Source organism: Notamacropus eugenii, chromosome 2, assembly GCF_028372415.1.
Source record: "Notamacropus eugenii isolate mMacEug1 chromosome 2, mMacEug1.pri_v2, whole genome shotgun sequence".
NCBI lineage: Eukaryota > Metazoa > Chordata > Mammalia > Diprotodontia > Macropodidae > Notamacropus > Notamacropus eugenii.
Window position 1 is genome coordinate 27,099,796 of NC_092873.1, and position 72,089 is coordinate 27,171,884.

General features: G+C 51.4%; 1 protein-coding gene across 1 annotated transcript; it reads left to right on the forward strand.

Moving 5' to 3' along the window:
• The first annotated feature begins 19,306 nt into the window (after nucleotides 1-19,306).
• Nucleotides 19,307-47,588, forward strand: MUC6 (mucin 6, oligomeric mucus/gel-forming). The gene is made up of 31 exons (XM_072637960.1): nucleotides 19,307-19,430; nucleotides 20,774-20,827; nucleotides 21,876-22,104; nucleotides 22,585-22,711; nucleotides 22,805-22,892; nucleotides 23,394-23,540; nucleotides 23,746-23,855; nucleotides 25,979-26,378; nucleotides 26,479-26,724; nucleotides 26,893-27,015; nucleotides 27,217-27,337; nucleotides 27,914-28,052; nucleotides 29,925-30,029; nucleotides 30,844-30,916; nucleotides 31,457-31,594; nucleotides 32,408-32,569; nucleotides 32,633-32,769; nucleotides 35,035-35,167; nucleotides 35,326-35,575; nucleotides 36,540-36,763; nucleotides 37,566-37,618; nucleotides 37,910-37,978; nucleotides 38,622-38,773; nucleotides 40,050-40,272; nucleotides 40,450-40,557; nucleotides 41,558-41,743; nucleotides 42,339-42,578; nucleotides 43,744-43,900; nucleotides 45,980-46,126; nucleotides 46,274-46,336; nucleotides 47,431-47,588. The coding sequence occupies exons 1-31, from the start codon at nucleotides 19,307-19,309 to the stop codon at nucleotides 47,586-47,588; spliced, it is 4,686 nt and encodes a 1,561-aa protein (XP_072494061.1).
• The last annotated feature ends 24,501 nt before the right edge of the window (nucleotides 47,589-72,089 follow it).

The following is a 72,089-nucleotide window of genomic DNA, read 5'->3' on the forward strand; positions in this document are numbered from 1 at the left end:
TTTCAAATTCTCACCAAAGCAAGTTCTATATACAATCTCCTCAGCTGCTGGGGCTGCACTTGTTACTAGCCTGAGGACTGCTTCTTTCCCCACATATACACAGTGTACCAGCTTTAGGTTTTAGCATTAGAATTATAAATAGCAAACTTATAATTTTCGTAAGTGATAACACAATTGTTTTAGCTATGAACCCAAACAATAAATTTCAGATGACATCAACTGCATTTTCATACATATAAAAATTATTGACAGAAGGATGAGCTGTCTTGCCAAATGCAGACAGCCACTGGCTGGCTTCTCCATCCCGACCCATCCCTCTTCACCCTCTACCCATGGCTGTGCCTATGTGCTGAATGAACCTAGATACTTCCAGGCTGTAGCTGCTGCCCCTTCAATAGAGTAATCCCATCTTGGGTCACTAGTGGTAACAGCAGCTGCTCCTGGGGCCACCACTAGCCAAATGATTCCCAAACTTTTGGGCTTGTCACCCCAAGAAAGCTTCCCTCAGTAGTGGGGTCTTATGAGTACCTCCTCAGTTTCTCTCTAACCTGAATGAGGTCTGAGATGGAATATGCACTCTAATTGTCCCACCAGAAGTAGGTACTTCCCTCAAGGGAAGAAGCCTAGACCGCCCTGTGGAGAGAGACAGGAAGTCCCACTTCTTGTGAGAGAGGGGCTGGAAAATGCTGCCTAAACTGGATTAGGCTACAAGGCTAGGGGATCTGGCTGGCAAGGGGAAAGATCAGCTGACCTCTGAGGAAAGGAAGGGGTCAGCGGGGGAGATACCCAGAGACTGCAGAGGGTCACACCTCAGCAAGACCCGTTGCTGGGACTGGAGGAGAGGGCCAAAGCCCTGAGGGTCATAAGAAGGGGGATCATCAAAAATGTCCAGTTGACCCCCATTGCTCCTTTTGAGTGGCAGTTCTAGCTACAAGCATCTCACAATCTTTCCTGAGAACAGAGTCCTAAGAGAGCTTGACAAAGGCCATTATGTAGAAAACTTCTATCCATTTTCCTTCTAGGCACACAGTACAATTCTAACTATAAGAGAGTATTCATTTTTAAAGTCCTCGAAAGGGACCATGCTCTAGGTAATACTAAGGCCAACAGTGGTGCAAAAGAACACCAGCTTTTTCCTTTTAAGTTCTTTAGAGAAACTAAATTTTTCCAATTTTGTAACTTGCAAATACAAATTGGATAGGTAGACCTTCCAAAAACCATACAAAAGATTTTACAAAGTATTTCTTAATGCAACAAATGTTTTCCTCCCTTACAAACAGTTTACAATTTATCACAACCCCCTTGGAACTAATTGACAGAAATTACAAGAAAAGACCTAAAACCAAAGCCTTCACATTTGGCCATAAGCTTTCTTTTACAAACATACTTTAAAGTAAATGCTTGATTCATGGCAAAAACAATTTTAGCTAAAATTTCCTTCTCAACAGCAGAAATAAGCTTTTAACATACTTAATACATCCTCAGATGGAACAGGCTTGAAAATCACACCCATATATATATACATATATATGTGTATATATATATATACGTATGTATGTATATTTTTAAAGGGTTCTCATTTTCTCAATAAGAATGCTACAAGGAAACTCTTACAAAAAAAATTCATAACAGCACTTTTTAACCAATTCATTAATTAATTTAACAATGCAATTCCTAATACAATAATTCAGATGGATTACCTAAAAATTTAAACTTCTTTAAGTTTACTTAAAATAAGCCATTAACCCGTTCAGCTTACCACCATGTAGGCACACTATCACCTGATATTCTTTCAGATAGAATCCTCTCAAATTACATGATTTTTTTTCCTTAAAATACTTCCTCACACCCTCACTACTTACTGAAATCATCTGCAGTCAAAACCCTTATTTTTCAAAGACTCTCGATCCCATTACTCAAGACTATCCAGCCTTCCTCCACATTTCACCTATAATTCTCTGCACTGGAATCCCCTTCCAGCTTAAATCTACCATTATATAGCACACATCAACATTTTCACTGCTTTTTTATAACCAAATATAAGTTTCAAATGATCAAATTTCTATCACATCCTTTTAAAACCCCAGTCTATATGTAACAAACTACTAATTTAAAAATCGGGTAACAATTACATTAGATTAATGTTGCTTCTAACAAATACCCATCCTTTTGTTAAGCACTTTACAATCACAAATGCCAAATAACAAAATCTTTCTGCTTAATTCTGACAGGAAGAGCATTCTCAGATGCTGCTTTGTATTTCCTTTTTCCCTTAAGTAAAAGAAAACTTCCCTAGAAGGACCATGTGGCTAGCCATTTTCAGCTGTGACTAGCCTTTTCCCTTTTACTCTACTTTCTTAAAGAGCTGAAAGGCCATCCTCTGGGTCCCCTCCCCCTTCCCAGGCCCAGCAGACAGGTCTCCCAGTCTCATCCCAGCCTTTTAAATCATATGGGGGAGGGTAACCTTTCCCTTGTCCATGTGGTCTGAGCACATAGACAGAGTTGATGCTTCTAGAAGAAATCAATGAAATTCTAAAGTGAATTTGCAGTTTTACACACATTGTCTTTTGGTGTCAGATACATTGACCCGATTCAAACCTAAAGTACAGATTTCAGCTTTGAGATCTCATTAAGTCAAAACTTTTTAACTCCAGACTGCTTGTATCTTACTCTGCTAATTTCCATTACAAAAGAGGCCTCCTTTATGTAAAGTAGGGAATGGTCTGCCACTCCCGTACCTGAAGAGGAAAGACTTTCCCAGATTAAAAAAGTTTGAATCAAATTAAAGAGCCTCCATCTATATCTTTACACCCCATACAAAATAGCAATACTTGATCATTTTCTTTTTGTCTTTTTCCTTTGTATTTTGGTACCTCATTCCTATTTTGTGATCTATCTCCCAAGGGAGTATTTACTGGCATGCTCTGACTCGGCTCTGAAGCGAGGGGTTTGGACTGCTCCTTCCCCATCCTAGCACGACCAAGGGCTGCCTCGCAGACATCTCTAAGCTCAGACACCTAATATCTGAGACTCACTGGACTGTCCCTCTGACCAGCCACAGTAGGGATTGCTGGCCCACTAACAGTCACCCGATAGCGTTCTCAGAGGGTCCTTCCCTTGGGGTGTGCAGTCCATAAAATTTGGTTGGAGGCCATCGCTGAACCTTCCAGTCTAAGACTCCCAAAACTGACCCCTAGACCCACGAGTCTGGGTTAGGCGTGCATAAATTACCTGACTGAAGACCATGAACACCCACAGGTTGGAGTTTGGACTTCCTCAAAGCTTCAGAGTTCCAGAGTCCCTATACTTTTCTGTTTGAAAGGGAGGCTCTGGCACTCAGTTTCAAGGACCGTGGCCCAAGGGGCACCTGCCCCTGAACTGAGTCACTGGTCATTTCCCTGGGAAGTGACGTGATCCCGGATGCACCCCCCAAAACTGTGGGGGGGGAAGCACAAACCCCACCTTACTCAAATTGACTGCTCAGAGGCATCTCAAGGTAAAAACAGAAAATCTCCTTTATTCCCTTCACCAATAACGCTGGAGTAGGGAGGTGCCTCACAGAAGCAGAATGGCAATTTACATAGACCCTGACTCAGAAATCCCCCTCCCACAGCTGACCATTATTCTCATTGGCTGAGAAGCACACTCTTATAGTCTAGGTGCGAAATCTAACCAATCCCTTTTGAAACCCAGTTCAAATTTCCCCACTCCTGGACTTTACAAAGCCCGCGAAAATACACGTCATTATATGCAAACTAGGCATTGAAAATATAGCAAATGAAGCATTGATGACTCATGCAAATTGGGCATTGAGAACTTATGCAAATCAGGTGGACCTGTGTGAGGACTGCAGACTGTGTGCGCATATGCAGATTAGCTATTGAGGAGTTAGTGAGTCATATCCAATCACTGATCCTAATGCAATACATAGCCTTCTATGGAAATCACCCGACTCTGGAGGAATGGAAACCTGGGCTCTTCCACTCCAGGGAGAAGACTCCATATTCCTGAGAAGTCTTCACTAAATCTGTTCCCATTCATGTCCCATTCATTGACTCTTTTTTCTCTCTTTTGGTGATGAAAGTGTTTAGAGATATAAATTTTCCCCCAATGACTACTTAGGCGGAATCTAAAACTTTTAGTGCATCTTCTCATTGCTATTATATTGGATGATACTATTATGGTTTCTAGGATTGTTCTTTGACTCACCCATTCTTTAGGATTAAATTATGTAGTCTCCAATTAATTTTAATCATTTCCTCAGTGGCGCTTTATTAAGTAAAACTTATGGCATTATCATAAAAGATGTGATTAACATTCTGCTCCTTTACATTTATGAGATTTTATGTCCTTTTACATGATCACTTTTTCTAAAGGCGGCATTATAAAGTTTAGTTGTTAACTCTTTTCTCTTACCAGTCAATAATGCCTAGATGCTCACTCTTTTTCCTTACTACTCAATAATCACCAGAGGGCTCTCATTCTAACTTTTCTAAAATTCTACTCAGGTCCTTAACTCCTTTCTTGTTTATTTTTTTAAATTTTATTTGTCTAAGTCTAAAAGTGGTACACTGAGGTTTCTCACTAACTAGAGTCTATTTCTCTCTATAATTCATTTAACTTTACCATTAAATATCCAGACACTATACCATTTGGTATATATAAATATAAAAAAAAAAATCACATACATTTGGTGTTGATCAGTGGTTTTCATATGATATGCCTTACATTTTCTCCTATTCTTCCTGCCTTATTTCCCAGCTTCAGACTCTTTATTCAGGACAGTCTCTGTTCACTTTGGGAGGAAATTTCTGGACCACTCTTGGTCCTATTTTGTATCTTCTTGGGTGATGCTGCTGCTGCTTCTTCTGGTATAGAACGCTGGGTTCTTCAAGGATTTCAGGCAGGGAGACCTGCAAGCTTTCAGTGTATCCGAAGTGGTCTAATCTATGGCAAAGGCCATTTTCTGCCCTCTTGGTCTGCACTTTGCAAGCTCCTGACCTGGGAGCCGGTTGGAGCAAAACAACTGTGGGCTGGACCCTGATTGGACTGCCAGTAGACTGCAGCTGGACTCACCCAGCCTCAGCTATCAGGAAAGCCCCCCTGTCCCTGGTTATTCCACTGCAGACTTCAGGTGGGGCTAGGGCTGGATCTGAGATCCCATTCCATTCTCAGAGTCAGAGTCACACCACTACTGCCTCCTGAGGCTTCTGGCTCAGCTCCTTGCCCAGCACACAGCCTCAGGACCACAAACACTCCTTGCTCTGATACACTCCTCCAGGTTCAGGTCACCTCCTCAGTCCACACAAGTTCTATGACCCAGCTCTGGGGGAGGGACAACAGAGCCCTCTCTGCTCCCTGCATAAGAGCACCCTCCATTCTGATTACCTGTCAGCCTACTGTGTACACTAGGCACTGGAAATACAAAGAAAGCCTAAAGGTGAAGACCACAGGTACATGACCTACAAGATACCTCCAGAGTCAAAGGAAAGGAATTTCAGAGGGGTGCTCAGGTGGCTGAAGCCCAGAACACTGCCCTTGGAGGCCTAGTGGTTGGTGCCTGGCAGGGGAGTCAGAGACATAGGGATACTGGGGCACTTGGTGCTCTCTTCCACAATTGACAGAGCCTTACCAGGCTAAACTGGGCTGAACGTTGGCCAAGCTGAATCCCTCTGGAACTCCTCAAGATTGTAACCATTATGGATGTAGGATGGGTGAGCTCTCCCTACAATGAGGTCAGTGTGGACTGGAGCCATCCCAGGGCTGTCCTGCTCCAGGGTAGAGGGGCTGCAGTCACCTCTCAGGCCCCAGAAGCTGGCTCAGGTCACTTCCTGGGAGGGTCCTCAGAAGCAAGCTCCACACCAATGCCCCTGCAGGCTGCCTGTGGCTCCAGGAAGGAGAACGGTGCCCCCAGGACCAGGCAGCTGCCATGGGGCCAGAGGTTGAGCACTGGCCAGCTGGCTTCTGGTGGGATCCGCATGAGTGGGTTACAGGCTGCTGATACTATCTAGCGGTTTCCATGGGCACCAGCCAAAACACCCCTAGCTTGGGACAATGGGGTGTGGCCCAACCCATGTAAGGAATCTTGGGAGGAGACTCTGGGGCCTTCCTGACGGAGACCTCATGGTCCCTTAGTCTCCCCCAGCCTCTCCCTTTGGTCTGCCCTCCAGAAAAGCCTGGGCCCTGCCTAAGCTCTGCAGGCCCTCCCAGCCCCAGGGTTGCTGGGAGCCCCTACTTCTCCTCGCTCTCTTCTCGGCATTGCAGCCCCTGAGAGCTGAGCAGTGAGTGAGCTGGGTCCAAGGTTTGCTGGCCACTGAGCCCTTCTTCATTTCCAGAGAGCTGGTGTAAGGCCATATTTGTGTGAGCCTCATGATTATCCCCTGAGGCAAACACTGCACTGATCACTGGGCCCATTTGACAGATACGGAAACTGAGGCTCAGAGAGGAGACATGATCTGGCTCATCCCCTAGTTGGTCAGGATAGAGTGACAGTTCAAGACCAGGCCTCTTGGGCTGCCTATGGCTTCACAATCCCAACCACTTAGGTAGCATCTCCCCTGTCAGAACCTGTGCCTGGCCTTGGGAGAAGGCCTAGAAGCTACCCTGCCTAGTAAGCCAGCACTCCTTGGGATTGGACCTTGCTCTCCCCACATTCCTTATCAAGGCTAATTTCTCACCTCCTACCTCCACACATTCATAGGGACCACCTCCCCAGGTTAGGACCCTCCCCAGTGGCTCAAAGACCCAACCCTCTTGCTTCACAGGAAGTCTCCTTTGATCCCTGTCAGGAGGGTCCCTCCTGGAGCTTGTCCCACCCTGATCCCAGCCACTACCATGTTTCAGAAGGCAGAGCAGAGGTGGGTGCAAGCTGCTTGAAGGCCAGCCTGGAATCATTTTTATCTCCTCATCCGCAGCACCCAACACAGCACCTTACTAACACTTGCCAAATTGAATTAATACTCAAACTATGAAGACAGTGGCAACTCATCCAGATTTCTCCCTCAACTCACGCAGAAAGCCTGGCCCTGTGGACATGGGGGTGCAAAGCCCTCTCTATCCAGAGCATCCCTGGCACTTGAGCCACATTCAGGGCTATAGGCAGGGGCAGGGAAGGCACCCTCTCTTTGGGACCAGCACAGGTGTAGGCAGGGCAGATCTGGGTCAGGCATCAGAAAGGACCTCCTGACTGGACAGCCTGTCAGGAACCAATGGGCACTTCCAAGGAATACTGGCCTGCTGCTTTCTTGGTGAAAGCTTCCATGAGCATAGCCTCTGATAAGACCCAAGAGGCCTTAGGGGTGATGTAGTCTACCCTGTTATGGAGAGGACACTGAGGTTCATAGAGGGCAAGGGCCTTGATCAAAGTCATACCAGGGATTAAGTGGCAAAGCCTGAACTCAGAACCCAGGCCTCTGCCTGGGTCAGGCCTCTTTCCAGATGCTCTGGCTGGCTTGGAGGCAGGACGCCAGGCCCTGCCCTTAACCTGGGGGAGGAAAGAGGAGGGAAGATACCCTTGGGTATGTCCTCTGGGGCTGGAGTCAATGGAGAAAAGAGAGCCTCTCCAGGGGAAGAGTTCCTTCACCTAGGTTACTCAAGACCCAGGAAGCCCATTGAGGTTCCAAGAACGGGGTGTTCCTGGCAGATCTCAGCTGGGGCTCAGCTGTGCAGCAGATAAGGATATGGCTCTCTGGATGCAAGCTGGCCCATACACGCAACAGAGGACCTTGTGGTGTTCTTGGGCCAGGGCCAGGGTGCCAAGGCTCAGGAAGGAGGCACGCCTCTCAGGCCTCTTCTCTCACCTCCTCAACTCCCTTCCTCATGAGCAAGAGATACTTGTAGGGTCAGTGTCTGCCCAGCCCTGAGGTCCCAGAGCATCTCCCTCTCCCTACTCAAGACTATTCCAGAACCCTAAGCCTTGTGGCATAGCCTGACATCCCCCAACAGACCTTGGCCAAGGGTGGGAACCTGCCCAGCCCATCCAGACTTCCCTCCCACACAGTGACTTATAGACTGGGAGCTGAGGAGGCTCAGCCTGTTACAGATGAGGAACCAAAGACAAAGAAAGAGACTGGCTCAGGGACACACAGCAGGCAAGGACCTGAGGTGAGTTTTGAACTCAGGTCATCCTGACTCTGGTCCAGAGCTCTGAGTTCTATCCCATGCTGCTTCTCTGGGAGCAACTGACCAGAGGGAAGGTGAGGACAGTGACCCACAAGAAACAGTAGGTCAGGTCACTTTGGAAGAGGCTGGAACTCAGACTCCTCCCCTCCCCCACCTAATCCAGATGCTCAGGGTTGGAAGGGACCATGTTGCATGTCTAACTCACTCAGCGCGTAGCCACCAAGTCTTTGCTCAAAGCACCCCAGTGATGGGGGCTCACTCCCTGTGGCATATGAGTATAGTTCATCGTTCACCCTGAAACTGCTCCTTCCACAGTTAACTAACCACCTCTCTTCTACATTTTAATTTATTATTTGTCTGTTTTTAGCACTCTTTTTAAATATTGACTTGCAAGTTCTCTCTCTCCCTCCCTCCCACCTCTCCCCATCCACTGTGAAGACAAGTTAAATGACGTCAATCATACATGCGAAATCACACAAAACATATTTCCACATTAGCCATACTTTTTAAAAAGAAAAAAAAGAGAGAGAGAGAGAATTCTACTTCGATCCACACTCAGAGTTCCTCATTCTCTCACTGGAGATGGGTGGTTTTTGTGTCACAGGCCCTTTGGAATGGCCTTGATCACCTCATGGACCAGGGCAGCTGGGTCTTTCCCAGTAGATCCTCAGGAAAACACTGCTGCTACCAGGCTCAGTGACCTCCTGGTTCTTCTTACTTCATTTTGTATTCATCCACATGTGTCTCGCCATAGTTCTTCCTTCGTCACTTCTGATAGCACAGCAGTATTCCATCACAACCATAGACCACAACTTGTTCAGCCATTTCCCCAATGGTTGGGCTTCACCTCAATGTCCAATTCTTTACCACCACAAAAAGAGTTAGCAATATTTTTGTACATATGGATCCTTTTTCTTTGATCCCTTTGGGATACAGACCTAGTAGTAGGATTGCTGGGTCAAAGGGTATGCACAGTTTTATAATCCTTTTGGGCCTAGTTCTCAATTGTTCTCCAGAATGATTGGACCAGTTCACAACTCCACCAACAATGCATTAGTATACCTCTTTTTCTCTCATCCCCTCCAGCACTTGTCATTTCTGATAGGTTTGAGGTGGTACTTCAGTTGTTTTAATTTGCATTTCTCTAATCAATAGTGATTTAAATAATTTTTATTAATATTTAGCTAGTTTTTGTTTCTTCTGAAAACTACCTGTTTATATCCTTTGGCCATTTATCAATTTATAATTCTGACTCAGTTCCGTAGTTGGTCTACATTTGAGAATTGAGGTCTTTATCAAAGAAACTTGCTATAAAAAACTGAATATTACTTCCATCTCTATGGTAGTTTTTAGCATAGTGTAGTTTCTCTGATTATCTATTTTAATTAGATCTGTTTTTGCTCTTGCTTTGTCTGAGATCATGATTGCTGCCCTTGCCTTTCTTCCTTCAGCTGAAGCATAAAAGATTCTGTTCCAGTCCTTTATTTTTAGCTCTGTGTGGGTCTTTCTGTTTCAAGTGCCTCTGATAAACAACATATTGTGGAATTCTGGTTTCTAATTCATTCTGCTCTCTGCTTCAGTTTTATGGGGGAGCTCAGGAGTGAGGACCTTGAAGCCTCAAGGCCACATGTGACCCTTTAGGTCCCTCTTTGAGCCAATTCCAATGAGAGTGAGGTTCAAACATTACTGCCACCCCCTCTCATTCCCCTCTCCACTCTTGCACATCTCTTTTATGGGAGAAAATATTCCTCCTTCTGTCCCTGCCTTCCCCTGTCTCCCAGTGCATATCCCTATCTCACCTCTTCATTTTATTTTATTTCTTTTGGAGACCATTCTGATATATTGACTCACAGCCATGGCTTCTGTTGTCTTTTAACTGTCCTAATAACCATCAAGTTCTTGGGACATGTAAGTATCATCTTTCCATGTAGGAATGGAAGGAATTTAACTTTATCGAATCCTTTATGTTTTCTCTTTCACATCTACCTTTTGTATGTTTCTCGAGTCTTAGGTTTGAATGTCAGATTTTCTATTCAGCCCTGATCATTTCATCAGGAATGTTGGAAAATCCTCTATTTATTTCATTAAATATTCATTTTTTTCCACACAGTTTTGCTGGATAGATGAATCTTGGTTGCCATTCTAGCTCTTTTGACTTTAGAATATATTCCAAGCCTTCCAGTCCTTTAATTAAGAAGCTGCTAAATCTTGTGTAATACTGACTGTGGTTCCATGATATTTGAACTGTTTCTTTTTGGCTATTTGCAGTGCTTTCTCCTTGACCTGGGAGCTCTGGAATTTGGCAATAATATTCCTGGCTGTTTTCATTTGGGGACCTCTTTCAGGAGGTGATTGGTGGATTCTTTCGATATCAATTTCACCCTCTGGATCTAAGATATCAGTGAAATTTTCTCATATAATTTCTTGAAATATGATTTCTAGGCTCTTTTTTTATCATGGCCATCTGGTGACCCAATATTCTTAAATTATCTCTCCGTGCTCTATTTTCCAGGTCAATTATTTTTCCAATGAAATATTTCACATTTGCTTCGATTTTTCTTTTTTTTTACCTTGATTTATTGCTTCTTGATGTCTCATGAAGTTATCGTCTTCTAGGTGATCGATTCTATTTTTTGTTATTTTAATATTTTATTTTTTAAACACTTTTTATTTCAAGTTTTGAGTTCTGAATTCTTTCCCTCCATTTCTCCTTCCCCTCCCCGCTTCCTGTGACAGTAAGCAATCAGATGGAGGTTACACATGTGCAATTACATATAAGATTTCCATATCCGTCATTTTATAGAAGAAGGCTCTAATAAAAGGAAAAAATGAAAGGGTGAAAAATAGCATATTCCAGTCTGTATTCAAACAATACCAGTTCTTTGTCTAGAGGAGGATAGTCTGCTTCATCATTAGTCCTTTGAGATTGTCTTGGATCATAGAGTTGCTCAAAATAGTTGTCATTCCCAATTAATTATTGTTACAATGTTGCTGTTACTGTGCACAATGTTCTTCTGGTTCTGTTCATTTCACTGTGCATCAGTTCATGTAAGTCTTTTGAGGCTTTTCTGAAATCATCTTGCTTGTCATTTCTTATCGCATAGTAATATCCCATTAAAATCATATGATGGTTGCTGTCCTTCAATTCTCAACGAGGACCAAAATGGCATCTCTATGTTAGATACAAGTTGCTATATGTACACCTGTGGCTGATCAGACCAATACAAGCTCACAATGCTCTACCACAAATTGGGCACAAATAGTAGATATGAACATTTGGGCTGGATTCTTTAAATTTGTGCATCTCGAGTTTCTTTTAAACCCCTTCAATTTTGCTTTGCTTATAGAGCACAGCACCTCCTCTGATGTGGACATGTCATGTACAGTGGGTATATGTCAGTGTCTCCCATGTCACACAATCTATTTCAAAGTTCTTAAGAGAGACCTCAAGAGTGTCCTTGTATCACCACCAGGTGAATGTTTGCCCTATGCAAGTTCTCCACAAAAGAATCTTTTTGGCAAACATACTTTTAGCATTCAAACAATGGTGCCAGCCCACTGGAGTTGCTCGCTCTGCAGTAGAATTTGAATGCTTGCCAGTTTAGTTCAAGTAAGGACCTCGGTGCCTGGTGCTTATCCTGCCAAGTGATCTTCAGAATCTTCCCAAGACAATTCAAATGGAAGTGATTCAGTTTCCTGTCATGGCGCTGGTAGACTGTCCATATTTCACAGGCATACAACAATGAGGTCAGCTCAACAGCTCTGTAGACCTTCAATTTGGTAGTCAGTCTAAGGTCTCTTCTCTCCCAAACTTTTCTTTGGAGCCTCCCAAACACTGAGCTAGCTCTGGCAATGAGTGCATCAATCTCATTATCAATGTGTACATCTCTAGAAAGTACACTGCCAAAGTAAGTAAACTTATCCACACTATTCAAAACTTCTCCATTTGTTACAATCAATGGTTCCACATATGGATGGTGTGGTGCTGGCTTGTGGAGCACCTATGTTTTCTTGGTGCTAATTGTCAGGCCAAAATTAGCACAAGCAGCAGAGAATCAATTCATGCTTTGTTGCATCTCAACTTCAGAGGTTGCACTGAGTGCACAATCATCTGCAAACAGAAAACCATATACTAACACTCCCTGCACTTCAGCCTTGGCTTGTAGCCTTTTAAAGTTGAAGAATTTACCATCAGTACTGTAGTTGATCTTGATGCCAATTTCATCCTCATTGAAAGCATTTGACAATATGGCTGAAAACATTATGCTAAAAAACATGGGAGCAAGAACACAGCTTTGTTTCACTCCACTGGTAATTGGGAAAGGCCAATAGCATCATCCATTATCCAGAACCCAGACCAGCATGCCATTGTGAAACTGATGTACAATGCTAATGAACTCCTCCTAGCAACCAAATTTTGATATAATTTTCCATAAGCCCTTGTGACTGACAGTATCAAAGGCTTTGGTCAGATCTACAAATATTTTGTACAGGCCTCTGTTCTGCTCCTAGCATTTCTCCCGAACTTTTCAGGCAGCAAATCCCATATCACCTGTTCTTCAACCCTTTCCGAAACCCCACTGGCTTTTGGGTAGATGACCATCTTCCAGGTGAAGTATCAGCCTATTAAGGAGGACTTTGGCAAGAATCTTGCCAGCAAAAGAATTGAAAATTGAGGGGATTCCCATCAATTGGTGAATGATTGAACAAGTTGTTGTATATGGCTGTGAAAGAACAGTATTGTGCTATAAGAAATGATGAGGAAGCAGATTTCAGAAGAACCTGGAAAGACTTACAAGAACTGATAGTGAGTGAAGTAATCAGAACAAGGAGAACATTATTCACAGTAACAGCCACACTATGCAATATCGGCTATAGGTTTAGCTCTTCTCAGCAATACAATAATCCAAAACAATTCCCAAAAACTCATGATGGAAAATGCTATCTACATCCAGAGGAAGAACTGTGGAGTCTGAATGCAGAGCAAAGCAAACTATTATCACTTTTTTGTTTTATTTTTTTCTTTCTCAAGGTTTTTCCCTTTGTTTTAATTCTTCTTTCACAATATGCCTAATGTGTAAATGTATTTAATGTGATTGTACATGTGTAACCCATAGCAGATTGCTTGCTATCTTGGGGTAAGGGTGAGAAGGAAGGGAGGGAGAAAATGAAAATCAAAATCTTATATAAAAGTGAATGTTGAAAACTATCTTTACATTAATTGGGAAAAAACAAAATACTATTAAGTGGGGGAAAAAAGAATCTTGCTAGCCATGATTAAGAGAGAGACATACCCCTTGATTGTTGCAGGACAATCCATTTCCTTTACCTTTATAGAGAAGGACAATAGAGGCATCCTTGAACTCCTGGAGGATATCCTCCTCTTGTCACATAACCTGGAAAAATTCATTCAGCTTTTGTATGAACAGTGAATCCCCTGTCTTGTAGATTTCAGCTGGCATAGAATCAGCACCAGGTACTTTGCCACACAAAAGGAGCCAAATGGCACTCAAAACCTCTTCTTCAGTTGGAAGTTCACCTAGGGAGGGATTGACTTTCATGTGAGGTAAATGGTCAATGACTTCAGTATTGGTTGATGACGGTCTGTTGAGAACACTATAGAAGTGTTCAGCCCATCTCTCTAGGATCATGTCCTTATCACTAATCAATGTAGCTCCACCAGCACTGAGTAGTTGAGAGGCACCATGGGTCTTTGGCTCATAAATAGCCTTCAGGGCATCATAAAAGTATTTTGGATTGTTACTTTCAGCATAAAACTGAAATTCATCTGCCTTCTTGGGGAACCAAGGATCCTGCATTTCTCTAAGCTTCACTTGTACTTTACTTTTGATGGAATTAAATGCTGCCTTCTTAGAGACAGATGAACTCTTCTGTTGGTAAACCCTATGGGGTTCTCATTTTTCATTTAGAAGCTTCTGAATTTCCCCATCATTTTCATGAAAACAGTCTTGAGGTTTGCAAGTGTTCTGATGCAGCTGAGCACATGTGGTGCTATACACCAAATCTCTGAAAGCTTCCCACTCCTTTTCTGCTCCACTGTTTGCCAACTGTGTGTGGGCTCAACTTTCCCTCCAAGTTAGCAACAAACTATTCGTGCTCAGAGAAGTGCTCTAATCTGTTGACTTTAATTCTTCTGGTAGTCATTTTGCCTTGGGGGCAGCGCCTTTGATGAATGTGAATATTTAACTTGGAAAGGATAAGTCTATGATCAGTCCAGCACTCTGCACCACACATTGCCTTTGTCATTCCCACATCTTGTCTGTTTCTTGTCCTCACAATCACATAATCTATTAGATGCCAGTGTTTGCTGCAAAGGTGCATCCATGAAGTTTTATTGTGTTTAGGTAAATGGAAGACAGTGTTGGTGATGAGAAGGTCATGCTATGCACAAGTCTTCAGCAGTAAATGACCATTTCTTTTGCTATTTCCAATTCCATTCCTCCCTAGGACTCCTTGCCAAGTCTGGTAATTTGAGCCTACTCTAGCATTAAAGTCACCCAGAATTATAAGCTTGTCCTCTTTTGGCACATTGATGATAAGGGTCTCTAGGTCTTCATAAAATTTGTCTTTGACTTCATCAGGGTTTGTCATGATGGGAGCATAGGCACTGATGATGGTGGCATGGCACTTATCTACAAGTGGCAATGGCGTTGTCATGAGCCTGTCATTCACTCCTTTTGGCAGTAATAATGCCTTGCTGACTAGATTAGTTTTGATTGCAAAACCTATGCCAGCTTCATAGTGCTTCCCTTCACTGTGGCCACTCCAGAAAAGTGTGTATCTAGCTCCACCTTCAGTAATCTGACCTTCATTGGCCAGCCTTGTTTCACTCAGGGCTGCTATTTGGATGTGATAACTACCGAATTCTCTTGCAACAAGAGTTGTTTGTCTTTCAGGCCTATCGGGTTTTGTGTTGTCTATAAGTGTGCGCTCATTCCATGTAGCAATGGTGAGTGGAATCACCTTTGCAGAAGTTTTTGTACGTGTGTGTGTGTGTGTGTGTGTGTGTGTGTGTGTGTGTGTGTGTGTGTATTGACTGCAGGGTGGGGTCCCTGCCTGCCTCAGTAATCAGGCCAATGTTGGGTAAGTAGACACTTTTTAGGGCACCTTTTCTAGCCCCTTCCTCAGACCAGGAGGTGAGCAGTGTGGTCCTCAAAAGGCTGCTCATACAAACAGGGGACTGCCAAATCCCACTGCTGCTTCCAGTGAGAAATGACCCTCAGGCCTGGGCCACCTGTGTACAGGGTTGTGACTACAACTCCCAGTGTATCTTCACCCTCTGCTTTCTCACTTGCCTGTCACCACAGGACTTTGAGATAGGTATAAGAATAAAATGGTATGGGTGATGTCTTTTGACTTGCACACAAATTGGATTTAAGTGAGGCAGAGTTGCACGAATTTGTTGGCCTCACTCTCTCCTCCAAAGTCATCACAGTGCAGTGGCAGGACAGAGTCAAGGTGACTGGTGATAGCTCAGTATGAAGTGGATGACCTTGGCATCTTCCATGTCTAACCAACCTCCAAGTGCTCCACAGCACCTGCTTCAGCCACCTTCACGGCCATTTGGAACAAACTGTTCTCATCAGACCATTCCACTAGGGGAAGTCTTCAGAGGGTTGGGGTAGCCACCCCCTAACTCACTCATGGGTTTGAGACCCCTCAATTATCCTCAACCTGCTGAAATAGTTTACTGGCGGTGGCCACTACAGTTTGTGTGCTATAGTTTCTTGGATCCACGGGTGAGTTAGGTGGACCCCAAAGGTAGAAAGTAGCTCTGAAAAAGGGCTGAGCAGCCCTCACACCAGTGGTACTAGACTTCTCTGAACACGCCCTACACCCCTACAATTATGTATCACAGCTTGTTTAGCTATTCCCCAATTGATGGGCATCACTTTGATTTCCAATTCTTAGCTGCTATATTTTTGTACAACTAGGTCCTTTCCCTTTATTTTTTTTGGATGTCTTTGGGATATAGACCTAGCAAATTCTAATTTTTAAGGAGTTCTTTTTAGTGAATTTTTGTACATCTTTTTCCATTTGGCCAATTCTGTTTTTTAAGGTGTTATTTTCTTCAGTATTTTTTGCACCTCTTTTACCAAGCTGTTAGCTAGCTCTCTTTCCATAATTTTCTTGCATAATTTTTCTTTTCCCAATTTTTTCTCTACCACTCTTTCTGAGATCTTTGTTGTGCTTGAGTCCCATTAGCATTTTCCTTTGAGACTTTGATTGTAGCTGTTTTCACACTGTTGTCTTCTATGTTTATGTCCTGGTCTTCCTATCACCACAGTAGCTTTTTAATGGTCAACATTGTTGCTGCTGCTGCTTACTCATTTTTCCAGCCTATTTCTTGACTTTCAACTCTATGTTAAAGTTGAACTCTGCTCACCTGGGGGTGGGGAGGCTCTGTCTTGAGCTTTGGGCTTTTCCATGTTGCTGTTTTCAGAGCTAATTCTGAGGGTCTGCAAGTTTTTGGTGCTTCCAAGATGGTATGATCCAAGGAGAGATGTGGTCACTGCTCTCCTAGTCCACCCTCTGGTAGGGACCTTGCTCCCCTGCAACCACAAGTGCTAGTGCTTCTCTTTGCTTTGCCACTGTAACCAGGACCTCTGCTCCCTGGTGACTGACCACTAGCATTCTTCTCCATCCTGGAACTGCAACCCAGAACTGTGTATGCACAAAGGAGATGCCAATCAGCGCCAGCTGCACCCAGTGCGAGCCGAGGGTCCCTGTCTGACCCTCTCTCTGTCTCTGGCCTGAAGCCTCCTGAAGTTGCTGCTGCAGCCACATATGTGGGCTCCAGACAGGCTGCCACCATGGGGGCTCAAAGTCCTCCTGCCAACCTAAGTTTTCTTAGTCTGAAAAAATGTCTCATTCTGACTTTTTGTGGTCCCGCCACTCCAAATTGTGATTTGAGACACTATTTAATAGTTGTTTGGAGGGGAATGTTGGAGAGTTCAGCTGGAAGGCTGTCCCTAATCTGCCATCTAACTGTCTCTTAACACAAAACCTAATGACCCTTTCTCCAGCTGTGAGTGACCTTTCTGACCCCTCTGCAGCCTTCAGCTATGGCTGCCATTCAATGAGCTTTGGCTGCTGTTGGATCTGTCCATCTCTTCCTTCTCAGACTCATTATTTATGCCCTTCCCACTGCCTGTAGGCCAGTCCTGGGCTCCATTCTAGGTCCTCACAGCTTTTCTCTCTACACTCTCATGAGGTAGTCACTTCCGTGAGTTCATCATCTCTATTCAAATGATTGCCAATGTATTGTATGTGTACATATGCATGTGCATATGTAATCGTGTGTAGGTGTACATGTGTGTGCCCTGTGCAGCATACATTATATACTTGTGTGTATATATACACACATGTATGCACACACATGTGTGCCAACCCAAACTTCTCTCTTGCCTCTGGTCCTTTATCACCATTTTGGACAGCTCTAACTAGAAATCTCACCCACATCCTAGCACATCAGTAACTTTGTCCAAGTTGTTTGCACAGTGTCTCCCCCAGAAACTCCTGGACAGCAGACTCCAGCATACAGTACACACCTGACATGTCATCAGGGCTTGATCATTGACTGGCTGATTGCCTCATGTAGTTAATGATCCGGCTCCCAAGGAGCAACTTGCTAGTCTGCTGCTTTCAGGCACATACTGCCCCTCCCGCCTGTGTCCTGACAGTTGACGTGGCCATATTCTGTGTGGATTCCATTTGTCTCTTCTCAGGCTACTTCAGGGCAGACCAGCTCATTTACAGGCCCAGACTTGGACTCTGGTTCTGGCCCACTGCCCAGTCTGACGTGTCAGACTCAAATGAAATGCCCCAGAAATCACAGGGCCATAGAAACAAGTCTGGAAGCTTGTGGTTGGAGTCCTCTGTTGGAGGGCTGGACCACACATCTCAGGGCTCAGGCCCCAGCTCCCCCTCACCCCAAGGGATGGGAAAGGCTGAGCCAGGGCAGGGCAGAGTTCTACCACCAGTCCCCTAGCTCAAAAGTGCTCACTACCTCCCAGGCTGTGAGACTGTCTAGACTCAGGTGCTCCAGCTAGACGAGGCAGGGAGGGAGGCTTCCGCCAATCTCAGGGCACTCTGACCACTGGTGGGAGCCAAGGTTCCCCTCTTTAGAAGCCAGTGCTCCCCACTGACAGGGAAAAGCCTGCTAGACCATGATCCTCTCACCCACTCTTTGGCCTCCTGGTGTGTGTACCCTAGAATTGGGCAAGACCAAAGCCATCCCTGGCTGAGGGTGGACCTGGGAACTGACAGAGGCCCCAGGTATCCAGGGTGAAGAAGAGTATCCTTATCCCTCCCTCTCCCCTTCCCAAACACTCTGTCCTCCCTGCAGGCAGGTTGGAGGCTCCGAATTACTTGTCTCACTCACTGCTGCCCACCCCCCAATTCTCCTGGCTCTGATATGGAGTCTGTGTCCACTCACCTGCGAAGGGATCTTCCTGTGTTGGCAGAGTGGCAAAGCACAAGGAGCAGACCAGGCAGTGACTGACCACAGCTGAGGGCATTTCCCTGCATGACCCTGTGCCCAGCCCTGGCTGCTCCCACCTACAGGGCCAATTCCCCTGCCCTCCCTGTTCTTTCTCTCCCCTCCTCCCTGGGATCCCCACTTGATATGCTGCCAAACCCCTCTCTTCCACACCATCTCTTGCTCAAAGGTCTTTGTTGGTTCCCTTTGCCTACCAAGAAAAGTGCCAACCTGTCTGCCCGACATTGAAGGCCTTTCCAGATTCAGCTCCTACTAATTCTCCCCCATACACTCCTTACATGAACCAAGCTGGGCCTGGCTTCGGCCCCTATACCAGCCCTGGGCTTTCAGTCTGTTGTTCTTAGACTGGGAATGCCCCCTCATTGCTGCTGCCAAACCACGACCTTCCTTGAAAATCCAACTCCACTGCCACAGACCCCAGGGAGGTGGAGGACCCAAGAGGAAGTCCTACCATTCACAGTTTGGCTCCTGTTCTCTCCTCCCTCTGCTCCTGGGTCTGCCTTTTGGGATTGTGTCCATAAGGAAGACCTTCTCTGATGCTCCCCAGAGCCATGGGTTTGCCTCTCACTAGCATTCATGTAGAATGTGAGCTCCTCCAGGGTGGGCACTGTGCCTGGTACAGGCCACAAACATAGCAGATCCTTAAAGCATGGGACCTGAACAATGGAGGAGGAGGGGGAGGGAATGGATCACGTGTCTGATGGATGCCAACTTCTTCCCTGTCCAGCCTTGGAGGACAATTACTTTGCCAACAAATTGTACCAGAGAGAGAAGACCCTGGCATTGGGTGAGTGAATCTTGGTTTTGGGATCTCGGCTTGGAAGAGCTGAGCTGAGAGAAGCCGCTTGGGCCATGCTAAGACTCTTCTCTAGCACAGGGGATGGCCAGCCCCACCCCCCAGTGATGGAGGCCAGAGGGCACTGAATCCCCACAGACCTGAACCTCAGCCCATTCACCCCTACATATCTTTGCAGGCCTCCTACTTTGAATCATGAAGAATTCCTTGTGGGGCCCAATCTCAGGGCCTAGCACTGTACTGGGTACTTCTAGGGGGGCAGAAATCCAGAGGAAGTTTGGATAGAACTGTGTAGCCACTGGAGCTGGGGCCAAAAGCCCTGGGTTCAAATCTCAGCTCTCCCACTCCCTTCCAGTGGGACCTTGGGCACATCCCTGCCTCTCTGTAGGCCTTAGTTTCCTCAGTTTGAACAAGCCTGAATGGCCTCTAATCTGGCTCTGAGTGTGAGGTTCCGTGTGTCCACCAGGCCTTGAGCTCCATGAGGAGGAGGGACCCTGCCTCTCCCAGTTCTTGGGACAGTGTGAACCCCCTGCCTGCCATGAGGAGGTCTGGGCCTGCTGAGCTTTTCCCCAGGCCCAGGCCACCTTGAGGGCTCCAATTTCTCTGGTGATTTGAGATTCCTCACAGCATGCTTAGGCATGACCTGGCCAGGAGAAGGGTCACTGCCCCCATTTAACAGAAAGGAAAACTGTGGTTTGGCGGGAGGGAGACACTTGCCCTATGGCCAGGAAGCCAGTGCCAGGATTGAGCTCTCCTGATTCAAGGTCAGGTGGATTTTCTTCACAATATCCCCATTCCTTGGTTCCCCAGAGTAGCTCTAGGACAGTGTTGGCCCCACCTATCCATAGGCATCTCTTAGTCCCTGGTTCAAAGCCTCCAGAGGCCAGGCAAACTGACTCCCTTCTTGGTATCTTTATTCCTCCAGGCAGCAGCAGGAAGGCATCTCCGACAAGCACAGGTAGGACGTCCTCCGTGGGACTGAAGGGCATGTCCCAGACACAAAAGAGGGGCTTTGCTGAGCCAAAAGGAGCGGGAAGCCCAGGGCTGCCAGCTTTGCCAGGGTCTCAAATTTGCCGTGGGAGATAGTGAGGACAGAGTGGCCCCTTTGCAGGAGGCCTGACTCACCCCTGGGGCCCCTGCACATCTCCAGAGCCTCTTGAAGGGTCACAACCCTTCGGAAGGCTGGATGCTGGGCAACCCTGAACTCTTCCCTGGGAAACCCTGACAGAGGAAACTGAGAAGGGAGGGGGAAAGACCAGACTGAGGGGCCTGGGAGGCCTGGGGGCTGGGTGGACACACCCTACACTGCTCTGAGATATTCCTTCTACCACTAGACCTTGGAGCTACAGTGTTCTCGGACGAGGAGGAGAAAAATGACCAGCCTTCCAGTAAGTTGGCCGGCGGGGATTGGAGCAGGCACCTACCCAGCATGGGGTAGAGGGGGTACCTAGAAAAGAAGATGGTCATGACTGAGGGAAGAGGGGCTAAGCCAGCCCCCTCCCTGTGCTCCTCCAGGGGTGCCCTGACCTTGCCCGGGCTGCTTGGGAGAATAAACCATATGCCTGTTGGGATGGTTCTTACAGCCCTCTTCACCCTGGACCCAGCCTACAATCTCTTGTGGAGTACCCTGTGGGGTCTGGGCAGATCAGACCCCTCTGGGGGTAGTGCTGTCAGCCTCTGAGGCCTCCTGTTCAAGGAAGGGTTCCAAGTCTAGGGTCTTCCCTGGCCAGCTCCTGGCACCCAGGAGACACAACGTAAATGCTCCTTCCCTCCCCTTCCTGGCCCCTACAAAATGGGGCCAGGACCTCAGAGCACAGAATAGCCCCATGAATGGGAGAACCTAGGTAGACAGAGGTAAGTTCCTGCATGTGAGTTCAAGGCATTCCTGTGGTCAGTACAGAATGGAAGTGTGGCGGGCTTAGCAGCAGCCCAGTCCCCCAAAATGGGAACTTCTAGCACTAGGACAGCCAGGAGTCAGCAGGATGGGAGGTGGCATCTGAGGCATCAAACGCTGTGTCCAGACACCTCAGGAGAGGCTTAGCTTCCAGAACAGAGTCCCGCTGTCCTCTGAGGACCATGCTGTGCTCTGAGTGGCCCCCTGACTGCCTGGGACCTGCACCCAGGCCAATCAGGCTGGTGAGGATAGCTAAGCAGCTGAGAGGTGCTGCTCTGGAAAAGAAGCCGGGTAGGGGAACAAGCCCCATGTGATGACCCTTCACGGGGCAGAAGCAAGAGGCAGGAGAAAAGGCACACTCAATCCAAGAAGGAACTCTGCCCCACAATAGAAGCAGAGTCTCTTGGAAAGGAGGGAGCTCCCTGTCACCAGATGTGTTCAAGGAGAGGCCAGGATACTGTAGAGGGAATCCTGCTCAGGCCTCTTAAGAGGTGCCCAGATGCCCGATATGCTGACCTCTGACCTGCTCTCCTTCCCCCCAGCGCTGAGCCAAGGCTGGTGCTCGACATGGGGCGCGGGCCATTTTTCCACCTTTGACAAATACCTCTACGACTTCTCGGGGACCTGCAACTACATCTTTGCCGCCTCTCCCCCTGACTTTGACATCCAGCTGCGCAGGGCTGATGGCAGACACATCTCCAGGATCATCATTGAAGTCGGACCCTCGCTCATCACGGTGGAGAACTCAGTCATCTCCATTAAGGACTGTGGGTAAGCTCTGCCTGCTGGTGGCAGGAGGCTTGGGCCAGGGGGTCCCAAGGGACAGAGCTGCCACCAGGACCCACAAGAGCCTGCAGAAAGGCAGGATGGAGTTGGGCAGGGGGAGAGCACTGGCTCAGGGGTCAGGGAACAGCTGGCTAGGAGGGGGGCACCCCAATCTTGTGGCCCCTCAGTGCAGTTGAGAATGAAGGGGATAACGGACTGTGGAGATCCAAGCTGGCAATGGGAGGGGTAGGGGTTGACCCTTATGGAAACTGCTTGATCACAAGCCCTGGTTCCTTGATCCTTCACTGTGTGACCTTGGGCCCATCAGTCACCTGCAGACTACAGACCTCAGTTTCCCCGAGGTCCTTACAAACTGACGTTCTGTTTGTCAAGATCACTCACTGGCTCATTTAGAGGCAGCAGGGCCCATTCTGGGAGCGGGAGGAGGGGCAGCCAGGCAGAGGGCTGAGGGCAGCTTTCTTCCAGGGTGGTCAGCCTGCCCTATACATTCAATGGCATCCAGATCATGCCCTTTGGGCAGAATGTGCGGCTGGTGGCGAAGCTCCTGGAGATGGAGCTGGTGGTGATGTGGAATAATGATGATTATCTCATGGTGAGTAAGGCCTGGCCCCAGGTCAGGGCTCAGGGGGCTCCTGGGAAGCTTCCAGGTGGGTGCTACTCACTGCCCAGCTCTCCTTCCCTCCAGGTCATGGTTGAGAAAAAGTACATGAAAAAGACCTTCGGATTGTGTGGGAACTTTGACGAAGAAGAAAGTAATGAACTTCAGAGCGAAGGTGCTGACCAGTTGCCCCCACCTGCCTCTTCCCTCCCCTCCTCCTCCTTTTCCCCTGCCATGGGCCCATGAGAGGGGAGGCCTCCAACTCTCTGGAGCAGAACTGTTCCCAGGCAGGCCCCCAAGAGAGACCCTGGGCTCCTCCTGCCTCAGCCCCTCCACCCTCTAGCAAAGGAAACCCACCTGAGAAGGGCTGGAGCTAGGCTCTGGGCTCAGCTGATGTTTCCCTTGAAGGCCCCAGATCTAGTCTAGCTATCCCTGTCCCTCTCCTCACCCCGCCATCCCTGCCTCCTCCCACCCAGGGATATACACTCTCACCCACCTTTTTCTCACCCCTCCTTTCTCTGGGTCTCCCTGTGGTTGGGTCTGCCCTCTCAGACCCATACTCCCTACAGACATGGAAATCAGCTTACTAAAGCCCAACTGACCACGCACCCCCTCCCATGACTCACTGGTGACTGGCCATAGTCTCAGGAGTGAGACTCCAGCCCAACCTTGACAGCGCCCATCGACCACTCCCTCCCCATGGCTCCCACCACAAAGTGCACTGGAGCAGACATGCCCCTCCCCCCTGCCCAGGCTCTCTTCCTCTTCCACTCAGTCTCCTTCCAGCTCAACTCAGACAGCCCCTCCAGGGGAGGCTTCCTTGGTGCGGTGTAAGCTGTTACCTGGGTCCAGGAGAATGGAGACTCCCAAGGGCAGGGCCTTGTTTCCCCTTTGTCTTTGTACTCAGTAAATGGTCACAGAGTTCCAGTGTCCTGGGGGAGGTGGGGCTGGGAACCAGGCAGCCTTGGGTGCCCCAAGCAAGGACAAAATGTGCCCAGCTGTGATGCACTCTGTACCCTCCCTTCCAGGCAAGTTGCTGGATCTATACAGATACGCCGCCCAGCAGAAGATGGACGACCCCACACACATCTGTGCCTATGAGGAGCTGCCCGTGGCCAAAAAGAGGTCCAGGAATCATGTATGGCGGGGAAGGATTGGCATCACTGCCTGGGGCAGGGGTGGGGGAAAGGGACAGCACATGTGCCCATATGCCTGCTCACACACACACACACACACAAACTCACATTCGTACACACACTCATACACACACTCAAAAACACATGCCCACCAACATATTCATACACACACATTTACATGCACTCATACACGCATACTCACACATATACACACAAACACATACCCACACACATTCATACATACACTTATACACACATGCATCCACACATGTACACACATTCACACTCACATATACACTTACATATATACTTGCACACATACACACTCACATATACTCATACACATATACACTCACACACACATACCCACAAACTCACATTCACACACATTTACATGCACTCATACACGCATACTCACACGTACATGCACACAAACATATACCCACACACTTACACACACACATACATCCACACATATACACACTCATACTCACATACTCCCATACATACACTCACACTAATACACTCACACACACTTACATATACACATGCACTCACACACTCACACGCTTACTCACACACACACAAACACATACCCATACACATTCATACACACACTTATACACACATGCATCCTCACATGTACACACACATACACACATACATACACTCACACACTCATACACACATACACATGCACACACATACACACACTCATATTCATACATATACACACACATACACTCACACTAATATACACACTCACACTCATACACACACTCACTCCCACACATATACACACTTTTCCCAGAGTGTCCTACCCTCTCCCAGCATGGATCCCAAAGTCCTCACACACCAGCAGAAAGAGAGCCCAGACTCCCGTGTTAGGAGTCATGACGCCTCTGCTCTCAATAAAAGAAGGCAACCACTCATGTTTGCCTTTGGTTGATCTCAGACAAAGCAGGGGCTGAGTTGAAGGGAGGTCCTGCAAGGCCATTAGCTGCTAACTGGGTGGCTGTCCTGTGGGGGTCCAGGTAAACAAGATGAGCCCCAAAGGGCAGGTGGCAGGCAATGCTAGGGGTCCACCCCATCAGACCAGACAGTCATGGCCCCTGAGGAACCAAAGACAGTTCTGCATGCTAGGGACCCAGCATGCTGGGGCCACCTCAGCTCCATACACTCACCCTCTAGAGGAGGGGTCTGGGGCCAGCCAGAGCCCAAGATGACCAAAAGTGGAATCATCTAAAAAAGACCTGGGAGTAGGAATGAGCGGGCTGAAATGGGCCAAGATAGGCCCTGGGGTCCACTGGCACTTAGAGAGCTCATTCTGTCTCAGGATGTAATTGGACAAGTACAGCATCTAGGACTGAGGGAAGGGTGTGAGAGGCCTGCTCATCTCTACCCCAGACAGAGCATGTCCAGAGGACCAGGTTCCCCTCTGGACGCCAGCCACAGTTTAGAGAGGACAGTGATGAGCCAGGAAATGTCCAAGGAAGGACCACTGAGGCCCACATCCTATGGGACAAGGGAAGGCTCAAGCAGAATCAGAGCTGTCTTGAGCATTGGCTGCCTGTCTCCTGGAGGAGGGAGGGAGGGGCCTTATCCTGCTTGGCCCCAAAGCGCAGAAGCAGGAGCCAGAGAGTGGGGTAAAGACAAGGCGGTTTGAGGAGACACACCAAGATCACAGAGGCACAGATTCAGCCTGCTGTCTGGGAGAGGCTGGGTTCAGGACACAGTGAGCTCCTGGGCACATTGTGGGGGGTGGGGGGGTCTTCAAGAACTCCAGGCTGGCAGAGACTACAGCCCCTTTGGTGACTGTACCTTCCTTCAGACTGCCCCTACTCCAATACCTTTGATGTGCACAGACAGATTCCCCCATCCCAGCCCCACTGCCTCAGTGACCCAAGGCAGGCTCCCTGGGAGGCCTAACTCTAACCCTAAATGCGCTCTGGGCCTGCCCTCCTCCAACCTGAGAGACCTCAGACTCTCGGACCCTTTCTGTGGCTCACCTGTGAAATGAATGTCTCTGCCTGCGCTACCTCCCATGGCCCCCAGGTGGACCCTAGGTCCCTCAGAAAGCTGGGGTGATCTCCTGAGCGTGACATCCACCTCCCTCCCTGCCCAGATCCAGCTCTGTCTCCAGCTGCTGACCCAGGTGGGTCCCAACTGCAATGTGTCCAAGTACGACTTCGCTGCCCGCTGCCAGCTGGACCTGGAGGCCTGCCCAGAGCCAGTTCAGCCCAACTGCAGCTGCCCCACGCTGTCAGAGTACTCTCGGCAATGCTCCATGAGTGGCCAGCCTGTCACCAACTGGAGGAGGCCCAGCCTCTGCAGTGAGTACTTGTCCAATAGGCAGCAGCAGGAGCCCACCCAGACACAGCCTGGGATTAATGCCTCCCCCACCCACCCCGTCCCCAGTGCCTGCTTGAGATTAGAGCCACCACCCCCATCCCCAGCCCCCACTCCAGCTGCCCCTGGGGCCCTTGCAGGCAGGACAGCCAGAAGACCAGGGGCACAGGATCCAAGTCTGTTTTGGGCAGAAAGGGTAAGAAAGCTCGCTTAGTCATATGGCCACTTCTCTGAGACTCAGTTTCAACGTCTGAGAACTGTGATTGTTCCTCCAAGAAGAGTCCTTTGAGGAAAACTCTCTGACCTTGGAGTCAGGGCTCCAGGTGCCAGTCCTGGCCAACCTTGAGGGCCTCTGCACAGTAAGGCCCCAGACAAAGCCTGAAGAGAAACTTATCCCCATGGACAACCTTCAGGATTCCCCTTGGTTAGGAGCTCCTGGGCCCTGCTCCAAGCCTCCTCCCGGGGCATCCCTCATGGGCCTAGAGCTGGGAGTGCAGTCTCATTTGCTGAGCCTGAGCAGAGGTACAAGTGCAGCCAGGATCCTGATCCATCCCACAGGTAGCTTACAACCAGCGTAAAGAAGTCACAAAGTTAGGCCATCCAAGACAGAAAGGGAGAAGGGAGAAGGGACCTGGCAAGTCTACTGGGCCCTCTCCTCACTGCTGGCTTTTCCCGGGCATGTGGCCATAGGACTGGGGGAATGTCCTGCCAACCAGGTCTACCAGGAGTGTGGGACGCCCTGCATGAAGACATGCTCCAATCCAGCACACAGCTGCCCCAGCTTCTGTACCTTTGGCTGCTTCTGCCCTGAAGGTAACCCAAGGCTGGGAACCCCTGAGGGAAATATCAGAGGGACTGGTGGGAAGAAATTGGAGATGGGGGGGTCCCCCATATCATCTTGCTCTAGAGAGGGGGCTCTGGTTCTTCCAGCCCCAGCAGGGCTCTCCTTGACTTCCTGAGGGAGCCCAGTTTCCTGTTAGCTCTAAAGTTCATGGCCTCTTCCCATCTCCACAGGAATGGTACTCGATGACATCTCCAAGAACCAGAGCTGTGTCCCCATCGAGCAGTGTCCTTGCACATTTAACAGAGTCACCTACAGCCCTGGAGAAGTCATGAAAGCTCCCTGCAGGACCTGGTGGGTCCCTGGTGTGGGTAGAGGTCTGAAGGGTCAGAGTCCACCATGGGGTACAGCCTATTTGGACAGCAGCAGGGGGCAGCTAAGGACAGCTCAGAAGCCCCCTCCCCCTCCCTGGAGCTCTCCAAGCAGATGCTTGGAGGTTCTGAGTCAGGCCTGGACTGGACTGGAGGTTGCTCAGGACCCTTCTGGGTCTGGGAACCAGGGAGACAGCCCCAGATTCCACACCTAGTAGTCTGGCTCTGCAGACACAACCTCCCAGGACCCAGGAATGACCGAGGATTCTATGCCTTAGTGGGATACCAGTGACCCAACATTCCTCATTCCTGGGGTGACCTGGCACAGGACCAGTCTAGAAAGTCAGGAATGGGGATCCCTGCTTCCCTCAGGAACCACCTTCCTTCCACACATATGCATGCCTCAGCCTCACCCCCATAGCCCAGTGGAGGCACACTTCAAAATTCCTGTACTCTAGGGGCTCCTCAGATCAGTCAGAGTCTAAGAGCTCAGCCTGGGTGGAGAGCTCAGCTGCCCTGGGACAACAAGCCCCCCTCACCAGAGCTGTGTGCTTGACAGTCAGTGCACCTCGGGTGAGTGGATCTGCACGGAGCTGCCGTGTCCAGGCCGATGCTCCCTGGAGGGGGGGTCCTTCATCACCACTTTTGACTCCCGGCATTACCGCTTCCACGGGACCTGCACCTACATCCTGGTCAAGGTAAGAGTGGGGACCTATGCCAGGGCCTCTCAATCAGCTAGCCTCCACTCCTTGAGCCTCTACCATGTATGGGACTGGATGGGACCCAGGGGGGTGGGTGGGTCACCTCCACTGCTCTGGAGCATCTCACTCCACCGTGGGCAGAGAAGGTAATGACAGCCCTGGACCAGGTGAGGAGACCTGAGAGGTTTGCCTGGGGGCCTCGGTCTTCCCTCCACTTGAGCACCCACTCCCAGGAACTCTCAGCCGACATTAGCTCCCTCCCAAGCACCTGTTCTCTCTTCAATTCATTCATACTCAGGCAGACATGACCACCCCTGGGCTGGAGATAGCGGTGGGAGAGCTTGACTTTCTTCAGAGGGAGCAAAGGAATTGTGTGCTGATGGGGGTGCTTCAGGCAGTGGGGAACCAGATTCTTTTCTGAGCAGCCTTGGGAAATCCCATTCTGTGGTTCCTTTCGTCATCTTCCAAAGAAAAGTAGAGAAAACAGGAAAAAGGCTTCCCCTCCCCTCTCCCCAAAGCTGTCCAGGGGCCACCCAGAGGACCAGATGGCTCTTGTCTGAAGCCAAAGGACCTGGCTCTGGGGCCCGGGGCACATGGTCGGACCTTCTGTAAAATGAGGGAGGCAGACGAGCCCCAGCTCCACATCTCGTCCTGTCAGATGCCCTTACCAGAAATGAACGACCTTGGACATGGGCCAGCATTCCCTGTGGGAGCTGCTAGGACAGTCATGCATGCTACCCCTGGGAAAATGGAGGCCAGTCACCACGAACTCCCTCTTCTCCCCCCTCCTCCTCATCTCACATCTCCCTGATGCCTTCTGCCACCATGTCCCCCTTCACCCAGTCTCACATGAAGACCCTCCTCTTTGCCAAAGTCTAGCCCTCCCCCTCTGTCCCATGTCCTCCCACAGACTGCCTCTGCCATCCTAGCTCACTTATCCTCCTTCCATTCTGGGTTCCCGGCACTGTCCATCTCCCTAAAACATGCCTGTGTTCCTGAACCTTAAAGAGAAAAAAAAGGCACTGTGGGAATCTCCTTTTTCCCTCCACATATCCAGTCAATTGCCAAATCTTGCTCTTCCTATCACATAGGCCTCCTTCCCCACCCTCACTCCTCATGCCTGGATCACTGCAGTCACTGCTGGTGGGTCCTCCTGCCTCAGTCTCCCCCCTCTCCAGTCCATCCTCCATGCAGCACCAAAGTGATCTTCCTAAAGCACAGGATGGACCATGTTACCCCCTACTCAGTAATCTCCAGTGGCTCCCTATTATCCCCAGGATCAAACATAAAATGCTCTGGCCTTTGAAGCCCTTCAGAACCTCCTCCATGCTCCAAGTCCCAACATGTTGGCCAACTTGTTCTCCATGCACAGCGTCCCATCCCCCGCTTCTATGGCTACTCCTAGTTGCCCTCCCTGCTTAGAAGACATTCCTTCCTCGCTGCCATCTCTTAGACTCCTGTGAGTCATTCTGTTCCCCCAGTCTCTCTGTGCCCTCCCTCATGTTCATCTAGACACAATTATAAGGAAATGGTGACACCTTCCCTAGCAGACTCTAAGTCCTCTGAGGACTTGCTGAATTTGGGTCTTTGTGCCCCCACAGCAGGCCATTGCTGGTTGGTTTGTTGATGGATCCATTTCTAGCAGCCACAGAATCCAGGCCGGTCTCAGAGCAGGGTAACCCCCTGTCTGGGCCCCTTCCAGGGGAGAGCATGTTAAGGCTGAAACAGGAAATCACTGCTCCCCTGGGACAGTCCCCACATCTCCTCTGATGGTGGCACTTCAGGGTCACAAGAGGTGCGTAGGGCCTGGCTTCCACTTCACCTGATGATCTCCTCACCAAGGCTCTCCCTGTCCTCTCCCTCCCCCAGAGCCCGAGCCTGCCCAACAACGGCACCCTCATGGCTGTGTACGACAAATCTGGCTACTCTCACTCAGAAACTTCACTCATGGGCGTTATCTATTCATCTGCTAAGGTAGGCTCAGGGCACGGGGCCAGAGCTGGCATTGCTGGGGAGTGCTTAGAGATCTCTTCTGGTGAAAGGGTAGTTATAGGAACCAAAGCTTACCTTGGTCCTGAAGCAGGCCCTGGGGTGCAAGTGGAGGTGTCTCCAACAAAATATTCCCCCAAGATCCATGACAGGGGGTGGAACCAACAGGGAAAACAACTCTTTCTTCCTAGCCTGGGTGTGCCATCCTCATTTAGGGTCAAGGAAGGATGGTTAGTGTGTGAAAGAGCGAGGGTGTGTGCATGTGTGTGAGAGAGAGAGACAGAGACAGACAGGGAGAGAGACAGAGAGACAGAGACAGACACAGACAGATAGAAAGACAGAGACAGAGATGGAAAAGCAGAGACAGGGGCAGAGCATGACATAGAGACAGAGAGAGACAGAGGGAGAAGACAGAGATGGAGCAAACAAGAGAGACAGATAGAGACAGAGACACATGCAGAGAAGGACAGAGAGAAAGGAAAGAAGGAGTGTGTAGGAGGGAGAAAGAGGGAGAGATGGACAGACACAGAGAGAAAAGACTGAATGGGTAAGTTAAGAAAAGTAAGAAAATGCACTTCCAGGGCAGAGGGACATCAGCTGGAAGCAAATCTCCAAGCCACTGGGTGGTTGTACTTGGAATTCTCAGCTTCACCATGTCCTGGCCAGCCAGCTCTTCTTAGTCCACTCTCTACCATCATGCCCTCCCCTCCCTCATTCCCCCTTCCCCATCCCATCTCCTTCTCCCCCATCCATCTCCCCCTCCCCACTTTCTCTGGGCTCTGACTCACTCCCTTTCCAGGACAAAATCGTGATTTCTCAAGATGATCTTCTCATAGATGATGGGGACGTTAAGTGGCTGCCATACAAAGCAGGTAATGATGAGCCCTGGTGGGCACAGGGCCCCCACGGTTGTCCCTGGCCAGAAGGCAGGGCAGAGCCCAATGCCACCTCCCCAAAGCAAGCACTTTCATGGTCCCTCATTGGTTCCTGAGTCTCTGCTCAGGAATTCAGAGCTAGGAAGGCCTGGGACAAGCCTGTGGTCAAGCAAGGGCAATGATTCCCACTGTTCTGGTCCCAGTGCATAGCCTAAAGCCTTTCTCACTAGCCCCTAATTGGGAGGAAGGGAAGAGAAAGAGCCACCATGGACCTGGGAGCCCAGGTGGACCTAGGGAGTCAACCTCCCAGCCAGTGTTGAGGCACCTGGGACTTAGAGCAGCTTCTACAGGTGATGCCCTCCCCACCCTGTCATAGGCATGGGGAGTCTCATGGGAATCTTCCAGTTCTGGAGAGTCCTAACTGCCTCCTGCATCCAGTCCCTGATTCTCCCATGCAGCCAAGCCATCTGATGAGGGAGAGAATGTCTGGGGGGTGCGAAGAAGGCCCAGGCTGGGTCTGAATTAGTCCTTTTGCAGGTGACATCACAATCTTCAGACAGACCTCCACCCACCTCCAGATGTCCACCACCTTCGGACTGGAACTGGTGGTACAGCTGCGGCCCGTGTTCCAAGTCTACGTGAAAGTCGGCCTCCAGTTTAAAGGCAACACCCGAGGTGAGTGTCCCTGCAGCCTCAATCACTATGCCCAGGCAAGAGCCCAGCAGAGTTTCAGAGACCTTCTGGTCAATTCTCTAGGTAAAGTGACTCAGTTTACTCACATGCCCAAGGTCACCCAGCTTGCGAGCATCAGAGACAGAATTGGAGGCTTTCCCACTGCCCAGCCTGGAGTCAGAGCCTCTGAGAGATGAACGAGGGCCAGCAGGGGAAAGGGACAGGGGGCAGGCTTGACTTGACTTTGAAGGGCTCTAACGTCCCTACCAGCACAGAGAGTCTACTTTACCACCAGTAGCTATGCCAGGTCACCCAGAGTCACACTGGGCTGCCCCAGAGTCCAGAGAATTCAGTGAGACCCACGTGGCCCCCAAGCCTGTGCCCAGTCAGAAGCTACAAAGCACAGACCTTGGAAGCATAGCCAGCCTTCGAGGAGGGTGACCATGATGTGGAGGGAGCTTGAGACTGGTGGATAAGGCCATTGAAAGGGAGGGAGTCGTTAGCTTAGAGAAGAGAAGCTGTCTAGAAGAGCTGAACTTGGGAGAGGCTGGTTCAGTCCTGCTTAGCCTCAGAGGACAGGGTGAGGCTCCACAGAAAAACAATCAATTATTGCAATTCCAAGAAGCAGGTGGTGAGTAAGCTGCCTGTCAGTGCAGAGGCTGAACAGCGGGGTCACCACTTGGCCACATCTGGGTCTGAGGTCCCTCCCAGCCCCAGCTTCTGAGGCTGCCCATGCGACCTGGGTCTCCAAGGGATGGAGACAGGCATGCAGAGAACAGCCAGGCACTCAGCCTCCGCTCTCGTCCACACTGCTAGGACTCTGTGGAAACTACAATGGGGACACAACCGATGACTTCCTGAGCAGCATGGATATCATTGAGGGAACAGCCTCCCTCTTCGTGGATTCCTGGAGGTTGGGAAACTGCCCCAGTGCCCTGGAACGTGAGACGGACCCCTGCTCCATGAGCCAACTCAACAGTGAGTGCTCCAGCAAGGCCTGAGCCCTGCAGCCATACCCAGACCAGCCTTGGCACCCCACAGGCCTGGCAAGCCAGGCCTGGCACCCACTGCAAGCACCAAGCAGCCTTTGGGCAGCCCTGGTGACCCAGGTCCTTTCCCTGGGCAAGATCTTGGGCCCCAGTCTCTGGCTAAAGGACCCAGGGAAACCTTTGGCCTGGGTCAGTGCCTTTGGACCACTATTCCCTGGAGTGCCTCTCCTCCACTGGAACCCACTCCAGCCCATCCCCAGGCCAGCTCTGCCACCAACCTTCAGCTTCCCCATGGCACACTCAGTGGCCAGGCCCCAAGGCCAGCCCTGGACCACAGGCCCAGCAAGTCCAGAGCGGGGCTGATCCTATTTGGCCTTGGGTCCTCCCTGTTGGTCCTCCTAACCTGAAGCGTCAGCCACACCTGAAGCACCAACCACCCTTTGAGGCACAGAGGTAGGTGGGTGGGCATCTTGCCTCATTCATCATGCCTGACATTGGCCTTCACTGCTCTTGCCCTCACTCAGAGATTTGCGCAGAGACGTATTGCTCCATTCTGATGAAGAAAGGGACGGTTTTTGAGGCTTGTCATGCAACAGTCAATCCAGCCCCCTTTTACAAGGTAGTAACCCCCTCCCCTCACATGCACACTTACCCACACATATAACACACATGCATGCACACAGGGACACATCCAGTGTGGGGCTCAACCGCTTACCCTGACTCTCCCACCTAGTACTTGGGCCCATGAAGCAGCTAGAAGTAACTATATCTTCATTTGACAGAGCCCTGAGGCTCAAGCAGGTCAAAGACCTCAGTCATGGGTACCCCTCCTGGATCACACCAGCCACTCCCAGTGCCCCACCCCCTGCTCCCAAAATACTGGGAATAAGCACCAATATGGCTCATAGTATATGCCAAGTATTTTACAAATGTCATTTCATGTGATCCTCACAATTCTTTAAGGTAGGCTTGATCATTATTCCCACTTTACAGATGAGAAAACTGAGGCGGACATTGGTTAAGTGACTTTCCTGGGGGTTGCACAGTTGCTGTTTCTAGGGCTGGATTTGAACCCAAGCCTTCCTCAGCTCTCTGGGTACTGTAGCACGGCCAGTTGACTCAGTGGGGCACCGTTGCCAGAGATCCCAAGAGACATGCCCCTTTACTAGTTTAGACAACAGCCCCCCACTCCTTAGTAGGCAGTCTCCGAGGCCCCGCCTCTGTAGTCCCCAGGCTGACCCAGGGGTGGAACCTCAGGGAGTGCTGGCTCACTTCTCCACCACACCTGAGGCTCTTTGGTGGAGGCCCAGCCCTGGACGCTCATCAAGCAGGGGACCAGGGGTAAAGGACGGATGATCCCGGACTGTGCACAAGGAGAAAGTGTTGGCCTGGGCAGACTGGCCAGGACTGATGCTGAGAGAGGGAGCGGAACCAGAGACTCACAGGCATGCAGCCTATCGCTCCACAAGGCTTCAGAACCCTGGCCAGCGCAAAGACTCACCAGGACGCCCCAGGAAGAGGGAGGAAGCGTGCTGAGGGCAGCCCCTCTCTGGCGGGGGAATGGACAGGCTTGGGGGTGGAGCTGCACAAGCACCTGTGTATATACACACATACACATATATGTGCATGCATGCATATCTATGATGTGTGAGTTTCACTTACTCATGTATGGTCCAAGGAAAAAATTTGTTTCTTTTGAGCCGACAGCTAGGCTCTCTATACTGTCTCGAGCGCTGGGCCTGGGGTCAGGAAGCCCTGGGTTTAGATGCAGCCTCTGACACTTTCTAGTTGTCTGGGCAAGACCTGGGCAAGTCACTTAACCCCATTTATTTCAGTTTCTCTTCTGTAAAATGAGCTGGAGAAGGAAGTGGCAAACCATACCTCTTTGTCCAGAAACCCCAAAATGGAGTTGTAAAGAGTTAGACGTGGCTGAATAATAAAAAAACAACACATATTTCTTACAAGGGCCCAATTTTCCTTTTCTTCTTTTTCCAGAGGGGTGGGAGGTGGAGGGGATGTGGGAGGAAATGAAAACCAAATGCTCGTTAATTGGGGGGGAGGGTACATTTTAAAACGGCCAAGACATGGAAAAGAAGTGAGGGACAGGAGAAGAAAATCCAAGAGCCAGCCCCGGAGATTGGGCTGCCATGTTCCCAGCACTTTGCTCCATGACCATGTCTGTGTGTCCAGCTGGGCAGGAGTCATAGAGCCCAGGTTGCCCCCTCCAGGGGTGGGGTGATGTCTACACTGTCCCAGAAAGTACTGGAGTGGTGCAGTGGTACCTGTCAGCTGTGCCTTCTTCTCCTGGAGTCCCTATAGAAGCTACCTCCCTCTCTGCCTTAATACTGTCACACACACACACACACACACACACACACACACACACACACACACACACACACACACACACACACACAGCTCTGCCTCACTCTGAGCCCACCTACTTGCTTCCAGAGATGTGTCTACCAGGCCTGCAACTATGAGGAAACCTTCCCCTACATCTGCTCGGCCCTGGGCTCCTATGCCCGCATGTGTGCCTCCATGGGGCTCATCCTGAACGACTGGAGAAGTACTGTGGACAACTGCAGTAAGTGTCCCCAAGAAGCCCCCTCGTCCTGGGGGGAGGGGCAGGGCCTTCCCTCAGCACCCCTGATCCGGACCTCCCCACCAGTGGTCCTGGGTGGCTCTGTAACATTTTGGGTAGGAGCACACACATATTAATTCCCTCCTGGCCTGTGCTCACAGCTGTCTCCTGCACTGGGAACCAGACCTTCAGTTATGATAGCCAGGCTTGTAACCGGACCTGCCTGTCCCTTGCTGACCACACCCTCGAATGTCATCCCAGTGACATCCCAGTGGATGGCTGTAACTGCCCAGAGGGCACTTACCTAGACCACAGAAGTGAATGTGTCCGCCAGTCCCGATGCCCCTGTTTCTTGGAAGACCGGAAGTTTATTCTGGCTGACCAGTCCACCATCATCAGTGGGATTCCCTGGTGAGCTCCACAGTTTTGTCTGACACTTGTTCTCTGACCATCTGAGGCTCAAGAGAGGTGGGTTGCTTCCCATTTTACAAATGAGGAAACTGAGGCACAAGGTCAGTAAGTGATTTATCTACAGTCCTGTCATTAGGCCATGCCCAGCACAAGGATATAACTGAGCCTCCTGCTTGCTGATCCAGTGCCAGTCAAGATAGAATCAAAACAGTAGGGAAGTTACTTCTCACACAATCTTTCAGTCTGACTGGACCAGAAAGTTACTGACCTCAAGTTCAGAGGCAGGCAGATGGATGGAATTAAATCTGTGTCCAGAGGGGTCAATAAAAGCTCTTGTAAAGAGGAAAGAAGTGCGCTGGCCAAGAAGTTGAGGGGGGATTGTTTACTTGAGGAGGTGCCTCATGAGCTAAGCCTTGAAGAGATAAATGATGCGCCAAGCTCAGGTCACAGCAGGAGAAAGAACACAGGAGAGAGATGGGTGCCAAGTCCAGAGTGGGGGGGCTGGAGTCCGAGTGTAAAAGGCTTAGAGTCGTCCCAGAAGAAGTTGGGAGCCACTGGGCTTCAGGAGCAGGGCAGTGACAGTTGGACCTGTGTCTGAGCCTGAGTTAGGTCCTTCACACACACACACACACACACACACACACACACACACTCATACATAGACATACATACAGAAACACACATATTCACACTCCTACACACAGACTCACTTACACACATGCACAGACATATATTCATATACCCACAGACATACATTCACACACAGACATAAACACAAATACACACATTCATATACACACAAGTTCTCCACAACTACCCCCCATCCGCTGTCCACACTGCTCTATTTCCTCTCCCCTCATGTATCCCTAAGCCCCTCAGCTGACCCCAGGTCTGTGCACCTCCTCCACTGTCCTCTCTGTTCCCAGTCACCATTGCTGGCTTGTCTTCTCTTCCACGGGAACAGCGAGGAGCTGTCCATTTGTGGACCGGTACTGGATCTTGTTACCCCCACAGTCAACACACTAGTCAGGGGCATTCTGTACTCCTGCTGGCTCTGTGCTGGTGGCCAGCTCCTGGTCTCTGGAACTGACCCCAGAGACAGGCTCAGGGAGGAGACCTACAGAAATAAGAATGGGCACCGGGGCAGCACCAGGGGATGTGGGCATGGTGCCCAGCAGGGGATCAGAGGTAGGAGCTGGGTGGTTCTGTGTGAAGAAAGTACCAGGCCTGGAGTCAAGAAGATTTCAATTCAAATCCTGCCTCAAACACTTACTACCTGGGTGACCCTGGGCAAGTCATTTATCACTGTCTGCCTTATTTTCCTTATCTGTAAAATGGGGCTAATAATAGCTCCCACCTCCCAGGGATGTTCTGATGATGAGCTGAGATAATATTTGTAAAAAGCACTTAGCACAGTACCTGGCAAATGATAACCACTGCATAGATGTTTGTCCCCTTCTCTGCCCCATCTGTAAAAGTGTTTTGCAAATCTTGAAGTGGGAGAGAAGTGTGAGCTCTGATGGGCAGCAGTGTGCACTTGAAAGGGAGCATTGATAACACAGAGACAAGAGAACCCACCTCACAGGCATTCTCTCAGCCCCAGGGAAGAGGGACCAGAACAGGAGCACCCTGGGCTTGGTATCACTTCCGGCTCTAGTCTGGTTTCCTGTGCCACCTTTAACGGGTCCATTCCTTTCTCTGGCCTTGATCCACAACTCTGCATGTACAGTCAGGGGGCCGGCTTCATGGACCTTGCTCTTGGGCCCCAGGTGGGGGGGAGAAGAGAGCAGCAAGGCTGGAGTCAGGGGGCTCTGGCAGGTGGACTGGTGGAGCGGGGACACTGGGCAAGTCACCTCCCCTCTGTGAGCCCTGGTGTTCTCAGAAATGCTGTAAGAATCAAAAGGCTGGAGTCACCCTGGCCAGCCTCCCCCAGACCACTCAGGGATAGATTGAGGGGTTCTACTGACTCCTGCCCTCCTCTCTGCCATAGCTACTGCATTAATGGAAGACTCAGCTGTACTGGCAAAACTCCAGATCCCTCAGGTATGTGGGGAAGGGGCTACATGGGTGGAGGCCCTCACAGTCAGCAGCCTGCGCTGGGGGCAGTATCCGAGGAAACTCACCAGCTCTCCTTCTCCTCCCCTCCTCCCCTTCTCCTCCCCCACCCCTTTTCCTTTTTCCCTCCCTCTTCTCCTCCCCTCCTCCTCCTCCTTCCTCCTTCTCCTTCCCCATATCCTTCCTTCTTCTTTCATATTCCCCCTCTCCCTCCTCCTCTTCCTCTTCTCTCCATCAGAATCCTGTAAGGCCCCCAAGAAATATCTGTCCTGCTCTCAGTCTTCAGACAGTAAATACGGTGCTGCCTGTGCTCCCACCTGCCAGATGCTAGCCACTGGGATTGATTGTGTAAGTTCTTTGCTGAGGGGAGAGGACAGAAACAGGGAGGACCTCCACTCATTGGGAAGGAAGGGGGCGGGGATTGACCTTGGGGATGCAGACCCCAAAGCAAAGCCATACCTTCCCTCTAGAAGCCCCCTATGCCCTTGCTGGGATCCCACATTGGGCCTCGGGACAGAGAAGGCCACTGGGGAACAGGGGCTGCTATCAGCACTAGGTTGGGGCAAGGTTAGAGAACTGGACTGCCTGGAGCTCTGGGGGCAAGGAAGGAGCCAGTTGGGGGAGAGGGTGAGGCTGGACTTAGAAGAGTCATGAGAAGCTAGGCCAACACAGTGAGGGAGGTGGCTTGCCCAGTGACCAGCAATGATGTAAGCCATGGAGTCCAGCTGCCCCATTTTACTGAGGAGGGAAATGGGGGGCTTGAACAGGAAAAGGAGTTGACAACTAGTATTGCTTAGTTATACCGGTAATAAGGTCAAAGGCTGAGATTCAAACTGGGGCCCTCCCTGCCTCCAGGGTCCTCTTCATTGCCCCTCCCACCCCGCTGCCTCTGCTGGCTGGGTTTGGATCAGAATGTGGCCGGGTACCTACCCTGGCCTTTCCTGACTCCTCTCTTTGCCCTGCTCCCTGACCCTGGGTCCATCCTCTCCAGGTGCCTACCAAATGTGAGTCCGGCTGTGTCTGTGATGACGGACTCTATGAAAACCTGAATGGGGACTGTGTGCCACCTGATGACTGCCCCTGTGAGTTTGGGGGCCTTTCTTACAACAGAGGAGACCAGATTCAAACTAAGTGCTTGGCATGGTAAGGAAGTCCCTCTCCCTGCCTTCCTGGCTAGTTCTGAGACCTGTGAGACCCAGCAAAGCTCAGGACAGGACAGGTCAGGTCACGTTGGCCATCTGCAGGAGGAGGGTCAGCATCATCCAGAGTGCTATATGTCTGTCTGTGTGTGTCTGTAACTGTGTGCCTGTGTCTGTGTATGTGTCTATGTGTGTGCCTATGTATCTGTGTGTCTGTCTGTGTCTGTGTGTATGTATATTTCTGCGTATGTCTTTGTGTGTGCCTGTGTATCTGTGTCTGTGTATATGTCTGTCTGCGTCTGTCTGTGTGTATGTGTATCTGTGTCTGTGTCTGTGTGTGTCTGTGAAAGATCTAGGCGCTGCTCAGGGCACACCCAATATGAGTGATGGCAGCCAGAAATACTCCCACCATTATGGCTGCATGAAGCAGCAGAAGCTCAACTGCCTGGACTTCTGCCCTGGATAGACCTCATTGGAGGCCTGGATTCCATGGTTCATGACCTGGACACTGTGTGGAGGTGGAGTAGGCAGGATGACAAAGGGCCTCTGATTCAGGAAGCTTCATTCTGCTTGGTCCTAGAAGGCAGAATCAGGAGCCAGAAAGATAATGAAGGGAAGGGGGAGACCATGTTAGGGAGGCTGCCAGCCAACACTTCCTAAACAGGAAAGCTGGCCAAGATGGTCTGGGCTGTCTGGGGAGGGAGGCTCATCCTCCCTGGAGGCAAGAGGACATCTCACTCTGGCATAGGCTCAGAGGATCATGGGGCTGAGAGCTGAAAGAGGACTTAGACGTCATTTAGTGCACACTCCTCATTTTACAGATGAGGAAACTGAAGTTTAAAGAGGAAAAGGGACTCCCCCAGTTATAAACTAGCAAGTGACCATGCCCTAGCATTGAACCCCAGGTCCTCTGACCCCAAACCCAATGCTCTTTCCACTGCACTAAGATGGTTCCTTCAGTGGCCTTTGGCCTCCCAGGGAGATGGCTGCAGGCTACTCCTCTCAGCCCCCTGACCCAGTGCCCATGAATTGGCCCCTGAACGACCCTGGTTGGGATCTGGCCTCAAGTTGAGAGGCACAGGCTAAGGGAGGGGGCTCTTGCTCCAACTCTCTTCCATGTCCTTGGCATTGGACAGCATGAAAGGGTTCACAAACCTTCCTCTGACCCACCCCCATAGGACAGGAGGTGCTGTCCCTGAGGAGACTGGGAAAGCCTCAGCATCCAGGCTTCACAGTCACAGGGCTCCTCACTAGCACTCTCTCCTGCCCCCCCTATCCAGCACCTGCATTCGGGGAAAATGGCAATGTTTGAAGAAAGACAAGTGTTTCTCCACCTGTGCCCTCTATGGGGAGGGCCACCTGACCACCTTCGATGGGCAGCATTTCGTGTTTGATGGGAACTGCGAATATGTCCTGACTACGGTGAGGCAGCCACCAGGGGGCATCCCTATCCCTAGGCACACCCAGACACCCTTGCAAGAGGCCAGCATCCCTGCCCCAGAGGTGCCCTGGCAAAATTCAAGGAGCCTGCCATCTCTGTCCCTGATGAGCCCTGGCACCCCTGCCAGAAACCAGTATCTCTGTGGCTCTCATACACTCTAACTGCTGGTGTTCTTGGTGGCAAGAGGGGAGCCTTTCTGCAGGTGTCCACCATAGTTACACAAACTTTCTCTCCCTCAGGATGGTTGTGGCACCAATTCTAATCCCACCTTCAAGATTGTGACAGAGAATGTCATCTGTGGGAAGTCAGGGGTCACCTGTTCTCGAGCTATCAAACTCTTTCTTGGGGTAAGAAGCTGGTCTAGGTCCTGGCAGGGAGGGAGGGAGGGATCTTAGGCCTCTGGGCTCCTTCTCTTGTTATCGGTCTGTGTGTATGTGTCTGTGTCTGTGTCTGTGTCTGTCTCTCTGTCTGTGTCTGTGTCTGTCTCTGTCTTTCTATCTGTGTGTGTATGTGTCTGTCTCTGTCTCTGCGTCTGTATCTGTCTCCATCTCTGCCTATCTATCTCTCTGTCTGTGTGTGTATGATTTGTCTGTGTCTGTCTCTGTCTCTGCCTGTTTCTCTGTCTGTCTGTCTCTGTGTGTGTGTCTGTCTGTGTCTGTCTCTATCTCTGTCTCTCTCTCTCCCTCCTTTCCTCCCCCACCTTTCCTTTCCCTTCTTCTCCCACTCCCACATCTTTTCGGCTTCGTTCAAGACTGCCAGAACCTGATTCTCAGTGCTACCAAGTTCTGTGTCTTTGCCTTCTCTCTCAGAAACACCTGGGCTGGGAGCCCAGGACTCAGCCTCTAAGGCTTTGCCCCCTCAAGGCAGGACCTCCCCACTTTAGGGCCATAAGAAAAATGGTGCTTTGGAACCTGGGAGTCCAACTGCCCCAAGGGACAGGCTGGAGCCATCCTCTGGGGGCCCACAATGAGGACATAGGGTGGTCTGGGCTGTAACCATGGCCCCCATATGATGCTGTCTCTAGAAGACCCCAGATCCCAGGACTGGCTGCTTTTATCTTCAGCACTCCTGACTGCTCCCTACAACCACTGACAGCTGACCTACCCAAATCTGTGTGGCTATCACATGTGGCCCCCTGGTCACTCCTCTCCAGGCTCATAGAAGTCACCTGATGCAGGGTTGCCCAGTGTGGGAAGGAAGCAGGTCTCCATGCCTAGACTTCTAAGTTCTCAGGGCCACCCTCCCGGAGGCCCAGAGAGGGGACCAGGCATGGCCCCCTGACTGAGAGTTTGTATGACTGCATGGGCCCCACTGAGGCAGCCCCCAAAGAGAGCTGGTCTTTCACAGGACCAGGTCCTCATACTATCGGATGCCTCGTACACCATCACGGGGAAGAACCCCCAAGGACACATCCAGGTGAAAAAGAATGCTCTGCACCTCATGTTTGACGTCACTATTCCTGGCAAGTTCAACCTGACCCTTATCTGGAATAAACGCATGAGTATCTTCATCAAGATGTTCCGGGACTCTCAGGTGAGGCCTGGCCCAGGGTGCCCAGCTCCCTCCTTCACCTCCCTGGGAGTCCCAGGGTGCCAGGTCTGTCCTATGCCCACATCACAGCAGCCTGGGAGTAGTTTCCAACCTGGAGCTCTGGCCATGGCACACACCCCCAATCCCCTATCTTGTGAGATCCCCCCGAACCCCCCTCACCCACACCTTATGGGGCCTGTCCCTAATCCCCTGCCTTGTGGGGCCTGCCTGTGGGCCTCCATAATGGGGAGGAGGGGAGTGGTGGGCTTCTCCTGTCTACAAGCTCTGCCATGCTGTGTCTGGCCTGGCCTGGGACACCCCTGTCTGGAAATTCAATGTAGCTCAGAGCACTGGGGTTCAGATGCGGCCCCACACTTTTTGCCTGAGACCTCGTCACTTCTCTTGGCAGAGCAAGGAGAGATGATAGGAAAAAAGATATCTAAAATAAGGCAGGAGCTCCTTCAATGCCCACCCCCCACTCAAATTCAGAGACAGTAAGAGAGAACAAAGACATTGGGGAAGGTGGGGAGCAGGGATCCCAGAGGCTGGGCAGGGATAGGAGGGGCACAGGTGAGCAGCCCTGGGTCTCCCTCTTCAGGATCCCCTGTGCGGCCTGTGCGGGAATTATAATGACAACATGAAGGATGACTTTGAGACTCGAAGCAAGTACGTGACCTCCAGTGAGCTGGAGTTTGTGAACTCCTGGAAGGAGAATCCCCTGTGCGGCGACATCAGCTTCGTGGTGGACCCATGTGTCCAGAATCCCTACCGGAAGGCGTGGGCTGAGAAGAAGTGTGCCATTATCAATAGCAACACGTTCTCTGCGTGTCACAGCAAGGTGCGCAGTGTGTGTGTGTCAGTGTGTGTGTGCTATTGTGCTTTGTGTATTGTGAGTGTGTGCGACTGTGCACATTGTGTGACATGCCTTTGGGGCACGCTGTGGACATGTGCGTGTAGATACATCTGTTCTCATGTGTGCACGTGTTGCTTGTGTGCTGGAGTATACTGCCTGCTTGAATTGTGTACATATCTACATGCATATGCATGTGTGTGAATGTTTGAATATCATGCTTGTGCCTTTGAGGGAAGGTGGATGTGCATGTATGCTTGTATGTGTGTGCTTGTTGGGGGGCACATGTGCGTGTGGATGTGTACATGCATTGTGTATGGGGGTGCACATGTGTGTTGTGTGTTTAACCCCTGGAGGGAGACCCTAGGGATTCCACAGTGCAAGCACGTAGAAGCAGGTAGGGAGGGGAGGGGCGGGGGTCCAACTTTCTGGAGTCTGCTGAAAGGCTGCTGCTGCTGCTGATGGTGGTGGTGCTAAGGCAGCATTTCCCCCTCCCAGCCCCAAGGAAGGAGTCTTGGCCTTCCTGGGAACCTAGTGGGCAGGGCAGGGCCTATGACAGCTTCCCCCATAGCTCAGGCCCATCATGTCCTGGTGCTAGAACTTCCCTGCTTGGAGGAGCCCTCCAGCTGTGCTCCATGGGGCTCGAGGCTCCCCCCTCAGCCTCTGAACCCTAACGTGATCAGAAGCCTTTGGGGAAAGTCAGATGAGATGGAGGTGGGGAAGGGATGCTACAGCCCAGGCCAGGGAAACGGGTTTTAGATACTGTCCCTCCCTCCTATGGTCCATAAGGCATGGATAGCCAAGCCCCCAGGCAGAACTGGCCCAGAGAATGACCCAGCCAGGTTCTAGCAGAGGCGATAATGTCTCAACCTCTTCTCCACCCCAGCTATGGCACACACCCCAGGGCCTCCAGACCTCCCCAGGTCCTACTTTGGCCCCATGAGTTTGGGGAAATCAGCTTCCAGGGTCCCCAACTACTGGTACACATGAGGCCAGAGTACAGCAAGTGGATTGACCTGAGCCCATCTGGCCAGAACCTCAGAGCTAAAAGGTGCCAGCCTGGGCACCTGGGCTCCATCTCAGCCCAACAGTAGCTGAATGGCACTGTCCACGCAGGGCCAGGCACTAGGTGCCCCTTCTCCTTTGCTCATAGGTGTACCGGATGCCTTACTATGATGCCTGCGTACGGGACACCTGTGGCTGTGACACAGGAGGAGATTGCGAGTGCATGTGTGACGCTGTGGCAGCCTATGCCAAGGCCTGCCTGGACGTGGGTGTCTGTGTCGACTGGAGGGCTCCAGATTTCTGTCGTAAGGGTTCCACTGCCCAACCCCACCCCCACCCTTGGATCCTCTTCTTTGCTTCTCACATTACAAGGAGACTGGCTTAGGCTGGATGGGAGAGAAACCTTTGGACAAAATAACATCAAAGTTAGGGGGTGCCCTGGCTTTAGGAGGGGGCTTCAGGGATTGCCTCTTGGCCTGGGAATTGCTCCTGCCAACACAGGCTGGACCAGAGGCAGCCAAGGTCCCAGACACATTGCTGGTCATCCCAAGCAGGTGGTCAGAGCCCATAGGTGATGTTGGCAGAGCCCCATGGAGCTCAGAGTGGGGTCTGGTGGTCTTAGGCTATCTCCCCAGATATGGAGGGAGCAGAGGGGCTGCAGGACCCCCACCAGGGGAAAGCCCAGGTTGCTCAGGGTGGGGAGAGAGCAGAGTCAATCCTGGGAAATGATCTATGTGGGAGAGGAAAGGAAGAGCAGGATTGGAGGGCAGAGGGTTTGAATTCCATCTCTGTCAGCGGGCAGCCTCTGTGTACCCTGGGACAAGAGCACATAGCTTTGTCAGTAAGATGAGCAGGAATGGAGATGCTCTCTCCTGGCCCCTGCTAGTCTTGGGATGGGTTGAGGTCCTTTAAGGGCCCCCCCACCAAGTTTAGTTCAGGAAGCACCCCCCACTATGGCAAGCCAGCTGCCAACATGCCCCAGGCTGGTGCCCACACACATACCCATCTTGGTGCCCTTACTCAAGAATTAATAACCCCAATAGCTACCCCTTACACAGCATACAAGGTTAGTCTTACAGCCTTGGGGGAGAGAGGGAACACTTTGAAGATGCCCATTTTACAGACGGGAAAGCTGAGGCTAAGAAATGAGGTAGATGCAGGGTTGGCTGCTTCGGCTGGTACCTGCTTGGCTTTTTAAATTCCATTTTATTTTATTTTCAGTTCCAAACTCTCTCCATCCCATCCACTGAGGAAGCCAGAAAGGGAAAACAACAAATGAGTAAATAGAGCAAAATAAATCCCTCCATTAGTCACCTCCACAAAAAATAAGCCTCAGTCAGTCTTCAGAGGAGCCCATCATGTCTCTCTCTCCAGCTGGTTACATTATGTCCTTCAGAATTCCAAAGTCTTTCAAAGTTGTTTGTCTTTATATCATTACCAGATACACTGCTGTCCTGGTCCTACTCACTTTCCTCTGCACCAGTTCATACAAGTTTTCTCAGGGTTCTCTGAAACTGTCAGCTTCACTATTCCTTATTCAGTCACCTTCATTTACCGTAACTTGTTTAGCCATTTCCCCATTGATGGGTGCCCCCTCAATTTCCAAATCCCTGCCACCACAAAAAGAGCTGCTGTCAATATTCTTGTACATGTGGGTCCTTTTCCCCTTTCTTTGATGTCTTTGGGGCATAGACCTAGTAGTGATATCACTGGGTCAAAGAGTATGTACAGTGTAATAACTTTGGGGACATAGTCTCAAATGGCTGGATCACCCAGCTCCACCAAGAAAGCGCTAATGCACCTGTGTCCCAATAGTATCTCCAGTATGTGTCCTTTCCATTTTCCCTTTTTGTCAACTTTGCCAACGTGATAGGTGTGAGGTGGTAGCCAAGGCAAGATTTGAACTCAAATCCTCCTGACTACAGCCAGCTCTGTAGCCACTGTGCCACCTGTAAACCCCAGCCACCCCTTCTGTCCTCTGGCTCAGCTCAGGAAGGCAGAGAGATAAGCCACTTTCTTCCCTTCCCTCTCCCACCTGCTTCAAAGGTTGCTCCCTCCCCCATCCTGGTTCTTCCATCTGGGACCAAACAGAACATGCCTAGTCCTGGGCTAAATTTCCATCTCTGCTTCTCACCTCCTGTGTGGCTTAAGGTCTGTCCCTGCCCTCTGGGCCTCCTCAGTTTTCTCATCTCTCTCTCTCTGCCTCCCAGCCTAGCACTTTGCCAGGCTTCTGGTCTGAGCTCAGTTACCGGGGGTGCCTGAGTGCATTTTGGGCATCAGCTCACCCAGGCTGGGCATTGTCCTGGCCTCTGCCAGCAGGGAGCTGGGCAACACATAAGAGCAGATGCTTCTGGCGGCTGAGTGGATATGATGTTGTATTTCAGCTCCCTATTGTGACTTCTTTAATACCCACAAACTCATCAGTGAAGACGGCAGCTACCAGTATTCGAGGGAATCCAACTGTACCTGGCACTACCAGCCTTGCCTCTGCCCCTTCCAGTCCCAGAGAGACAAACACATCAACATTGAAGGTGACAGTGCCCAGACAGGGAGGCAGGTCCTTGCTCTCCAGTCCTACTCCCCTACCCCCCCAACCCCTGGCTCCAGCAGGCCCAAGGAGCTAGAGTAGCCCCCCACACCCCCACACCCCCTCACTCTCCACCCCTGCTTCTCTGTAGGCTGCTATAACTGCACCCAGGACCAGTACTTTGACCATGAGGAGGGACAGTGTGTGCCTTGCTGTAAGTATTCTTCCCCCTGACCCTCTGGGGCAGCAGTCTCATCCTCAGCTCCTACTTTACCCATCCTTCCAGGCAGGGCTCCTTTAACCCTAGCCTAGCCTTGAACCCCAGCGGTGGTAGGGAGCATGCATTCATCACCAATGAAAAGGACCAGCTCCTGGAAAGAAGAGGGATTGGATCCTCCACCCTCCGGGCCAGGCCTCCTTCCCCCTGCAGGCCACCAGCCCAGAATTCTTGCTAGCCACAAAGTAGACAGGTCTGAATTTGGAGGTCCAAAGAGGCTGTCAAGCAAGTCCCCAGACTTGAGTCTCATACGGCCCTGTCCTCTGAGCTGCAGGCAGGGCCTTCATCAGGATCCTCTAAGTCTTTTGGAAAGGTTAGAAACAGACAGAAGCCCCCAGGGACTGACTGACATTGGCTTGGCCCATGAGAGCTTTGGCCTAGGTAGCCCCAGAACCCCTTACCATGAGCAGCAGAGGCAGGCAGACACAGCAAGGCTCCAAAGATGAGAGGGCTTTTAAAGCACCCCCCAAATCAGCCAGCTGTTCCACTTCTGCTTTCCTGCCCAGGCCTTTCTCAAGGTCTCAGATCCCTTGAGCATTTCCAACTCTTGGGCTTCTGCTCCTGCTAGAGAACCTTCCCTGTTCTCTCCCCTTAAAGCTACCTCCCCCTGATGCCCCCTCCTGCCCTGCCTCCCTCTTCAAACATCCCAGAGCCCTTTGCCAGCACTCCTGATGGGTGCCTACTCCCCCCCACCACCACCATTGTGCCCCGTTTTCCCCACTCTCCTCCATAACCTGGGCAGCAGCTCTGGGTCAGTAATGATGACCTCCCCCTGCCCAGACCTCTACTTCCCGAACCCTTTCATCTGAAGGGAAGAGAGGTCATGAGTGTCAAAGAGAGGGGAGAGAGAAGGATTAGAGAGGTGGGCACTCAAGGGCCCCTTTTCCCAAGCTCCCCCAGCTCTCAGAAAGGCTAGCCTACAGGAGGCCCCCTGAGGGGCAATCTGGGCCAGTCTGCCTCAGGGATGGGAGGGGAGGACACAGGCTTGGGCTGTCCCTCTGATAAACCACCATCTTCTGCTTCTGTTTCAGCTCAAATGCTTCTGTCGACTCCATCACCAACCACAGCAGGTGAATGTAGCACCACTAAAAGTCCAGGTGACTCGGGCCCCTTCTCAGCCCGGCCCCATGCTGGGGAAGTCTCAACAGGCCTGGAGCACACTGAAGCTGCTCCTGCCCCACCCGACTAGGAAGAGTGTATGTGGTGGGGAGGGGGTCAGTCTGACACAGAGGAAAGCCTGAAGAGACAAGAAGGGTCTTCCCTGCCCTGAACGTCAGCCAGCACTGCGCAACACCTGTGAGGCGGAGAGCTCCATCGGGAGCCAGTGAGGGTTGGGGGAGGCTGGCAGCGGGGACTGCTCCCACGCTTGGAGGCAGACAGCCAAGGCTCCCATTGCCTTCTAGTGGCTCCCTGAAACTCACCCCTCAAGCAGGCCCAGGAGACACAAAGGGGTCTACAATGCCCAAATGAATGCTTTTTTCTCTGAGCTAAGTGGTGGGTGATGTGACCCCAGTATTGCATAGGTAACATCTAGGCTGTTTCCCATTAGGCCTACACTCCAAAACCACACCCCAGAGCACCACGGGAACAGAAACCACCACTGTGTTCTCCACCAAGCCTCTGTCAAGCTCCCTCCAGACACTCAGCACATCAGGGTTGACCAAGCCAACTGAGACCATCAGCTCCTCCTCCAGACCGTCCTTGGCCAGCCCAGTCACTTTACCAATGAGCCAAAGCAGCCTGCAGTCCTCTGGAAGGACCACCTCAGCAGTTCTCACCAGCACACAGCCCAGTCTCACAGGTAGTAAAGAAAATTCTTCACTAGGCACTCCTGGCACATGGCAGACCCCAACTTGTCCACCCACCCCAAAGAGCTCTACACTCAGTCTCTGAAATTTGGGGAAAGAAAGTTCAGCATCCCAAAGGAGTTGGTGGTCGTGTCCTGCAGGCCAGGCAATACTGTGCCACATGAAGTTTGCTGCAATGGGGGTCTTACAGCCCCTTCTTGGGGTGAACCCCCAGTCCCTGCCCCCTATTCTGAGTCCTGGCTCTGGGCTCCCTCTCTGGGCTCCCTCGGGCCTCTGCTTCCAAAGAGAGATGCAGTGGGCACCCAGTCATTGTGCAGGGTCCTGACTAGCAGGCCCCGCTGCTCTGGGTCTGGCCTTAGTAGAGGGTAGCTGGATGGGATCATGGACAAAGCACTGAACTTGAAATCTTATGAATACCAGTAGGGTTAAAATTCCTCTGCAGTTCAACTTTCTGAGACTCAGTTTTCTCAACCACAAAATGAGTATAAATTTCACACTCCTGTCTGGGATGTTGTGAGGAGGACACTTGGCACACCTCGAGTTGCTCTGAAAACACGTGAACTGGTTTGTTCTCTCATTTGTTATTCCATCAGCGTAGGGAACTCCTGGTGGGAAAAAGCCATCAACCAATTCAGCTGAGCACCTTCTCTGAGAGTGAGAGTCCTAAAAAGTTGTCTGGGCATTGAGAGGGCAGAGGCAGATCTTGTGCCTAGTCTCTGCCCAGTGAGATAGGGTGTGTACACAGCAATTTGTAAGCCAGAAGGTACTAGATAATGCTAGCCAGGTGAGCTTCTCTCATTACTTCTGGAGGGTCATTCTTCTCCCTCCCCCACCACACAAACCTGAGGATAGTCAGCTAGGAGAGATCCAATACAGGTGCAGACTACTCTTTGGCCAGTTCTGGGTCTCTGAACAGTCAGACCTCCACTCCCAGTCATGCCAGTCCAGAACCTTCTTACTGAATCTCAGAAGGGCATGTCCAGAAGGGACCTTAAATACCCCCAGATCAAGCCTGACCCTAGACAAGAATTTCCTCCACAACAAAGGGCTGTCAGGCTTCTGTGCAAGGATCTCCAGGGAAGGGAAGCCCCTCTCTCCTAAGGCAGCCCTCCTAATTTCTGGACTACTCTCATGGCTAGACCATTTTATCCGGGCATTGAGCCTACATTTTCCTCTTTCCTCCTATGCTCTTGGTTCTAAGCTCTGGATTTAAACAGAATAAGTATGAGTCCTCCTTCCCAGGAAAGCCCTTCAATTATTAGATGAAAATAATCATGACTCATTGCTGTTACTATCTTTGATCAAATTATTGACTGTTTCTAGGATTTGTTCTTTGTCCTACCCATTCTTTAGGATTAAGTTATTTCATTTCTGATTAATTTTTAATCCTTGTTTAAGTGGTTTTTTATTGAACATAATTTTTATTGCATTGCAGTCTGTAAAAGATACAGTTAATATTTCTGCATTTGTCTGTGATGTTTTGTTGATGGTCAATTTTGTGAAAGTCCCTTACAGAACTGAGAAGTAGGCATATGCCTTTATATTCCTATACAATAATCTCCTGAGGTCTTTCATATTTAACTTCTCTAAAAATTCTATTTGAGTCTTTCATTTCTTTTTTGCTTATGTTTTGGTTAGATTTATCTAGATCTGAAAGTGATAAATTGAAGTCTTCCCTGTTATAGCTTTACTGTCTATTTCTCCCTTTAACTCATTTAACTTTTTCCTATAAATATTTAGATGCTATGCTATTTGGTACCTATATGTTTAGTCTCACTGTTCATTAACTGGCCATGGCAATTTAGCAGAATGTTTGTTTCTTTTCATGAAGTCTAATTTTTTTTTTTTTTGCTGCTGCTTCTTTGTCCAAGATCATGAATGCTAGCTACCTTTGCCTTTTTTTTAGTTTTGCTTCAGCTACAGTAAAATATTTGCTCCAGTCTCTTATTTTATGTCTGTGTACATCTTTCTGTTTCAAGTTTATCTCTTATAAACAACTTACTGTTCGATTTTAATTGCTAATCCATCCTGCTATCCTCTTCTGTTTTGTGGGTGAGTTCATCCTGTTCAAAATCAGTTATGATTGTTAATTGTGTATTTCCCTCAGTCTTATTCTTTATACTTATTTATACTTTATTCTTATATTTTTCCTTCTATTTTTTTCTGCCCCATCTTTATAAAGAAAGGGAGAGTGGTGAGAGAGGAGCACCAGTGCTCTAGGTTTGGTGTAATCTGCTCCTGCCCCTCTTCTTTTTCCTTCACCCAGGTTCATAACCTTTCTTTTCCTTTCCTTAATATATAATTTATTCATTTTTAGTTTTCAGCATTTACTTCCATAATATTTGGAGTTTTTAATTTTCTCCCCTCCCCTCTCATGCAATCCGATATAGGCTCTACATATGCATTCCTATTAAACATATTTCCACATTAGTCACATTATAAAGAAGAACTAGACGCAATGGGAGGAACCACAAGGAAAAAAAAGAACAACCATAAAAAAGAGAGCAAATAATATACTTTGATCTGCATTCAGACTCCACAGTTTGTTCTCTGGAGATGGATGGCATTTTCCATCATGAGCCTTTTGGGATTCTCTTGGATCATTGTATTGCTGAGAAGAGCTAAGTGTTTGACAGCAGATTGTTACAATGTTGCTGTAACTGTGTACAGTGTTCTGCTGGTTCTGCTCACTTCACTCTGCACCAGTACATATAAATCTTTCCAGGTTTTTCTGAAGTCGCTTGCTTATCATTCCTTATGGGACGATAGAAAAACAAGTATTCCATTACATTCATATACCACCGGTTTTTCAGCCATTCCCCAGTGGATGGGCATCCCCTCCATTTCCAGTTCTTGGCCACCACAAAAAGAGCTACCATAAATATTTTTGTACATGGGAGAACTTTTCCCATTTTGATGATCTCTTTGGGATACAACCCTAGATGCAGTATTGCTGGGTCGAAGGGTATGCACAGTTTTATAGCCCTTTGGGCATAGTTCCCTTTCTTTTCCTTTAAGCCCTTTTAAAAATCACTTTGTTTTGCTGAAGATTGTCTTCCTTTATTGTTTTTCTTATTCACCCTTGCTCCTCTTCCTCTTTTCCACTTGTTTAGTCCATTATGACTGCTCACTCATGTTTACCTTTTCATGTTTCTCTTGCCTCCTGTGTTTCTGTTTCAAAATTTCTGTTACGTTCTTGTCTTTTCATCACTAATGTTTCAAGTCCTCTATTTTGCGGAAGAACCATTCCCCCCTATAAAATTATACTCAGGTTTTCTACGTAAGTTTTTCTTGGTTCTATGCCACATTTTTTGTCTTCTGGGATATAGTTTTCCAAGCTCTCCATTTCTTTCTGGTGGTAGCCACTGAGACTTCTGATTCTGGCTCCTCTGTGCCTGAACTATTTCCTTCTGGTTGTTTGCACTATTTTCTTTTGGACCTGGAAGTTGTGGATTTGGGCTATAATATTCTTGGGAGTTTTTACTTGGGGTTTCTTTTAGGTGGTCACTGAAAGTCAGGTTCTGTCTATTTCTATTTTGCCCTTTAGTTCTAAGAGATCTGGGAAGTTTTATTTCATGATTTATTGAAATATCATGCCTAGACTTTTCCTTCGTTCCTGGCTTTCAGGTAGTCCAGTGATTAAGCTAGCCTTCTTCAATCTGTTCTCCAGTTCAGTTGTTTGCTGTAACTTACCTGACATTTTCTATTATTTTTTCAATCTTTTGGCCTTGTTTTAATATTCCTTATTGTCTAAGGGAGACTTTGATTTCTATCGAAAATTCCAACTTTCAGGAAATTTTATTCTTGGGTAAGGTTTTGTCACTCTTGTTCCAAGGTGTTAATTCTGTTTCCAAATCTTCCATACATCTCAACTCCTTTCCTTCTTTTCCTCTAGCACTTTCATTTGGTTTGTAAAATAATTTTTAGCTCTTTAAAAAAACACTTGCTTTATCTCTTCCAGGAATTCTGGTAGGTCTTGCACCCAGCTGTGTTTTTCTTAGAGACTTTGCTTGAAAATGACTTGGAGTCATTCCCTTCTTCTAGGTTTGTATTTTGGGCATCCCTGTCACCTAGTTCTTTGTGGTGGAATTATTTTTTATTTTTTCGTTTACTCATTCTTCTAATTAATTCTTCTAATTTTATATTGGGATTGGGCTCTGAACACTTTTAGAGGAAGTGTCTGAGCTGAGCTTTTATCCTTTTGGCTTCTCCTGATGCCAGGAGGAGGAGGAATCTCAGGGACAACTCAGTCTAGGGATCTGCAAGCTTTCAGTGCTCCCAAAATAGTGTGATCCAGGGCAAGTCTTGTGTCTGCCCTCCTGGTCTGAGATCAACCAGTTCTTGACCTGGGTTTTAGTGTACAGCACTCTGCTGACTTGACCCTGGTGAAAGGTTCCAGTAGACTTTGTAAAATTCACTTGCTATCAGCCAGCTTGGGAGCTCTATTGGTGTAGAGGAAAAGAACTGTAGGCTCCCCTTTGATCTGGGATTCCTGCCTGGGATCTTTTTCTGCAGGCTTCATATTGAGCTAGAAGCTGAAACTGAGACCCTACTCTGTTTCTGGGGACAGGGCCACACAGATACTTCTCACTTCTAAATGTGAATGCACATCCCAGAGCCCACACCCACTCCTCATCCTGGAATGCTGCCTCAAGATATAGGTACCTTCATCATTCTACCCCGGATCCATGAAATCAATCTTGTGGATGACAGAGCAGCTGGTTGAGACCTGTTCTCACATCCTACATGAGATCAGAGTCCCCTGTATGAACCTGGGACCTCTTCTTGCCCTGATGCACAGACTCGGTGCTCCTTCAGTTCCTGCCCACTGGAATGCTCAGAAAACCCCTGGCCATACCCTGATCCCAGTTTCCATGACCTTACTGTTTCCCAGTGTTAACCTGGGATGGAAAAATGGCTTCCTGTGGTTTTTCTTCCCTTAAATTTCTCAATTAAGATTCAGTCTGTTTTTTAGTCTATCTTTGTGGAGGAGGTGGTGGAGGTGCTGGGTTTACTTCTTCCTGCTACTCCACCATCTTGGCTCCACACTTCTGAGGCATGATTTCTAAGCAAAAGCCAGAAGTGGCAGAGGTGGATCTCAAACTGAACTTGCTGGTGCGGCGGGCTAGAGTGGTGAGAGCCAGTCTCTGCCCAAGGCTGCCAGCAACCAGCTGGGAACTGGACCTCACTATTTCCCATCGACACCTCCCCCAAAAGAAACTTTCCCCACAGAGGGCAGTGGAGGTTGATAAGGCTGGCTGATCTGCCATTGCCTCCCTCCCCAAAACCCCCAAGAGATTACAAATTCATCTGCCAACAAGACTCCAGGGCCTCAAAAAGACCAAAACTCAGAGCTGGAGAGGCATCAGAGATATCCAGCCTATTCCCAACTTAGATAAGAATCTTCACTAAAATACACCTCCCCAGGAGACATGCAGCCTCTGCCTAGAGCCCTGCAGGAAGTTCTGCTAAGCTGCCATGAGGCCATGACCAGTCACTCTTTGGACCTCACCGTTCAATCAGTTCTGAACTGAGATCATTATACCACGCACCAGCCTTATCCCTCCATCTAAACCCAGGATTCCCTTGATCCATTGCTCTGTAACTCCACTCCAAAAGGCCATATGGTCATTCTGCCATCACTAGGCCTGCAGGAAGCCTAGTTGGCTTTTTCCTTGTCTAGAATCCTGCTAAGAACTGAAGTCAAGGTCGCTGGCTTAGTGACCCTTTTCTGATGCCTGATGCTAAGCACTGCTCTGCTTCTCCCTAACCTTTCCAAAGGACCATGAGGGAGGTGCAGTCATCACCTCTCCCATGTTTTTCAGTGCCCTCAGATAGAGCACACCAGAGCCAGAGGTCTGACATTAGCAAGAGAGCCACACTCTCTTCCTGTCTCCCTTAGTTCCCACCCTGTCCATGATCTCGTCCTGTCCTCATCAGAGACAAAATAAGGATAAAATAAGCAGGTTGATGTCTTCTCTGTTGCCAATAATGCTCGTCTCATCCTTCCCAGGCAGGTCTTATTTGTCCTTGAACCCTCTTGGCCCCAATATTGCTAGAGAACAAGTAACAAATGATGTGCGTCGCTTTCTCCAGCTCATTGCAAGGCTTCGGGATCAGGACACTTCCTTCCAGTCCCTTTGCTGGCTCCCATCTTCTGCATGTGCCTAAACAGGGCTGAGTTTGTCAAGGAGCTTCCTGTGGAGCCACATCTGTCTCTTTAGACCATCCACTTTTCTGCGTCGTTAAAATCGCTTCTGTTTTGTGTCCTGGCGAGATTATTCTTGGGCGTGTCCCATCACTCTGGGGCTGACTCACCCTGTAGAATTCCCTGTAGGCTCTAATATTTTTCCTCTGAATTCCCTGAAACCTGCTCTGCCCAAATCCTTGGGGTGTAGTGGACTGTGCCCATCTTCCTCTTCTCCATCACAAATTCTAAGTTCTAAGATTGAGGAAAAGGCACTGAGCTTGGCCATAGGATTGGCCGACCTGAGTTCAAATTCTGCTTCTGACATCACTAACCAGTGAATAACCTCTGAGTGATCTTCAGTTTCCTCAGCAGAAAAATGGGGACAGCATCAGCTCTTGTCCTGCCTTCCAGTATTGCCATAAGATGGTGGAGGATAGCAAATGGGAGGCTCTCTAATTGCTTCCTGGGGGACCAGATCTCTTTCAAGTCAAAGGTGGAAGAGCATCAGGGACCCCACCTAGAAGGGCCCTATGCTAGGTAGTGTCCTTTAAGCCTAAAGAGAGATGTGGCACATCATGACTGTGCCCACATGTGGACATTGGAGATGCATCCTCCATGGCTGGGGGTATGGAGACCCTGGGGGCAAGCTTGCTTGAGGACTTTGATACCTTGTACACAAGGCAGAGATGAAGTGTGTTGAGGGAGCATGAAGGGGAGCAGTAGCTCATGGGGAATGCCAGACAGCAGTCCCCCTGGGCCTGAGGCAATGTGCTAAGTGAGGGTAGGGGAGAAGCTCAGCCACATCAAATGCATGGGGAGGGCAGAAACTGGGGTATGGCCAGACTCTAACTTGTCCCTGGTTCCTACAGCAACTTCTTGGGACACCACCACCATCACAGTGGCAGTAACCTCCTCGGCTCCCTCAGGAGCCCCAGCAACCGTCCCACTGACCTCCACTATGACTTGGGCCCCAGTCACACAAGCCACTTCCAAGAGCCTGGGATCCCTACAAACAACAGTCACACAATCCACAGTTCGATCCACTGAGAGCACTACGGTAACCCCAGGGGCATTGCTACAGCCCACACTGACCACAACCATGTTGACAGGCCCCTCAAGTGAGCCAGTGTCACTGCCACCCACTGGTAAGTGTTGTTACTTTTTACCACTGTCAGTCATATCCCTCCTGTCCCTGTTAGCCCACTACCCTGAAAACTTATCCTGATGTGAAGTGGATGGAAGGACCATACAATGCCAAAAGTCTAGAGGAGCTGGGAGGATAGCAGAAGAGGAAAGGGGAAGTACCCCGAGTCTACCCCTGGATATGACTGCAGCAGATCTCAGCCAGCAGGCAAAGTATGTTGGGCTTGCTGGTTTTCAATGGTTCCTCTGGAGTGATCCCAGGCTTCCTCCAGCCTCTAATAAAAATGTTTTGAGGGAGGAAAGCTGCTGTGTGTACAGCCTTAGGGTCGGTGCTTGGGGTCCATGGCAGCACCCATAATCAGGACATTGGACAGTTCCTGAGCTAGGCCTAGGCATAGAGATGAAAGATGGGGAGGGGCTAGACATGCTATGAACATGGACTCAGCTTTCAGTTCTACCATTAAGACAGAGAAATCTAGATCCTGAGGGCAAGGCTTTGCCAGGATTGACTTCCTTATCAAGAAAATTAGGGAGGTTAGAAAAGGTGAACTGCAAGGCCCCAAAGAGTCAGAAAGGCTGAGAGGGGAAGGCTAATGGAGAGAGAATGGAAATCCTGAGGTGCTGGAGCCCCTCCACTGGCTGCCTATGACTTATTTCCCACCACAAAGGAGAGTGATTTGTGCCCTAGAGAAGAAAGCTGGGATTAGGTCACGGCATGGCTCAGGATTTTTGCAATATTTTTGGAGGGACTCCAACATCTCTAAAATGGGGGCCAGGACTAAGGACAGAGGCACTGCCTGTGGTCGTATAATGAAAGACCAGAAGCCTAAACTTCAGGCTCAAAGAATACGTGGGACTGAAAGATGGATGGGGGAGGAGGAGGGGAAAAGAAATTTGGCTGTCCTGTTTCCACAGCCCCATCAGTACCCACAGGAAGCACTACAAAGGCTCAAACTGGGACAGCAAGTCAGCCGACACACTCCACCACAGGCCAGTCTAGCAAGACAACAGCGCCATCGCCTGGGACCGACAGAACAACCCAGGCACAGACAACAGGTCCTTCCCCAACATCAGAGCAGACATCACACACAAAACAAACTTCTACAAGTGTAACCACCATCATGCACTCCACCAGGACAGGAAATGAACCTACTGGCACAGTACACACTACAACCCCAAAAGGAAGTACACTCACGCAGGCTTCCCATATTCCCACAACTTTGACACACACAGGTCCCTATCCCAGCACAACTCAAGTCTCATCGAAAGGTCCAACCACATCCTCAGTCACCACACCCAAACGCACAACCACTGCACCCACTTCCAACTCGCTCATCCCTACTGCCACCCCCTCTGCTACCCCCATCTCCCACACAGGGACCTTCCCTGCAACATCCACCCTCCATCCCGCTGTCACATCTCCTCTTACCTTGACCACTACTGCCATTACAACAACAGCTTCAACACAATCCACCACACACACAGAACAAATGACAGACCATCACCCCCCTTCATCAACAACCGCCACCACCCCTCAGACAACACTGACCTTGCCAGCTGTCCCATCCAGCCTACACACCTCCTCCACCACACTCACCCAACCCACTGCCAAGAGCACCACCGAGTCTACGCCAACAGGCACACCCACCCAGCCTCCCCATACTCCCACAACTTTGCCACACACACGTCCCTATCCCAGCACTACTCAAGTCTCTTCCAAAGGTCCCACCACATCCTCAGTCACCACACAGGAAACGAGCGTGGCCCCCACCACCACCGGCACAGCTCAGGTCACAATCCTCACTAACACAGCAACACAACACAGCACAACCAGCCATCCTTCTGTGACTGCCTCCACCAGCACACCACACACCACCTTTACTACCCCTGCTCCACTCACCAACACCCAAGGCTCTTCCACTGCACCCACCAAAACCATAGCCACAGGACCCACTGTGTCCACAGCAACAGGTACACACACTCAGCCTTCCCACACAACCACAACTGCACCAAGCACTGCCCCTACAGGCAGCCAAACTCATGCCTTCTCTACCAGTCCTTTCACATCCTCAGCCACAACAGCCACACGCGGGAGCACCACGCCCAGGTCTAGCCTGGTCACCACTGTGGCCACCACCTCCACAAAAACTGGCCCCCACTCTGTGGCCATCCTTTCAACGGCCACCGTCAAACCCACTCACACCTCTCCTCTAAGCTTGACGACTCTTGCGATTACGTCCACAGCTGAAACACAATCCACTACACGCACACAACACAGTACGGCCCCTCAGCCACCTTTATCAATAACCACCACTATCCCTCAGACGCCAGTGGTGTCATCAGCTGTCCCATCAAGCCTGCACACCACTTCCACCACATTCACCTTACACACTGGGACCACCCCAACAGGGACACCCACCCAATCCTCCTACAGAACCACAACGTTACCCAGAACGGTCCCGTCTGGGTCCACGAGCACAGCATCCTCCACTGCTCCTGCTGCACCCTCAGGCACCACACCCACACAGGCAAGCACCACAGCCATTTCAGCCCTGGCCACCACTAGTGCCACTGCCCCTACTACAACCACCTCCCACACTGGCACTCTACCGGCAACGTCCACCGTGCCAACATCTCCCACTTCTCGGACAACTAGTACTGCTCCTGCCACCTTGAGCACCACTGAGACTCAGTTCCCAACTGCTACACAATCCACAACACACACACCACACAGTACGACTACACATCCATCTGCTCCACCATCCCCCACCATCCCTCACACAAGCAGGACCTCTCCAGCTGTCCCATCCAGCCTACACACCTCTTCCACCGCACTCACCCAACCCACTGCCAAGAGCACCACCGAGTCTACACCAACAGGCACACCCACCCAGCCTCCCCATACTCCCACAACTTCGCCACACACAGGTCCCTATCCCAGCACAACTCAAGTCTCATCGAAAGGTCCCACCACATCCTCAGTCACCACACCCAAACGCACAACCACTGCACCCACTTCCAGCTCGCTCATCACTACTGCCACCCCCTCTGCTACCCCCATCTCCCACACGGGGACCTTCCCTGCAACATCCACCCTCCATCCCGCTGTCACATCTCCTCTTACCTTGACCACTACTGCCATTACAACAACAGCTTCAACACAATCCACCACACACACAGAACAAATGACAGACCATCACCCCCCTTCATCAACAACCGCCACCACCCCTCAGACAACGCTGACCTTGCCAGCTGTCCCATCCAGCCTACACACCTCCTCCACCACACTCACCCAACCCACTGCCAAGAGCACCACCGAGTCTACGCCAACAGGCACACCCACCCAGCCTCCCCGTACTCCCACAACTTCGCCACACACACGTCCCTATCCCAGCACAACTCAAGTCTCTTCCAAAGGTCCCACCACATCCTCAGTCACCACACAGGAAACGAGCGTGGCCCCCACCACCACCGGCACAGCTCAGGTCACAATCCTCACTAACACAGCAACACAACACAGCACAACCAGCCATCCTTCTGTGACTGCCTCCACCAGCACACCACACACCACCTTTACTACCCCTGCTCCACTCACCAACACCCAAGGCTCTTCCACTGCACCCACCAAAACCATAGCCACAGGACCCACTGTGTCCACAGCAACAGGTACACACACTCAGCCTTCCCACACAACCACAACTGCACCAAGCACTGCCCCTACAGGCAGCCAAACTCATGCCTTCTCTACCAGTCCTTTCACATCCTCAGCCACAACAGCCACACGCGGGAGCACCACGCCCAGGTCTAGCCTGGTCACCACTGTGGCCACCACCTCCACAAAAACTGGCCCCCACTCTGTGGCCATCCTTTCAACGGCCACCGTCAAACCCACTCACACCTCTCCTCTAAGCTTGACGACTCTTGCGATTACGTCCACAGCTGAAACACAATCCACTACACGCACACAACACAGTACGGCCCCTCAGCCACCTTTATCAATAACCACCACTATCCCTCAGACGCCAGTGGTGTCATCAGCTGTCCCATCAAGCCTGCACACCACTTCCACCACATTCACCTTACACACTGGGACCACCCCAACAGGGACACCCACCCAATCCTCCTACAGAACCACAACGTTACCCAGAACGGTCCCGTCTGGGTCCACGAGCACAGCATCCTCCACTGCTCCTGCTGCACCCTCAGGCACCACACCCACACAGGCAAGCACCACAGCCATTTCAGCCCTGGCCACCACTAGTGCCACTGCCCCTACTACAACCACCTCCCACACTGGCACTCTACCGGCAACGTCCACCGTGCCAACATCTCCCACTTCTCGGACAACTAGTACTGCTCCTGCCACCTTGAGCACCACTGAGACTCAGTTCCCAACTGCTACACAATCCACAACACACACACCACACAGTACGACTACACATCCATCTGCTCCACCATCCCCCACCATCCCTCACACAAGCAGGACCTCTCCAGCTGTCCCATCCAGCCTACACACCTCTTCCACCGCACTCACCCAACCCACTGCCAAGAGCACCACCGAGTCTACACCAACAGGCACACCCACCCAGCCTCCCCACACTCCCACAACTTCGCCACGCACAGGTCCCTATCCCAGCACAACTCAAGTCTCATCGAAAGGTCCCACCACATCCTCAGTCACCACACCCAAACGCACAACCACTGCACCCACTTCCAGCTCGCTCATCACTACTGCCACCCCCTCTGCTACCCCCATCTCCCACACGGGGACCTTCCCTGCAACATCCACCCTCCATCCCGCTGTCACATCTCCTCTTACCTTGACCACTACTGCCATTACAACAACAGCTTCAACACAATCCACCACACACACAGAACAAATGACAGACCATCACCCCCCTTCATCAACAACCGCCACCACCCCTCAGACAACGCTGACCTTGCCAGCTGTCCCATCCAGCCTACACACCTCCTCCACCACACTCACCCAACCCACTGCCAAGAGCACCACCGAGTCTACGCCAACAGGCACACCCACCCAGCCTCCCCGTACTCCCACAACTTCGCCACACACACGTCCCTATCCCAGCACAACTCAAGTCTCTTCCAAAGGTCCCACCACATCCTCAGTCACCACACAGGAAACGAGCGTGGCCCCCACCACCACCGGCACAGCTCAGGTCACAATCCTCACTAACACAGCAACACAACACAGCACAACCAGCCATCCTTCTGTGACTGCCTCCACCAGCACACCACACACCACCTTTACTACCCCTGCTCCACTCACCAACACCCAAGGCTCTTCCACTGCACCCACCAAAACCATAGCCACAGGACCCACTGTGTCCACAGCAACAGGTACACACACTCAGCCTTCCCACACAACCACAACTGCACCAAGCACTGCCCCTACAGGCAGCCAAACTCATGCCTTCTCTACCAGTCCTTTCACATCCTCAGCCACAACAGCCACACGCGGGAGCACCACGCCCAGGTCTAGCCTGGTCACCACTGTGGCCACCACCTCCACAAAAACTGGCCCCCACTCTGTGGCCATCCTTTCAACGGCCACCGTCAAACCCACTCACACCTCTCCTCTAAGCTTGACGACTCTTGCGATTACGTCCACAGCTGAAACACAATCCACTACACGCACACAACACAGTACGGCCCCTCAGCCACCTTTATCAATAACCACCACTATCCCTCAGACGCCAGTGGTGTCATCAGCTGTCCCATCAAGCCTGCACACCACTTCCACCACATTCACCTTACACACTGGGACCACCCCAACAGGGACACCCACCCAATCCTCCTACAGAACCACAACGTTACCCAGAACGGTCCCGTCTGGGTCCACGAGCACAGCATCCTCCACTGCTCCTGCTGCACCCTCAGGCACCACACCCACACAGGCAAGCACCACAGCCATTTCAGCCCTGGCCACCACTAGTGCCACTGCCCCTACTACAACCACCTCCCACACTGGCACTCTACCGGCAACGTCCACCGTGCCAACATCTCCCACTTCTCGGACAACTAGTACTGCTCCTGCCACCTTGAGCACCACTGAGACTCAGTTCCCAACTGCTACACAATCCACAACACACACACCACACAGTACGACTACACATCCATCTGCTCCACCATCCCCCACCATCCCTCACACAAGCAGGACCTCTCCAGCTGTCCCATCCAGCCTACACACCTCTTCCACCGCACTCACCCAACCCACTGCCAAGAGCACCACCGAGTCTACACCAACAGGCACACCCACCCAGCCTCCCCATACTCCCACAACTTCGCCACACACAGGTCCCTATCCCAGCACAACTCAAGTCTCATCGAAAGGTCCCACCACATCCTCAGTCACCACACCCAAACGCACAACCACTGCACCCACTTCCAGCTCGCTCATCACTACTGCCACCCCCTCTGCTACCCCCATCTCCCACACGGGGACCTTCCCTGCAACATCCACCCTCCATCCCGCTGTCACATCTCCTCTTACCTTGACCACTACTGCCATTACAACAACAGCTTCAACACAATCCACCACACACACAGAACAAATGACAGACCATCACCCCCCTTCATCAACAACCGCCACCACCCCTCAGACAACGCTGACCTTGCCAGCTGTCCCATCCAGCCTACACACCTCCTCCACCACACTCACCCAACCCACTGCCAAGAGCACCACCGAGTCTACGCCAACAGGCACACCCACCCAGCCTCCCCGTACTCCCACAACTTCGCCACACACACGTCCCTATCCCAGCACAACTCAAGTCTCTTCCAAAGGTCCCACCACATCCTCAGTCACCACACAGGAAACGAGCGTGGCCCCCACCACCACCGGCACAGCTCAGGTCACAATCCTCACTAACACAGCAACACAACACAGCACAACCAGCCATCCTTCTGTGACTGCCTCCACCAGCACACCACACACCACCTTTACTACCCCTGCTCCACTCACCAACACCCAAGGCTCTTCCACTGCACCCACCAAAACCATAGCCACAGGACCCACTGTGTCCACAGCAACAGGTACACACACTCAGCCTTCCCACACAACCACAACTGCACCAAGCACTGCCCCTACAGGCAGCCAAACTCATGCCTTCTCTACCAGTCCTTTCACATCCTCAGCCACAACAGCCACACGCGGGAGCACCACGCCCAGGTCTAGCCTGGTCACCACTGTGGCCACCACCTCCACAAAAACTGGCCCCCACTCTGTGGCCATCCTTTCAACGGCCACCGTCAAACCCACTCACACCTCTCCTCTAAGCTTGACGACTCTTGCGATTACGTCCACAGCTGAAACACAATCCACTACACGCACACAACACAGTACGGCCCCTCAGCCACCTTTATCAATAACCACCACTATCCCTCAGACGCCAGTGGTGTCATCAGCTGTCCCATCAAGCCTGCACACCACTTCCACCACATTCACCTTACACACTGGGACCACCCCAACAGGGACACCCACCCAATCCTCCTACAGAACCACAACGTTACCCAGAACGGTCCCGTCTGGGTCCACGAGCACAGCATCCTCCACTGCTCCTGCTGCACCCTCAGGCACCACACCCACACAGGCAAGCACCACAGCCATTTCAGCCCTGGCCACCACTAGTGCCACTGCCCCTACTACAACCACCTCCCACACTGGCACTCTACCGGCAACGTCCACCGTGCCAACATCTCCCACTTCTCGGACAACTAGTACTGCTCCTGCCACCTTGAGCACCACTGAGACTCAGTTCCCAACTGCTACACAATCCACAACACACACACCACACAGTACGACTACACATCCATCTGCTCCACCATCCCCCACCATCCCTCACACAAGCAGGACCTCTCCAGCTGTCCCATCCAGCCTACACACCTCTTCCACCACACTCACCCAACCCACTGCCAAGAGCACCACCGAGTCTACACCAACAGGCACACCCACCCAGCCTCCCCACACTCCCACAACTTCGCCACGCACAGGTCCCTATCCCAGCACAACTCAAGTCTCATCGAAAGGTCCCACCACATCCTCAGTCACCACACCCAAACGCACAACCACTGCACCCACTTCCAGCTCGCTCATCACTACTGCCACCCCCTCTGCTACCCCCATCTCCCACACGGGGACCTTCCCTGCAACATCCACCCTCCATCCCGCTGTCACATCTCCTCTTACCTTGACCACTACTGCCATTACAACAACAGCTTCAACACAATCCACCACACACACAGAACAAATGACAGACCATCACCCCCCTTCATCAACAACCGCCACCACCCCTCAGACAACGCTGACCTTGCCAGCTGTCCCATCCAGCCTACACACCTCCTCCACCACACTCACCCAACCCACTGCCAAGAGCACCACCGAGTCTACGCCAACAGGCACACCCACCCAGCCTCCCCGTACTCCCACAACTTCGCCACACACACGTCCCTATCCCAGCACAACTCAAGTCTCTTCCAAAGGTCCCACCACATCCTCAGTCACCACACAGGAAACGAGCGTGGCCCCCACCACCACCGGCACAGCTCAGGTCACAATCCTCACTAACACAGCAACACAACACAGCACAACCAGCCATCCTTCTGTGACTGCCTCCACCAGCACACCACACACCACCTTTACTACCCCTGCTCCACTCACCAACACCCAAGGCTCTTCCACTGCACCCACCAAAACCATAGCCACAGGACCCACTGTGTCCACAGCAACAGGTACACACACTCAGCCTTCCCACACAACCACAACTGCACCAAGCACTGCCCCTACAGGCAGCCAAACTCATGCCTTCTCTACCAGTCCTTTCACATCCTCAGCCACAACAGCCACACGCGGGAGCACCACGCCCAGGTCTAGCCTGGTCACCACTGTGGCCACCACCTCCACAAAAACTGGCCCCCACTCTGTGGCCATCCTTTCAACGGCCACCGTCAAACCCACTCACACCTCTCCTCTAAGCTTGACGACTCTTGCGATTACGTCCACAGCTGAAACACAATCCACTACACGCACACAACACAGTACGGCCCCTCAGCCACCTTTATCAATAACCACCACTATCCCTCAGACGCCAGTGGTGTCATCAGCTGTCCCATCAAGCCTGCACACCACTTCCACCACATTCACCTTACACACTGGGACCACCCCAACAGGGACACCCACCCAATCCTCCTACAGAACCACAACGTTACCCAGAACGGTCCCGTCTGGGTCCACGAGCACAGCATCCTCCACTGCTCCTGCTGCACCCTCAGGCACCACACCCACACAGGCAAGCACCACAGCCATTTCAGCCCTGGCCACCACTAGTGCCACTGCCCCTACTACAACCACCTCCCACACTGGCACTCTACCGGCAACGTCCACCATGCCAACATCTCCCACTTCTCGGACAACTAGTACTGCTCCTGCCACCTTGAGCACCACTGAGACTCAGTTCCCAACTGCTACACAATCCACAACACACACACCACACAGTACGACTACACATCCATCTGCTCCACCATCCCCCACCATCCCTCACACAAGCAGGACCTCTCCAGCTGTCCCATCCAGCCTACACACCTCTTCCACCACACTCACCCAACCCACTGCCAAGAGCACCACCGAGTCTACACCAACAGGCACACCCACCCAGCCTCCCCATACTCCCACAACTTCGCCACACACAGGTCCCTATCCCAGCACAACTCAAGTCTCATCGAAAGGTCCCACCACATCCTCAGTCACCACACCCAAACGCACAACCACTGCACCCACTTCCAGCTCGCTCATCACTACTGCCACCCCCTCTGCTACCCCCATCTCCCACACGGGGACCTTCCCTGCAACATCCACCCTCCATCCCGCTGTCACATCTCCTCTTACCTTGACCACTACTGCCATTACAACAACAGCTTCAACACAATCCACCACACACACAGAACAAATGACAGACCATCACCCCCCTTCATCAACAACCGCCACCACCCCTCAGACAACGCTGACCTTGCCAGCTGTCCCATCCAGCCTACACACCTCCTCCACCACACTCACCCAACCCACTGCCAAGAGCACCACCGAGTCTACGCCAACAGGCACACCCACCCAGCCTCCCCGTACTCCCACAACTTCGCCACACACACGTCCCTATCCCAGCACAACTCAAGTCTCTTCCAAAGGTCCCACCACATCCTCAGTCACCACACAGGAAACGAGCGTGGCCCCCACCACCACCGGCACAGCTCAGGTCACAATCCTCACTAACACAGCAACACAACACAGCACAACCAGCCATCCTTCTGTGACTGCCTCCACCAGCACACCACACACCACCTTTACTACCCCTGCTCCACTCACCAACACCCAAGGCTCTTCCACTGCACCCACCAAAACCATAGCCACAGGACCCACTGTGTCCACAGCAACAGGTACACACACTCAGCCTTCCCACACAACCACAACTGCACCAAGCACTGCCCCTACAGGCAGCCAAACTCATGCCTTCTCTACCAGTCCTTTCACATCCTCAGCCACAACAGCCACACGCGGGAGCACCACGCCCAGGTCTAGCCTGGTCACCACTGTGGCCACCACCTCCACAAAAACTGGCCCCCACTCTGTGGCCATCCTTTCAACGGCCACCGTCAAACCCACTCACACCTCTCCTCTAAGCTTGACGACTCTTGCGATTACGTCCACAGCTGAAACACAATCCACTACACGCACACAACACAGTACGGCCCCTCAGCCACCTTTATCAATAACCACCACTATCCCTCAGACGCCAGTGGTGTCATCAGCTGTCCCATCAAGCCTGCACACCACTTCCACCACATTCACCTTACACACTGGGACCACCCCAACAGGGACACCCACCCAATCCTCCTACAGAACCACAACGTTACCCAGAACGGTCCCGTCTGGGTCCACGAGCACAGCATCCTCCACTGCTCCTGCTGCACCCTCAGGCACCACACCCACACAGGCAAGCACCACAGCCATTTCAGCCCTGGCCACCACTAGTGCCACTGCCCCTACTACAACCACCTCCCACACTGGCACTCTACCGGCAACGTCCACCGTGCCAACATCTCCCACTTCTCGGACAACTAGTACTGCTCCTGCCACCTTGAGCACCACTGAGACTCAGTTCCCAACTGCTACACAATCCACAACACACACACCACACAGTACGACTACACATCCATCTGCTCCACCATCCCCCACCATCCCTCACACAAGCAGGACCTCTCCAGCTGTCCCATCCAGCCTACACACCTCTTCCACCACACTCACCCAACCCACTGCCAAGAGCACCACCGAGTCTACACCAACAGGCACACCCACCCAGCCTCCCCACACTCCCACAACTTCGCCACGCACAGGTCCCTATCCCAGCACAACTCAAGTCTCATCGAAAGGTCCCACCACATCCTCAGTCACCACACCCAAACGCACAACCACTGCACCCACTTCCAGCTCGCTCATCACTACTGCCACCCCCTCTGCTACCCCCATCTCCCACACGGGGACCTTCCCTGCAACATCCACCCTCCATCCCGCTGTCACATCTCCTCTTACCTTGACCACTACTGCCATTACAACAACAGCTTCAACACAATCCACCACACACACAGAACAAATGACAGACCATCACCCCCCTTCATCAACAACCGCCACCACCCCTCAGACAACGCTGACCTTGCCAGCTGTCCCATCCAGCCTACACACCTCCTCCACCACACTCACCCAACCCACTGCCAAGAGCACCACCGAGTCTACGCCAACAGGCACACCCACCCAGCCTCCCCGTACTCCCACAACTTCGCCACACACACGTCCCTATCCCAGCACAACTCAAGTCTCTTCCAAAGGTCCCACCACATCCTCAGTCACCACACAGGAAACGAGCGTGGCCCCCACCACCACCGGCACAGCTCAGGTCACAATCCTCACTAACACAGCAACACAACACAGCACAACCAGCCATCCTTCTGTGACTGCCTCCACCAGCACACCACACACCACCTTTACTACCCCTGCTCCACTCACCAACACCCAAGGCTCTTCCACTGCACCCACCAAAACCATAGCCACAGGACCCACTGTGTCCACAGCAACAGGTACACACACTCAGCCTTCCCACACAACCACAACTGCACCAAGCACTGCCCCTACAGGCAGCCAAACTCATGCCTTCTCTACCAGTCCTTTCACATCCTCAGCCACAACAGCCACACGCGGGAGCACCACGCCCAGGTCTAGCCTGGTCACCACTGTGGCCACCACCTCCACAAAAACTGGCCCCCACTCTGTGGCCATCCTTTCAACGGCCACCGTCAAACCCACTCACACCTCTCCTCTAAGCTTGACGACTCTTGCGATTACGTCCACAGCTGAAACACAATCCACTACACGCACACAACACAGTACGGCCCCTCAGCCACCTTTATCAATAACCACCACTATCCCTCAGACGCCAGTGGTGTCATCAGCTGTCCCATCAAGCCTGCACACCACTTCCACCACATTCACCTTACACACTGGGACCACCCCAACAGGGACACCCACCCAATCCTCCTACAGAACCACAACGTTACCCAGAACGGTCCCGTCTGGGTCCACGAGCACAGCATCCTCCACTGCTCCTGCTGCACCCTCAGGCACCACACCCACACAGGCAAGCACCACAGCCATTTCAGCCCTGGCCACCACTAGTGCCACTGCCCCTACTACAACCACCTCCCACACTGGCACTCTACCGGCAACGTCCACCGTGCCAACATCTCCCACTTCTCGGACAACTAGTACTGCTCCTGCCACCTTGAGCACCACTGAGACTCAGTTCCCAACTGCTACACAATCCACAACACACACACAACACAGTACGACTACACATCCATCTGCTCCACCATCCCCCACCATCCCTCACACAAGCAGGACCTCTCCAGCTGTCCCATCCAGCCTACACACCTCTTCCACCGCACTCACCCAACCCACTGCCAAGAGCACCACCGAGTCTACACCAACAGGCACACCCACCCAGCCTCCCCACACTCCCACAACTTCGCCACGCACAGGTCCCTATCCCAGCACAACTCAAGTCTCATCGAAAGGTCCCACCACATCCTCAGTCACCACACCCAAACGCACAACCACTGCACCCACTTCCAGCTCGCTCATCACTACTGCCACCCCCTCTGCTACCCCCATCTCCCACACGGGGACCTTCCCTGCAACATCCACCCTCCATCCCGCTGTCACATCTCCTCTTACCTTGACCACTACTGCCATTACAACAACAGCTTCAACACAATCCACCACACACACAGAACAAATGACAGACCATCACCCCCCTTCATCAACAACCGCCACCACCCCTCAGACAACGCTGACCTTGCCAGCTGTCCCATCCAGCCTACACACCTCCTCCACCACACTCACCCAACCCACTGCCAAGAGCACCACCGAGTCTACGCCAACAGGCACACCCACCCAGCCTCCCCGTACTCCCACAACTTCGCCACACACACGTCCCTATCCCAGCACAACTCAAGTCTCTTCCAAAGGTCCCACCACATCCTCAGTCACCACACAGGAAACGAGCGTGGCCCCCACCACCACCGGCACAGCTCAGGTCACAATCCTCACTAACACAGCAACACAACACAGCACAACCAGCCATCCTTCTGTGACTGCCTCCACCAGCACACCACACACCACCTTTACTACCCCTGCTCCACTCACCAACACCCAAGGCTCTTCCACTGCACCCACCAAAACCATAGCCACAGGACCCACTGTGTCCACAGCAACAGGTACACACACTCAGCCTTCCCACACAACCACAACTGCACCAAGCACTGCCCCTACAGGCAGCCAAACTCATGCCTTCTCTACCAGTCCTTTCACATCCTCAGCCACAACAGCCACACGCGGGAGCACCACGCCCAGGTCTAGCCTGGTCACCACTGTGGCCACCACCTCCACAAAAACTGGCCCCCACTCTGTGGCCATCCTTTCAACGGCCACCGTCAAACCCACTCACACCTCTCCTCTAAGCTTGACGACTCTTGCGATTACGTCCACAGCTGAAACACAATCCACTACACGCACACAACACAGTACGGCCCCTCAGCCACCTTTATCAATAACCACCACTATCCCTCAGACGCCAGTGGTGTCATCAGCTGTCCCATCAAGCCTGCACACCACTTCCACCACATTCACCTTACACACTGGGACCACCCCAACAGGGACACCCACCCAATCCTCCTACAGAACCACAACGTTACCCAGAACGGTCCCGTCTGGGTCCACGAGCACAGCATCCTCCACTGCTCCTGCTGCACCCTCAGGCACCACACCCACACAGGCAAGCACCACAGCCATTTCAGCCCTGGCCACCACTAGTGCCACTGCCCCTACTACAACCACCTCCCACACTGGCACTCTACCGGCAACGTCCACCGTGCCAACATCTCCCACTTCTCGGACAACTAGTACTGCTCCTGCCACCTTGAGCACCACTGAGACTCAGTTCCCAACTGCTACACAATCCACAACACACACACCACACAGTACGACTACACATCCATCTGCTCCACCATCCCCCACCATCCCTCACACAAGCAGGACCTCTCCAGCTGTCCCATCCAGCCTACACACCTCTTCCACCGCACTCACCCAACCCACTGCCAAGAGCACCACCGAGTCTACACCAACAGGCACACCCACCCAGCCTCCCCACACTCCCACAACTTCGCCACACACAGGTCCCTATCCCAGCACAACTCAAGTCTCATCGAAAGGTCCCACCACATCCTCAGTCACCACACCCAAACGCACAACCACTGCACCCACTTCCAGCTCGCTCATCACTACTGCCACCCCCTCTGCTACCCCCATCTCCCACACGGGGACCTTCCCTGCAACATCCACCCTCCATCCCGCTGTCACATCTCCTCTTACCTTGACCACTACTGCCATTACAACAACAGCTTCAACACAATCCACCACACACACAGAACAAATGACAGACCATCACCCCCCTTCATCAACAACCGCCACCACCCCTCAGACAACGCTGACCTTGCCAGCTGTCCCATCCAGCCTACACACCTCCTCCACCACACTCACCCAACCCACTGCCAAGAGCACCACCGAGTCTACGCCAACAGGCACACCCACCCAGCCTCCCCGTACTCCCACAACTTCGCCACACACACGTCCCTATCCCAGCACAACTCAAGTCTCTTCCAAAGGTCCCACCACATCCTCAGTCACCACACAGGAAACGAGCGTGGCCCCCACCACCACCGGCACAGCTCAGGTCACAATCCTCACTAACACAGCAACACAACACAGCACAACCAGCCATCCTTCTGTGACTGCCTCCACCAGCACACCACACACCACCTTTACTACCCCTGCTCCACTCACCAACACCCAAGGCTCTTCCACTGCACCCACCAAAACCATAGCCACAGGACCCACTGTGTCCACAGCAACAGGTACACACACTCAGCCTTCCCACACAACCACAACTGCACCAAGCACTGCCCCTACAGGCAGCCAAACTCATGCCTTCTCTACCAGTCCTTTCACATCCTCAGCCACAACAGCCACACGCGGGAGCACCACGCCCAGGTCTAGCCTGGTCACCACTGTGGCCACCACCTCCACAAAAACTGGCCCCCACTCTGTGGCCATCCTTTCAACGGCCACCGTCAAACCCACTCACACCTCTCCTCTAAGCTTGACGACTCTTGCGATTACGTCCACAGCTGAAACACAATCCACTACACGCACACAACACAGTACGGCCCCTCAGCCACCTTTATCAATAACCACCACTATCCCTCAGACGCCAGTGGTGTCATCAGCTGTCCCATCAAGCCTGCACACCACTTCCACCACATTCACCTTACACACTGGGACCACCCCAACAGGGACACCCACCCAATCCTCCTACAGAACCACAACGTTACCCAGAACGGTCCCGTCTGGGTCCACGAGCACAGCATCCTCCACTGCTCCTGCTGCACCCTCAGGCACCACACCCACACAGGCAAGCACCACAGCCATTTCAGCCCTGGCCACCACTAGTGCCACTGCCCCTACTACAACCACCTCCCACACTGGCACTCTACCGGCAACGTCCACCGTGCCAACATCTCCCACTTCTCGGACAACTAGTACTGCTCCTGCCACCTTGAGCACCACTGAGACTCAGTTCCCAACTGCTACACAATCCACAACACACACACCACACAGTACGACTACACATCCATCTGCTCCACCATCCCCCACCATCCCTCACACAAGCAGGACCTCTCCAGCTGTCCCATCCAGCCTACACACCTCTTCCACCACACTCACCCAACCCACTGCCAAGAGCACCACCGAGTCTACACCAACAGGCACACCCACCCAGCCTCCCCACACTCCCACAACTTCGCCACGCACAGGTCCCTATCCCAGCACAACTCAAGTCTCATCGAAAGGTCCCACCACATCCTCAGTCACCAC

What these genes read in the sequence shown, in the direction of transcription:
- MUC6 (XM_072637960.1), top strand. Translation starts at nt 19,307, where the DNA reads ATGGAGGAGGAGGGGGAGGGAATGGATCACGTGTCTGATGGATGCCAA. An exon ending in GTGGCTGCCATACAAAGCAG is followed by an intron (nt 30,917 to 31,456) that starts GTAATGATGAGC and finishes GTCCTTTTGCAG; the next exon opens with GTGACATCACAATCTTCAGA. An exon ending in CAGGGAAACCTTTGGCCTGG is followed by an intron (nt 32,770 to 35,034) that starts GTCAGTGCCTTT and finishes ACTTGCTTCCAG; the next exon opens with AGATGTGTCTACCAGGCCTG.